The sequence below is a fragment of the Ranitomeya variabilis genome, chromosome 2, assembly GCF_051348905.1.
Source record: "Ranitomeya variabilis isolate aRanVar5 chromosome 2, aRanVar5.hap1, whole genome shotgun sequence".
NCBI lineage: Eukaryota > Metazoa > Chordata > Amphibia > Anura > Dendrobatidae > Ranitomeya > Ranitomeya variabilis.
This window is the reverse complement of record NC_135233.1, coordinates 1,008,028,648-1,008,100,736: the sequence shown is the minus strand read 5'-3', so window position 1 is coordinate 1,008,100,736 and position 72,089 is coordinate 1,008,028,648. Positions and strand designations below refer to the sequence as shown.

The window sequence follows — 72,089 nt, the reverse complement described above, 5'->3', positions numbered from 1 at the left end:
CACATTTCCCTGATCAACCCAGTCAGTGATTCCATCATAAAAGGAAATTAGATTAGTCTGGCTTTACTTGTTTGCTACAAACCTATGCTGGCTTTGGTTCATTACTATATTCTTATACAAGTACAGTGCCTCGTGAAAGTATTCGCCTCCCTGGAACTTTTCAACCTTTTCCCACATATCATGCTGCAAACATAAAGATACCAAATGTAAATTTTTGGTGAAGAATCAACAACAAGTGGAACACATTTGTGAAGTTGAGTGAAATTTATTGGTTATTTTAAATTTTTGTGGAAATTCAAAAACTGAAAAGTGGAGCGTGCAATATTATTCGGCCCCTTTACTTTCAGTGCAGCAAACTCTCTCCAGAAGTTCATTATGGATCTCTGAATGATCCAATGTTGTCCTAAATGCCTAATGATGATAAATATAATCCACCTGTGTGTTATCAAGTCTCCGTATAAATGCACCTGCTCTGTGATAGTATCATGGTTCTGTTTGAAGCACAGAGAGCATCATGAAGACTAAGGAACACAACAGACTGGTCCATGATACTGTTGTGGAGAAGTTTAAAGCCGGATTTGGATACAAAATGATTTCCAAAACTTTAAACATCCTAAGGGGAGCACTGTGCAAGCGATCATATTGAAATGGAAGGAGTATCATACCACTGCAAATCTACCAAGACCCGGCCGTCCTTCTAAACTTTCATCTCAAACAAGGAGAAGACTGATCAGAGATGCAACCAAGTGGCCCATGATCACCCTGGATGAACTGCAGAGATCTACAGCTGAGGTGGGACAGTCTGTCCATAGGACAACAATCAGTTGTACACTGCACAAATCTGGCCTTTATGGAAGAGTGGCAAGAAGAACGCCATTTCTCAAAGATATCCATAAAAAGTGTTGTATAAAGTTTGCAACAAGCCACCTGGGAGACACACCAAACATGGTGGAAGAAGGTGCTCTGGTCAGATGAAACCAAAATCGAACTTTTTGGCAACAATGCCAAACGATATGTTTGGCGTAAAGGCAACACAGCTCATCACCCTGAACACACCATCCCCACTTTCAAACATGATGATGGCAGCATCATGGTTTGGGCCTGCTTTTCTTCAGCAGGGACAGGGAAGATGGTTAAAATTGATGTGAAGATGGATGGAGCCAAATACAGGACCATTCTTGAAGAAAACCTGTTGGAGTCTGCAAAAGACCTGAGACTGGGATGGAGATTTGTCTTCCAACAAGACAATGATCACAACCATAAAGCAAAATCTACAATGGAATGGTTCACAAATAAACGTATCCAGGTGTTAGAATGGCCTAGTCAAACTCCAGACCACAATCCAATAGAGAATCTGTGGAAAAGAGCTGAAAACTGCTGTTCAGAAACGATCTCCATCAAACCTCACTGAGCTCGAGCTGTTTGCCAAGGAAGAATGGGCAAGAATTTCAGTTTCTCTATGTACAAAACCAATAGAGACATACCACAAGTGACTTGCAGCTGTAATGGCAAGAAAAGGTGACACAACAAGGTATTAAGTTAAAGGGGACGAATAATATTGCACGCCCCACTTTTCTTTTTTTTTTTTTTCCACAAAAATTTAAAAGAGCCAATAAATTTCATTCAACTTCACAATTGTGTTCCACTTGTTATTGATTCTTCACCAAAAATTTACATTTGTTATCTTTATGTTTGAAGCATGATACGTGGGAAAAGGTTGAAAACTTCCCGGGAGCCGAATACTTTTGCAAGGCATTGTACTTACATATATGTTGTTTAATAATTTGTTCAAAGATCTTACCTGGTATAGAAGTAAGGCTCACTGGCCTGTAGTTTCCCGGTTCAATCTTCTTTCCTTTTTTTGAAGATAGGGACAACATTTGTCCTTCTCCAGTCTCCTGGGAATTCTCCTGTTCTCCAGGATTTTTCAAAGATTCTAGCTAGTGGTTCTGCATTTTCCTCTGCTAATGCTTTTAGTACCATAGAATGTAGTTAATCTGGACTAGGAGATTTAAATTAATATAAATTAGCTAAGTGTACCTCACTATCTCTCTGTTTATACAGTGGGTATGGAAAGTATTCAGACCCCTTTACATTTTTCGCTCTTTGTTTCATTGCAGCCATTTGGTAAATTCAAAAAAGTTCATTTTTTTCTCATTAATGTACACTCTGCACCCCACCTTGACTGAAAAAAACAGAAATGTAGAAGTCTTTGCTAATTTATTAAAAGAGAAAAACTGAAATATCACATGGTCATAACTATTCAGACCCTTTGCTCAGTATTGAGTTGAAACACCCTTTTGAGCTAGCACAGCCATGAGCCTTCTTTGGAATGATGCAACAAGTTTTTCACACCTGGATTTGGGGATCCTCTGCCATTCTTCCTTGCAGATCCTCTCCAGTTCCGTCAGGTTGGATGGTGAACATTGGTGGACAGCCATTTTCAGGTCTCTCCAGAGATGCTCAATTGGGTTTAGGTCAGGGCTCTGGCTGGGCCAGTCAAGAATGGTCACAGAATTGTTCTGAAGCCACTCATTTATTATTTAGCTGTGTGCTTAGGGTCATTGGCTTGTTGGAAGGTGAACCTTCGGTCAAGTCTGAGGTCCAGAGCACTCTGGAAGAGGTTTTCATCCAGGATATTTCTATATTTGGCCGCATTCATGTTTCCTTCAATGGCAACCAGCCATCCTGTCTCTGCAGCTGAAAAACACCCCCATAGCATGATGCTGTCACCACCATGTTTCACTGTTGGATTGTATTGGGCAGGTGATGAACAGTGCCTGGTTTTCTCCACACATACCACTTAGAATTATCACCAAATGGTCTATCTTTATCTCTTCAGACCAGAGAATCTTATTTATCATAGTCTTGGAGTCCGTCATGTGTTTTTTTAGCAAACTCTATGTGGGCTTTCATATGTCTTGCACTGAGGAGAGGCTTCCGTCAGGCCACTCTACCATAAAGGCCCGACTGGTGGAGGGCTGCAGTGATAGTTGACTTTGTGGAACTTTCTCCCATCTTGGGGTTCTTCAATACCTCTCTCACCAAGGCTCTTCTCCCACGATTGCTCAGTTTGGCTGGACAGCCAGGTCTAGGAAGACTTCTGGTGGTCCTTGGCCAGTTCCTTTGACCTCATGATTCTCATTTGGTCTGACATGCACTGTGAGTTGTGAGGTCTTATGTAGACAGGTGTGTGCCTTTCCAAATCAAGTCCTATCAGTTTAATTAAACACAACTGGACTCCACTGAAGCAGTAGAACCATCTCAAGAAGGATCACAAGGAAATGGACAGTATGTGACTTAAATATAAGTGTCTGAGCAAAGGGTCTGAATACTTATGACCATGTGATATTTCAGTTTTTCTTTTTTAATAAATATGCAAACATTTCTACATTTCTGTTTTTTTCAGACAACATGGGGTGCAGAGTGTACATTAATGAGAGAAAAAATAAACTTTTTTGAATTTACCAAATGGCTGCAATAAAACAAAGAATGAAATATGTAAAGGGTCTGAATTAGGGTTGAGCGAAACGGGTCGTTCATTTTCATAAGTCGCCGACTTTTGGCAGTCGGCGTCTCATGAAACCCGACCCGATCCCTGTGTGGGGTCGGCCATGCGGTATGCAATCTAGGTGCGAAAGTCGCGTTTCGTATGACGCGTTTAGCACCATTTTTGCAGCCAATGAAGGAGCGTTAGAGTGCTGACGTAGGTGTTAGGGGGCGTACACAACAACAGGCATTTTTTTTCGCGTGCATTACAGCGATGTGCAAAGTGTAAAATGAGCGTTCTGGGAGCGATGTGGAAAATCAGCGTGTAGGGGGAGAGAGAGAGAGAGAGAGATATATTTAAAAAATAATATTAAAAAAATTTCTTCATTGGGTTTCGTGTTTCGGCCGAAACCCGACTTTTCACGGTGGTCGACCGATTACACTCGACTCGACTTTTAAGACAGTCGGGTTTCACAAAACCCGACTCGACCCTAAAAAACTAAAGGTCGCTCAACCCTAGTCTGAATATTTTCTGTGCCCACTATAGATAGTGTAGATTATTTTATTCCTTTGATGACACCATGAAGATCAGTTGATGTTACAATTGCTTTCTTAGAGAATACAGATTCAAAATAGGAATTTAAAAGTTCAACCTTCTCAACATCATTTTGACCACTACACCCTTTTCATCCTGTAAAAATCCTATAGCATCTTTTACTTTTCTTTTGCTTTTGACATACTCCCAAAATTATTTTTTACTGCTTCTGGCTTCCCCTGCAAACCTTACTTCATTACTGGCTTTAGCTCTTCTAACACTTGCCTTGCGTTTCCTGCAAATAGCATTATATTCTTCTTTTGATATACCCCCCTCTTTCCATTTAACATACATTTCTTTTTTCCTTTTTGACAAGTGATTAAGTTCTGCGTTCATCCATCCTTTAAGTGCTTGCAATTGTTCCTTCTTTTTGGGGTTGCTACAGATTGTGCAGTGAGAATTTAATTTAAAGTGAACCTGTCAGCAGTTTTGGCCAATATAAGATATGGCCACTGCCTTTCAGGGCTTATCCACAGCATTCTATAATGCTGTAGATAAGCTTCCCCCCCCCGTCCGACTTGAAAGATAAGAAAAATAAGTTTTATTATACTCACCCGTGGGGCGGTCCTGTCCTATGGGTGTCGCAGGTTCTAGTCCAGCGCCTCCCATCTTCTTATGATTGCTGCCCTCCTGTTGCTTTATCACTCCCCGGCATCGCACTCCTGCGCGAACCCAGACCTGCGACACCCATCGGACCGGCCGCACCGGACCGCCCCCCCGGGTGAGTATAATAAAACTTATTTTTCTTATCTTTCAGGTCGCACCGGCGGCTTATATACAGCATTATAGAATGCTGTAGATAAGCCCTGAAAGGCAGTGGCAGTATCTTATATCGGCCAAAACTGCTGACTGGTTCCCTTTAACAAAATCTCCCATCCTTCTTGGACATTCCTGTCCTTTAGAGCATCCAGCCAATGGACCTTTCCTACCCTCTTTCTGAGTCCACGGGCATCATATATCAGAATGTCACGATGTTAACTTGTACATGTTCACTGCGTTCGCCATTCTGCTCCTTTCTATTGTAAGGCGGCTGCGATGAGTACCTCATACAGCACTTCAAACTCTGCTGTATATAACTGCTGTCTCCACCTGGCCATAGGGAGACTCGGACAGATCCTGAAGGAATTTAAGCCTGCTATGTCCTGCTTGATTTAGCTTCCCCAGCCTATCCCCTAGCAGCCGGCGGATATATTTTGCTGCCCCTCCTTCTGGTCCCTGCCTGAAGTCAGGTTCCATTTCCTGTCCGTCTCCAGCATTCAGTCTAGTGTTCTTGTCTCGTCTTTCCAGTTTCTGACTCAACTCGTTTACCCGTTCTGTCTGACGTCTCCAATCCTGACCTTGGATTAGTTTTGTGAACCATTCTTGCTTGCCCCGACCTCAGACCATCTGAATATGTTTTTGTATTTGCCAATCTGTGCTCCACTTTCCTCCTTTGACCCGTGGGTCAGCTGCCACAGGTCCAGTGACTGCCATGGAGTGACATCTGGTCAGTGAGTGGCTACCTGCAGTCAAGCGTATACTCACCTCCTGAGGATCTAAAATAAACCAGGCAGTCACTTAGTCACGCCCCTCCAGAGTAAACCCGGTTTGCGGTGCAGTGGGTCAACAACCACCACGGTCACATAGACACTGGCTCTACGTTTTCAGCCGGGTATGTTTAACTTTGAAATACTGCAACATTTTAGAGAAAAACAAAAAGCCGCATGAATGATTAGTCAAAAAGGTTGGTCACCAGCAACTTCTACCCACCTGCTTATTTTGCGAGACAGGTCTATCCCTGTATGCATGATAGGTAGAGTCCTGTCAGCCACTGGCAGCAAGGCAGGGAGTACCGTAGTAATTGGGGACTGGACTATTTGATGAGTCACAAGCGATAACTGTCTGAGACACAATATTATTTTTGGAACGCTAGCTACCTTATTGTTTTCAGAATGTTTTCTACTTGGCATTATGTTTTGTGGTTAAAGGCATTAGCATTTTTGAAGTATTTTGAGGAACCTTAGGGGGCGCCTTATTTCCTCTGAGAACAAAAGCATCCCACAATTTCAGATGAGGCGGAGAGTCAGGAGGCCTCCATACACATAAGATAGTAGGGTAGTCTTGTTGAGGAGAGCCATAAGATCAAATACTTAATTAACCTCAACACATAAGGTAATTGAGGGAAACAACCTATAACATGTATTGTTTAACCTTACATAAGTTTTTCCTCAGACAAAGTAAGACACTTAAGATGGCTGCCATCTCCTATACCAGAGCCATGTGCTTAGGTATCCAAGATGAACAATGAAGACACTGAAGATGGCTGCCATTTCCTGTTTCACCAGACCATGCGGTCTGGTATCCAAGATGACGCCCACCTCGATGACCTCATGGATCCACCCACAGCGACGCCCACTCTGATGACCTCACGGACCAACCCACTCTGATGACCTCATGGATCCACCCATAGACTTGCTCATGCCCAACCCACTAACCAATGGAATACATCCGATCACTCCCATTTTAGAGCTAACCGAGCCCCCTTACAGGAGATATATAACATTGTGTTTGACTAATAAATCCTTTCTTGGAGCTGAGCCACACTTTGATCAAGGAGAGTTACAGCTGACTGTGTCTGGTGTATTTCTTTAGTGCACATGATCAATATCCATTAGGCCAGGAGTAGGCAACTAGAGAATTGAACATTTATATTAATTGTTCAACCCTAATATTTGGCCGCCCAACGGGGGGCCAGCAGAGGAAGAGCCCTGAACCCTGTAGAACCGGCGACTGGAACGGCTGGATGCACTGAGTACCCCGAACCTGGAGACTGATCAACTCCTTAACAGAACACGGTAAGTCTGCTGATTTTTATAATCTGTAGTCTTTACCTGTGTCCTTCGGGGTATCCTGTGCAGATTGCCTGACCGTGCCCGGTTTTCTTGGTATCTGTAAGACGGCAGAAAGGGTATCTCCGCTGCTGGTCATTTAATTGCAAGAACCGTCACGTTTTAGTTGCCTACTGCCTGTTACATGTTGTGAAGAGGGGAGATGATTGGTAGTAAAGAAGAGAAGCATTGTGTAAGGACAGTCAAAGCAGGTTACTAAGAAAGAAAGAAAAAAAAAGGGGGCTAGAGGCAAGTGATAAAACAAGAAAAACTGGTTTTTACAGAGGGGTATGACTGGTAGTCATTGTGTTTGGAGCAAGGTTTCTAGGAAAGTCAAAGCAAGTGTTTACAGAAAGCAAAGCATGTGGTAGGACGAGAAAAACAGGTTTTGTTTTTAAAGAAGGAAAGAAAGCGTGTAGGGAAAAAAAAAAAATAATAATTTTTGTCTGTGGTATACGGTTGTCGCCTGTGATAAGATTTTCAGTTCTGTACAAGAAGGACTAGGACTTGGAGTAATTGACTCGGCCTAGGGGCCCGGTAAATCTTGGAGCAATTGGCTCAGTTCGGGCATAATAAATTGTGTAGCGGCTCATTGAAACTTGGAGCAATTGGCTCAGTTTGGGCCAATTAAATTTATAGTTTTTCTTTTTTTGCCCCGTGACATCGAGTAATTGACTCTGCACGGGGACCGGTAAGTTAGGGAGCAATTTGACAAAGTAGGGAATAATTGGTTTGTAAAGTACGGAGCACGGAAGTCAGACAGGGACCACGTGACAAGAAGCAATAGGAACTGGGTACTGCAGACCCAGTTCCCTTTTAGAATCTCAGGTTTGAGTCATCTCCCCCGTCTTATTGTTTGTTTGGTGTTTGTTATCTTGATAGATAGATATATATACTGTGTATCTATAGAAAGATGGAGAAAGTAATGCAGTTCTGCCGTATGGGCACTAAGCCAAATTCAGATGGCGTTAGACTCATGCAAATTAGTGGAAATTGTGTGGAATGCCAGAAGGGGGGATGGTTACAGCCCCTGGAGTGGAAGCTTGTCTTGAGATAAAAGAAAAGGTATCCTAGAAGATAATGGATTGTTGTCTATTGCTAGGGCAGGAGAAAGAGTCTCTGAAAGTACATATATATAAAAAAAAAAAAAAAAGGAAAAATTGGAAATTGGGTAGAAGAGAAAAGGAATAGAAAGAATAGAGTTTTGAGTTGTGTATTACAAAAATATATCTTGTGAGCGGCCACCACCGTAAAATGGTGGCTCAGAGCCATGTGGTAAATGTAATGGTCGCCATTTTGTTAATGGCCAATGTGTTAAATGTAATAGCAGCCATCTTGGTGGTGGTAAATATAATTCTAATGGCAGCCATCTTGGTGGTGGTAAATATAATTCTAACGGCAGCCATCTTGGTGGTGGTAAATATAATTCTAATGGCAGCCATCTTGGTGGTGGTAAATATAATTCTGACGGCAGCCATCCTGGTGGTGGTAAATATAATTCTAATAGCGGCCATCTTGGTGGTGGTAAATATAATTCTGACGGCAGCCATCTTGGTGGTGGTAAATATAATTCTGACGGCAGCCATGTTGTGGATGGCAAAGGTGTTAATTCTGAAGGCAGCCATGTTGTGGATGGCGAATGTGCTGCTCCTGGTGGTGAACATCTCAGATTAAGGCTACACGCCACATCACCAAATCCTTGTTACCCAGTAATGACCACTAACGGCCAATACTATATTCCTTCGGGAAGTGAACAGGCTTTACCCATGTTTCCTATCTCTGTTGTTTCCAATGGGGCACCAACCCTTTCCTCTATCACTCCTGTTGTGAATCCAGCAGTCCTCCCACCTGGATCGTCCCCAGCACCTACCCTTTCTACTGTCACTTCCACTGCCAATTTAGCCGCACACCCACATGAGATGCTCCAAGCAGCGGCCTCTCCTCCCAATGCTTCCACAACAGCACTCTCATGCAGCCTACATAACCCTATGCCCAGTACCTCACAGGCTGTCTCGCAGCCAAGCGCACACCTGTATGGGACGGTGGCGACTGTATCAAGGGGGGGGCTCAATGTGGGAGGGGGATACCAATAGCACAGGAAGCACAAAGGGGAGGGAATGTTGGCAACCTATTTTTGAAAAAGAACTTCCTGAGGGACCCTTGTTAGTGGTGGGAAAGGGTGACATAACAACAATGGAGACAGACGCTATTGTTAATGCTGCCAATTCTCGGTTAGAGCACAATGGAGGTGTAGCTAGAGCTATAGTGGAAGCAGGAGGGGCGACTATTCAAGCTGACAGTCAAATCATTGTTGAGTCACGTGGTCAGATAGCTGTTGGGGACATAGCGGTGACTAAAGCTGGCAATCTTCCTGTGTAGAATGATCATACATGCTGTGACCCCTACTTATGACCCTATTCATCCAGACGTTAGTGCTCAACAACTTCATGCAGCAATAACTCGCATTAATGAGGACAGGACTGTTAAAGCTTTTAAGACTGCCTGCGTCACCTGGAGCCCACACCATGATACTGGAGCTGCCCAAATAGAGCCCCTCATTCCAGGACTGTTACCTCCTCCGGCTCCTCATACACAAGGGACTACATCTACACTTTACGGTGCCATCTCTACTCCCGCTTCAGGCGCCACCGCCAACAGTGCCAATGCTCATGTCTGAGGAGCCCACCATCTGTGTCAAGTTTACACCCCGGCACGCTGCTACTCTGTTGAACCAAGTTCTAGATCCAGAAAAACAGCCGATGCCTTTCTACAGGAGCATGACGAGACATGGGACTCTGGTGTTGAGTTCTGCCAAGAACCTAAGACAAGGGCCTCGGATGAGTTGGCTGACCTATCAATTATTATTGTTGCCAAAGGTTTCCAGATGCCTCAAAGCTGATGCAGCCATTGTACAATGACCTCAAGACGTCAGCGTTTCCACTATGTACTAAATCCGTGGAAGCTTTCTACGCTCTTAAACAGGCCATACAGTCTGCACCAGCTCTTGGAATCCCAAATTATCAACTACCTTTTTACTTGTTTGTCAGTGAAGTAGCAGGACATGCTTCCGGAGTCCTAGCACAAAAACATGGGGGAAGAACAAGACCAATCGGCTACTACTCTGCCCGCCTGGACTCTGTGTCTCAAGCTTCCCCGACTTGCCTCAGAGCTGTTCATGCTGCACATATGCTTCTGGACAAAACTTCTGATATCATCTGAGGACATCCAGTTCTCTTAATGGCTCCACAAGACATAATTGCTATTGTTGGAACCTAAACATCTGTTGGTACAGCATCATATGAGACTCCTATGTTGGCTCTTGGTTCCGGATAATGTCACTCTTGTCCGCTGCAGCATCTTCAAACTGTCCACGCTGCTTCCTCTTTCCAGGGGGGATGTGGATGATACTGATGCTCTCGGAGAAGATGCCTCTACACACTCAGAGGATCATGACTGTCTTGAACAAATACATGAAGAAGTAGCCTCCCAGAAAAGCGTGTCTGAAGACCCACTCCCACATGCTGACCTGACGTTCTTCACTGATGGTTCCAGATTTGCAGATGAAACAGGAAGATTCCATACGGGATATGCCATGGTTACACATGACCAGATCATCTCAGCTGGATCGCTACCACCGCACATGTCTGCACAAGAAGCGGAACTTAAAGCTTTGACACTGGCTTGTCAGGAAGCGACGGAGAAGGTGGTCAACATCTATACGGATTCAAGATACGCTTTTGGAGTGGCTCATGACTTCGGCAGTATCTGGGCAGCCAGAGGATGCCTAACGTCCAGTGGAACTCCTGTAAAACATGCTGCTACCATGCAAGAACTTGTAGTCACTCTGAATCTACCTTCAAAGGTTGCAGTGATCGAGATCAAAGCTCACGGGAGACTGGATTCTCCAGAAGCAAGGGGGAACTTCTTTGCTGACAAAACAGAAAAAACCTATGCTGTGGATCCATTTGGGAAAGAAAAAGCAGCGGTGTACGTGTCACAAGACACTGAAGAAGGGACTAAAGGCTCTCTTATGAGGATTATCCATCTACATCAAGACAAGACATCAGATGATGAAAAGAAGTCATGGCAAGAAGGAGGAACTAAAAAAAGATGAAGATGCAGTCTGGAGGGTGAACACAAAGGTCTACCCCGTAATCTGTACCCTTCAGTGACAGAATGGGCACACGGTATCACCCACAGAGGCAAGAATCGGATGAATGACCTGATTTGGAAGACCTACATGGCACCTGGGATTTCTACTGTCACCCAAAAATATTGCAAGTCCTGCCTTGTGTGTGCAACATGCAATCCAGCACCGCCTCAGAAAGTTACTCAGAAACATTTGGCTAAACCACTATCCCTTTCAGAGAGTTCAGATCGATCGTATTCAAATGCCAAAAGTAGGGAAGTGCGAGTACGTACTGGTAGTGACTGACATGTTCTCAGGATGGCCCGAAGCCTATCCAGTAACCAACATGACTGCCAGAGTGACTGTTAAGAGACTGATGACTGAAGTAGTCTGCAGAGATGGGGTCCCAGAGGTAATTGAGAGTGACCAAGTACCTGCGTTCACTGCTGCTCTGACTAAGGAACTATGAACATTAGTGGGAGCGGATTTGGGTTTACATACTCCATATCACCTACACAGCAGTGGGAAAGTAGAAACACTGAATGGCACCTTGAAAAATAAAATACTGAAAGCCAGTTAGGAGGTCAGACTTGGACGGACATTTTGCACGTTGCCTTATACTCAGTCAGAAACACTACAAGGGGTCCCACTAAACTTACACCATACGAGATTCTTTTTGGGGGGGCCTCCAAGGTTGGGTCAATATTTTCTACAACAGCTAGCCTTGGGAAGTGATACTCTTGTAAATTCTGTAATTGTTGTTAATTGTTGTTACTAAAGAACTGTCAATAACACATGTACAAGTTTTATCATCCATTCCAGGTCCAGATTCCAGTGAAGGTACCCATGCTTTCCAACCTGGTGACTACGTGCTTGTAAAGAAGTTCATCAGAAAAGACATTCCTGGAGTCGAGATTTAAGGGTCCCTACCAAGTGCTCCTGACTACTCCTACTTCGGTCAGGATTGCTGAGCGCCTCCTGGATCCATCTCTCACATTGTAAACTTCTTAGACAGGTAGGGACAGAGTAGGATCTGACCTGCTTGTCAAAGTCCAGCTACAAAGGGAGGTTTTCCACAAGGGAAAACTTGTCTCAAACTGGTGAAAACTCCAATTCCCCCTCCCGGGCAAGACGGTCAGATCTAGGATGTAGACATCAGGGTTAGTCGCACATGTGTATTTTACTCTAAGTAACCATGGAGATGGGAGATTGGAGAGTAATAGATCCAGCAGGTTGGGAAGTCCCGAGGACACTGGTAACACGCTCCGATATACCTCCGCAGTATACCCATAATTAGTCACACATTCTCTGGTGTCTATAGCATCCATATTGTCATGAAGCCTCTGATGTCATAATAACACTTAACATCGATGGGTTAGAGAACCACGGTGGGATCAAGATAAAAGAAAAGGTTAATAAAGTATTTAGGGGGGACTGTTGAGGAGAGCCATAAGATCAAATACTTAATTAACCTCAACACATAAGGTAATTGAGGGAAACAACCTATAACATGTATTGTTTAACCTTACATAAGTTTTTCCTCAGACAAAGTAAGACACTTAAGATGGCTGCCATCTCCTATACCAGAGCCATGTGCTTAGGTATCCAAGATGAACAATGAAGACACTGAAGATGGCTGCCATTTCCTGTTTCACCAGACCATGCGGTCTGGTATCCAAGATGACGCCCACCTCGATGACCTCATGGATCCACCCACAGCGACGCCCACTCTGATGACCTCACGGACCAACCCACTCTGATGACCTCATGGATCCGCCCATAGACTTGCTCATGCCCAACCCACTAACCAATGGAATACATCCGATCACTCCCATTTTAGAGCTAACCGAGCCCCCTTACAGGAGATATATAACATTGTGTTTGACTAATAAATCCTTTCTTGGAGCTGAGCCACACTTTGATCAAGGAGAGTTACAGCTGACTGTGTCTGGTGTATTTCTTTAGTGCACATGATCAATATCCATTAGGCCAGGAGTAGGCAACTAGAGAATTGAACATTTATATTAATTGTTCAACCCTAATAGTCTGACTGAAATCGGTGCATCCACAAGACTTTATTCTGGGGGATCTTATTTGTTGATTGATTGTTTTTTGTTATGTCTGCATGCATGACATAATAGATCATTTACAGACTGTATTTTTTTAACTTGTATATCCTATGAAGTGCTATACCGTTTCAACGTCTTTATGATTTTTTACTTAGTTTCTTAATATAGTTCCAAAAAACAAAGACACGTCTGAGTGACAATCAATATGGTGCCTGTAAGGGATGAGGGAGACTCCATTTTGGATTTATTAATTCAGACCCCATAGATTATCCAGAGATCTCCCTTCACAGCAGGGTTGTGGTCCACACCCTTGGGATAAGTACACAATTCCCAAAACACAGAACTTTACCATGTGGCCAGAGAATTAAGGCCCCGTCTCACATAGCGAGATCGCTAGCGAGATCGCTGCTGAGTCACAAGTTTTGTGACGCAACAGCGACCTCCATAGCGATCTCGCTATGTGTGACACGTACCAGCGATCAGGCCCCTGCTGCGAGATCGCTGGTCGTGTCGGAATGGCCTGGACCTTTTTTTGGTCGTTGAGGCCCCGCTGACATCGCTGAATCGGTGTGTGTGACACCGATCCAGCGATGTCTTCACTGGTAACCAGGGTAAACATCGGGTTACTAAGCGCAGGGCCGCACTTAGTAACCCGATGTTTACCCTGGTTACCATTGTAAATGCAAAAAAAAAAAAAACACATACTCACATTCCGGTGCCCGGCGTCCGCTTCCCTGCACTCCTCCTGCATCCTGTGTAAGTGCCGGCCGTAAAGCAGAGCGGTGACGTCACCGCTCTGCTCTGTGGGAGATGCCGGAGATGTTCGGCGCTGACACAGGATGCAGGAGGAGTGCAGGGAAGCGGACGCCGGGCACCGGAATGTGAGTATGTGGTTTTTTTTTTTTACTTTTACAATGGTAACCAGGGTAAACATCGGGTTACTAAGCGCGGCCCTGCGCTTAGCAACCCGATGTTTACCCTGGTTACCCGGGGACCTCGGCATCGTTGGTCGCTGGAGAGCCGTCTGTGTGACAGCTCCCCAGCGACCACACAGCGACTAAACAGCGACGCTGCAGTGATCAGCATCGTTGTCTGTATCGCTGCAGCGTCGCTGTGTGTGACGGGGCCTTTAATGAAGGCGAGAAGTAGCAAAGCTGGACCCCCTCCTTTCTTTTGTGCAAGGCAGACAACATCAAATAGCTATCAATGGAAGCTCTAGACTCAGCGTCACCAACACCTAGAGATGAATTATGAGAGTACTGTTCATCTCAGGGTTAAGTCCAATATACCACCAGGATCCTGGGAGCCCTACACACACACCACTGCATCTCATCTTTCTCTAGCTGTCCCGGATACCGAGCTATCGAGACTGGCTATCCACTTAGCCGACTCAAGTTTGGACTCTCCATATCGGTCCAGCCCCAACAAACTCATTGACACATCAGTCGTCCCGTTTGGACCTCCCACTAGGAAGTTATGACCCATCCTAGATATTGGGAATTATTTCAGTTAGGATGTCAAGGGAGGAGATTTCAGTCCAACCCAGTGGGGCGCTGGTGAATATGGGAGGGGAAATGCTAAGGGTTAAAAGCTATCTGCACAGCTTTAGTTAATGTCATTGCTCTGCCACGGAAGCCGCGTCACATCACGCGTGGAGACGGACCAGAAACTAAGAATGTGCCTGTAAATACGAGGAACTGGTGGCAGCATACCGTTCTGGTGTTATTGTGGGATCCTGGCAGTGACGGACCAGAGGTTTATATACAGCTCTGGCAAAAATTAAGAGACCTCTGCAAAATTTTCAGTTTGCCTGATTTTTCTCATTATATTTTTGAGTAAAATGTAAATTGTTCTTTTAGTCTATAAACTTCTGACATGTCTCCGAATTTCCAAGCAATACATTTTGTTGTTATTTTTCTAAGAAGGAGAAATGGTCCAAATAAAAAAAAAACAGTGCTTTCAGACCTCAAATAATGCAAAGAAAACAAGTTCATTATCATTTAGAAACAACGATACTAATGTTTTAACTCAGGAAGAGTTCAGAAATCAATATTTTGTGGAATAACCATGATTTTTAATCACAGCTTTCATGCGTCTTGGCATGCTTTCCACCAGTCTTTCACACTGCTTCTGGCGCAAAAATGTAAGCAGTTCTTCTTTGTTTGATGGCTTGTGACTATCAATCATCCTCTTGATTACATTCCAGAGGTTTTCAATGGGGTTCAGGTCTGGATATTGGGCTGCCCATGACAGGGTTTTGATGTGGTGGTCTCTTAATTTTTGCCAGGGCTGTATATATTCCTGGCTTGGGACTGTTGATATATATCCCGCCCTGACTGCAGAGTGCCTCAATAACCAGTATGTGACAAGGCAGCCTCTCTGGCAACTACTTATCCTAAGTGTAGTTCCCTGACTGACCTGAGGGTAAGGGGGGCGCCAGAGAGCTGTAACTGTGTAAGCTCCGTCACAGATTGGTGACGGTGGGGGGATATCCGTATCTCCCAACTTTCGTGTTTTCCTTACAGAGCCCATTACAGCTCCCAACACCATTATCCTCCAGCTTGGCGCATTTACAATACCATAGTGGTGTTCATACCTTGATTAATGAATGATAATCTGGTTTGGTTTTGTCGTCCATTTTCCAGACCTGATAAAGAAAGAACACTATGTTAATGTTTAATTTACAGCAATTATCTTCATTTCAAGGTGATGGACACACGCCAGATCTTTATGGGTTCTTTTTGTCACATCTTTTCATGGCTGCAATGGAAATATCCATGTCCAAGCGGCTGTTTTACTCTGCTTCTGTAACTACCATAGAAAAGAATGTTAGCAGAGCAGCTCTGCTGTTTTCATGACTGCTTCTAGAACACCTCCTGTTACTAGCGCCTTGGACGCTATTACTAACTAAGCTATTAACAACTGAGATGGAAATAACACAGTAAGGATTATTAGGATTACTTTTGTTTTGTGATGACTCACTGGAGCTCCGGCAGTTTTCTTCAATATCTTCCTCCTTTTTATCATCTTTAAGGCCTGGAAATACATAACAGCAGAGAGGATTGTCACATACTAGTATCACTGATAACGCATAGCTATATAGATATAAGTACATTTTATTAGTGAAGATAGAGCCAACTGAGGACTTGGCTGGTCAGTGCAAAATGTGCAAATCTGTAGATACACAGTGAGGTTTTACACTCGCAGGTGGCACACCTGGTTCATGAACCCACTGTGCCACGGACCAGACTTACCCTGGAGGGGTGTAACTAAGCAGCTACCTTGGTGTTCACTGGAGCCTCTGGTGGTGAGGTCAGGCTTGTGCGGCAGGTAGTTGGCAGGTGCCCGGGCAGCGTTCGGCAGTAGCAGCTGACCCCAAGGTTCAGAGACATTAATTTGGAGAGTCCTAGACAGGACAGGACAGCCACTGGGACAGGGTCAGACTGTGCAGTTTCTGTTAACAGTACTGGAGCTGGCCACAGTGATTCGGGTTATGGACACTGGCCGCACCGGGACCAGGGGACATCTTCTGAACTTCCGCTCATGCGCAGTGCACTTCTGAAGCTGGGAAATGTACGCCCGGCTTCAGAGATGCATTGACGCTGCCGAAATGAGCTGCGTGCATGCGCAAGATTTGCATGAGCTAGCGATGAGGCCGGCTCGTGCAAATTATGTTATCAATAACATGGAAAGAGGGCTGACTAGTCTGGGGAAACTCACGCCCCATCAACAAGTCATATCTCCCATTAGCATAGAAAATGGGGACATGATAAATGTTTTTTTTTAAAGCATTTAACTGAAATACGTTATACAGGGCTGGTTATTCAGGGAGTTTAATCATACGTAGCTGAAGCTGCTGGGTTGGAGGTCATGGGGGACCTGACAGGTTCCCTTTAAATAATTATAGAAATAGAATAAATAATGTAAAAACAAATTAAGGCAGGTCATATCACATCTCCTGGGCAGGGGAGGATGCAAAAGAGTATACAAACATCACAGTAGGTGATCACAAATGATTCTTTTTTTGAAGTAAAACATTGTTTAAAAACAGGCTTGGAAATGTTTCCCATGTGATCCCATGCTATGCTATCTGTATACTCTCTTTAGCGTCCTCCCCTGCCCAGGAGCTGTGGTATGATCAGACCATGTTCCTGTATGATCAGACACAGCCATTACACAGTACACAGCAGGGGCACATTTATAAGGTTATCTCAGCACAGGAACATTTTATTTAAAGCACGTCCAATCGTGGAAATTATTATTATTCCAAGATCTGTTGATTAAAATAAGCTTTGGTTCATGGGAAAACCCTTTTAATTCTACCTTCAACCTTCAAAACTATGAAACTATATGGGCATGCAGGTCATAGGAAGCTGAATAAAACGATACTTTGATATCTGAAATTCGATGTCTTATTCCAGAGAAATCCACATTTTTTAATATGATCTATTAAGATCTATGGGCCGGTCACTGATCTGCATGAGAATCTGCCTCCAGAGATTATTGTAAATACAAGGGGGTGTTACCAGTGTGAGACATGCAATGACTGACAGTCTGCTCTCCTGATCTCATTCCAGAGCTGTGTCTTTTTATAATTATAACAGTATGGCAGAGCTGTACACACTATAAACACATCTGCAGCTGTAGTTCTCTTCTCATAGTGCTGTCAGCTCAGCTGTACTCCCCTACACTGGCTACCTGTGAGATGGAAGCTGAAAAGTGTTAGCTGTAATAAGACACATCTCTATGGTGAGATCAGGAGATCAGACTTTCAGTCATTACATGTCTCACTCATTTTAAATAAGCTCAGGAGGCACATTTTCATGGAGATCTATTTCCGGCCCATTGATCTTAACAGCTCATTTACATGTAAGAAAATGTAGATTTCACTGTAATAAGAAATCAGATTGCAGGTATCAATGTATCATTTTATTCAACATTCTGTGACCTACATGTGGAGCGCCCGCTAGGACCGTAGGGTACTCGGGCTGGGTCTGACGGTTCTTCAGGGGGTTGTCACGGCAGCAGTACCCAATAAAATTAATGAAATGAAGGGGAAATAAAGTTTATAGGTGATTAGTTTGTGACACCACTCCTGGTGCTCGGCAATAGGGAAATGGCCGATGCTGCGGTTCCGGTCTTCAGGTGCAGATGATGACGCATCAGAGGTGTTTCAGCTCTCCACGGGTAGAGCTAGGCCCCAGGGCAGTTAAAGAGTTAAAGTTAATGATGGTGAATGTTGTGATGCAGGGCAGGTGATGCAGTAATAATTCAGAGAACACAGCAGGGTGCAGTTTCCACACTTTACTCACAGTTCTTATATGCAGTCCCCAGCTGGGTGCTCTGTCCTCCGGTTCTGTGGTCCAGCCAGCTCTCAGGTAAATTGGGGTTCACTTTCCTAAGACCCCATTTCTTATGTGCCTTCCCTGCCTGTCTCTCTGTGCTGGCTTCGCCCTCCTGCCCTGCACCCCACACACAGTGTCTCAAGCCACCGGCCTCGGATCTTGTCGGGCGACATCCTCCTGGTCCCCTTGATCCTATGTGGCTGCCTTTTTGGCGAATGTGTGTGGCTGCGGCTGTGGCATGTACAGTTACCACAGCCTCCGGCTTGCTAGCTGAGCCTTGTACTAGTCTTGGGACCGGTTCCCTCACTGTGACCTGGTCCTTCCACTCGACGACGGTCGGTGTGGATTTGGGCGCCCAGGGTGGATTCCTCACTTCACTGGCCCCTAGGACCCCTTCTTTCTCTTCTCTCAGGAGCTTCTTTCTCCACGTCTGCTCTCCTCAAATTCTCCTCACCATCTCCCTAACTCCTCCCTCTAGTTTCCATGACAACTGTCACTCTCTCCACCCACACCTTCTACCTAGTCCCTCCCTGGCCTGGAGAGGTCCAGTGTTGGGTGCTAGTGTGTGGGTACCAGGTAGTGTCCCCTCCTTACCTGAGGGCTAGATACCACACCTCTGGCTGAGGTGCAGTACCTCTGTGGCAACTGGACCCTCAGGGGCGCCACACATGTCCATATATACGGCTTAGGTGGATTGATCCTTTAGACAGATTCCCTTTAAAATCCCGACAGAGTAAACCTCAAATAAAGCAGACATGTAATTTTTTACCATCCTACAGACATCCCTTTTTTATTTAATACTTATTGGTTTAGATAATAAAGTTATTTTCACTAAAACCTTTTGCAAAATAAACAGTAACATAATCATTCATGCGAATAGTGCTGATTCGAGCCACACGGATATGCAGGAATTGCAGTGATGTGATGCAACTTAGAACTCAATAGATTTGTATCCACAAGAGATTGAAAAATCATAGCTACTTGAATTGGATGTTATAATGTGCTGAATATGTTGTTGACAGACAAAAAAAGGAGGATTTAATATTGGACAAAAAATATATATTTCATAGTAAAAACAAAAATAATATTAGTAAAGGTTTTAACCTGTGGTTGACAATTTACGTTAATTAAAGGGAGCATGTCACCCCCAAAATGGAAGTTGAGCTAAGGCCACTGGCATCAGTGGCTTATCTACAGCATTCTGGAATGCTGTAGATAAGCCCCCGATGTAACCTGAAAGATGACAAAAAGAGGTTAGATTATACTCACCCAGGGGTGGTCCCGCTGTGGTGGGCGTCGCGGTCCAGTCCGGGGCCTCCCATCTTCTTACGATCACGTCCTCTTCTTGTCTTCATGCTGCGGCTCCGGCGCAGGCGTACTTTGTCTGCTCTGTTGAGGGCAGAGCAAAGTACTGCAGTGCGCAGGCACCGGGAAAGGTCAGATGGGAAGCCCCGGATCGCGATGCCCATCAGATCGGACCACAGCGGGACCACACCTGGGTGAGTATAATCTAACCTCTTTTTCTCATCTTTCAGGATACATCGGGGGCTTATCTACAGCATTCCAGGATGCTGTAGATAAGCCCCTGATGCCGGTGGGCTTAGCTCAACTTCCATTTTGGGGGTGACAGGTTCCCTTTAAACAAATAATTTACAAATACACACCCACTTTTTTATGACAATAGATTACAGATTACTCTACACTCCTCAAAATTGAAATTTAAGCTGTGGAATCATGGAAATCACAGGATTGGCCAATATGCAACTATCATTGCATCAAAGATAAAAGCATGACTCATTACTGAAGAGGCTAGACTTTCATGTCAGCCTCTGATCTCTGTCTGGAAACTACGTGGGCATTGCAATGGAGAAGCCTTCACAAGAGAACTTCATACACTGATCTTACCACCAGGATTATGGTGTGGGGTGGCATAATGTACATAGCAGGATCCCTCCTGTCACGGGCTTCTTTCCTATCTCTAAAGCAAGGGGCGCCATAGCTATCCGTGCTCCAATGATTACTTCTGCTGGTGAAGACACCAGGTCCACGTGCCTTGCTGAGCTCTTAAATCAGCCCTTATCTGTCCCCTTCCCACCCAGGGGATTTGTAGTGTATAAGAATACACAAACCAGACTAGCAAGGGAAGACGTACAGGGATAAATGAAAATAGCAATCATACAAATATGCCCTCACAAATAACAGAGTGGAACAGCGGGAAGTAGAGGATGGAAAATCCAAAAAGGAGAGAATGAGCATATGCAAACAGACAAATCACCCAGCAACAGTCTGTAGAACAATACACCAAATGCCTCCTCAAACAACCAGCACCTTCAACTCCTCAACCAGGAGTGTATATCAGGGTTGCCAAGTAAAATTCCAACACGGCCTAATAGATGATCAAATAGCTTACATAGTACACCAGAAGGTGAATAGCAAACTTGATTACAACATAAAGGTTTTTTCAATGAGAGTGTAAAATATACAAATATTTTATGCTGTGTACGTCTTTAATTTATAGTTACAAAGTGCAATCTTATAATATTAATAGCTATATGAACTGGAACATGGATGATGTCATGGATAGTGTGAAGATTTATGTTGGACATGTCTTCTTCAAAAGCGAATATTAAAGCAGTTACATAATTTTTTTTAAAAAGTGAAAAACATATTGAAACCCATGTTCCCTTTTTTTTCATAATTTTGGTTTGGTTTTTAAATCTCATTAGCCATAAATTTGGTATATTTTATCAATTTAGCCATGCTAAGATTTGAGCTTTTTTGTCGGACAAGATTTACTTTTGAATGACCCCATTCATTTTACCATAAAAATGTATTAAATAGGAAAATACATTGAAAATGGATAAAGATGTGAAAAATACCATTTTTTTTTTGTAGATTTTGCGTTTATGGTGTTCTTTGTATGGTAAAAATGACCTGATAACACGACTCTCCCAAATAGTATGATTACAGCAACATAAAACTTGTTTTGAAAAAATATATATTTTAGTACTAAAAATATTAGAACATTGTAAAAAAAATGGTTTATGTCGCAAATTTCTGCATGGTGAGCTGGCATCGTATACAATGTTTTAATTGCTTTTTATTGCATTTTTGCTTTCAGGAGACCGCTGACTGCCATGATAACCCATCCCTATCCTGCTGAAAAAGTTGTTCTCAGATATTGACTGAAGCATCTGAATAGCTAAAAAACAAATGTAGAGCACTCACATCGCTGCTGTTACAGGCTGTTGCCAACTGTGTAACACACCCAGTATTTGCCAGGCATGGAGCCCCCTCAATACAGCCAATATTTGCCAGGTATGGAGCTCCCTCAATACAGCCAGTGTTTACCAGTTATGGAGCCCCTTCTGTACAACCAGTGTTAACCAGGTATGGAACCCCCTACATACAGCCAGTGTTTACTAGGTATAGAACCTGCACCATAAAGCCAGTATTCGCCAGGTATGGAATCACCACCGTTCAGCCAGTATTTGTCAGGTATGAAGCCCACTCCATACAGCTAATATTTGCCAGGTATGGAGCCCGCTCCGTACAACCAGCATTTGCCAGGTATGAAGACCGCTTTGTACAGCCAGTATTTGGTCTTAGGGACAACCTCACATTTGAAGTGAGTTTGGGGGGTCAATATAACAGAAAATACCCCAAAGTGACACAATTCTAAAAACTGCAGCCCTTAAGGTGTGCAAAACCACATGCAAGAAGTTCATTATCCCTTCAGGTGCTTCACGGGAACTAAAGGAAAACATGAACATTTTACTTTTTTCACAAAAAATTTACTTTGGAACCAATTTTTTTTTATTTTCACAAGGGTATCAGGAGAAGATGGACCACAAAATGTGTTGTGCAATTTATCCTGAGTATGCCGATACCCCATATGTGGGGAAGAGCCACTGTTTGGCTGCATGGCACTGTTTGTCTTTTTGAACACAAAATTGGCTGGAATCAATGGAGGTGCCATGTCGCGTTTGGAGACCCCCTGATGTACCTAAATAGTGGAAACCCCCTAATTCTAACTCCAACCCTAACCCCAACACACCCCTAACCCTAATCCCAACCCTATTCATAACCCTAACCACAACCCTAACCCCAACACACCCCTAACCTTAATCCCAACTCTAACCCTAGCCCCAATCTTAACCCTAGCCCCAACCCTAACTTTAACCCAACCCTAACTCTAACTTTAGCCCAACTCACTTTAGCACAACTTACTTTAGACATTTAAAAGCGGATCTGTGGCTTAAGTATCTTTAACTGCCGCTGCTAAAAGGAGTATTGGCGGTCGTTAAGGGTTTAAAAAAATTTGGCTGGTCACTAAAGGGTTAACATAAGTTTACATCATGGTCAAGAAGGAATTCCAGCAAAATGACTTAAATTTACATCATGGCAATCATGTGGACACAGGAGCAGTGCCAGCACGATCGTAGTTGGAAGCTCAACTTATGTGAAAGGTGAGAATTGGCTGCTTCTTCCAGGAGCGATGCCTACACCACTCTAGGCTGTTTAACTTCCTAAATGCCATGATGAATAGCGATCCCAGTCTTTAGAAGGCAGGGAGAGGAGGAGATTCCCTCTCCCTTCAGATTGACATCATTGCGAGGGCCTGATTCTTTGCTATGGCAACCTTTTGTGAATTCCGTCTGGGCTCCCTCTGGTGGCCTTTAGCGATACTGCGGGTCTGGAGCTGGGCTCAGCTGCCTCATTTCCTGCTATGCTGGTTCCTATTTAACTCCACCTGCACCTTTGTTTGTTGCCTGCTGTCGTATTCAGTACTGGTTCTGATCTCTCTGGACTTCCTTGTGACCTGTCTCCATCCGGAGAAGCTAAGTCTTGCTAGTTCATGTTTGCTCATTTTTCTCTTGAAAATATGTTTCATTATATGATGAGTTCAGTCCAGCTTGCTTATATGTGATTTTTCGCTTGCTGGAAGTTCTGGGGTGCAGAGTGCGCCCCTCACATCGTGAGTCGGTGTGGGGGTTCTTGTATTTTCTGCGTGGATAGTTTTTGATAGTTTTTGTACTGACCGCACAGATCCCTTGCTATCTTCAGCCTATTTAGCGTTAGCGGGCCTCATTTGCTTAAACCTGTTTTTCATTACTACGTTTGTATTTTCCCCTTAACTCACCCTTATTATTTGTGGGGGCTGTCTAAACTTTGGGGTCATTTCTCTGAGGCAAGTGAGGCTTGGCTTTCTCTCTAGGGGTAGTTAGTTCCTCAGGCTGTGACGAGGCATCTAGGTTTTTAGGTAACGCTCCACGGCTGCCTTTAGTGTGTTTTGGATAGGTCAGTGTTGCGGTCAGTATAGTTTCCACATCCCCAGAGCTCGTCCTAATTTCTGGTTTACCTATCAGGTCAGTTTGGTGATCCTACCACCGGATCATAACAGCAACCCGAGATCGTCATGATGACATCTGGGTTAGTGATGAGCGAATATACTCGTTACTCGAGATTTCTCGAGCATCATCGGGGGTCCACTGAGTATTTTTTAGTGCTCGGAGATGTAGTTTTTCTTGCCGCAGCTGAATGATTTACATCTGTTAGCCAGCATAAGTACATGTGGGGGTTGCCTGGTTGCTAGAGAATCCCCACATATACTTATGCTGGCTAACAGATGTAAATCATTCAACTGCGGCAAGAAAAACTAAATCTCCGAGCACTAGTGTTGAGCATTCCGATACCGCAAGTATCGGGTATCGGCCGATACTTGCGGTATCGGAATTCCGATACCGAGATCCGATACTTTTGTGGTATCGGGAATCGGAATCGGAAGTTCCCAGTGTATGGTTCCCAGGGTCTGAAGGAGAGGAAACTCTCCTTCAGGCCCTGGGATCCATATTACTGTGTAAAATAAAGAATTAAAATAAAAAATATTGATATACTCACCTCTCCGGAGGCCCCTGGACATCACCGCTGGTAACCGGCAGCCTTCTTTGCTTAAAATGAGCGCGTTCAGCACCTTCCATGATGTCACGACTTCTGATTGGTCGCGTGCCGCTCATGTGACCGCCACGCGACCAATCACAAGCCGCGACGTCATCCCTCAGGTCCTAAATTCCCTTCTAGGATTTTAGGACCTGAGGGATGACGTCACGGCTTTTGATTGGTCACGTGGCGGTCACATGAGCGGCACGCGACCAATCAGAAGCCGTAACGTCATGGAAGGTACTGAACGCACTCATTTTAAGCAAAGAAGGCTTCCGGTTCACAGCGGTAAGGTCCAGGCTGCGTCAGAGAGGTGAGTATATCAATATTTTTTATTTTAATTCTTTATTTTACACAGTAATATGGATCCCAGGGCCTGAAGGAGTTTCCTCTCCTTCAGACCCTGGGAACCATCAGGGATACCTTCCAATACTTGAGTCCCATTGACTTGTATTGTTATCGGGTATCGGTATCGGCGAGATCCGATACTTTGCCGGTATCGGCCGATACTTTCCGATACCGATACTTTCAAGAATCGGACGGTATCGCTCAACACTACCGAGCACTAAAAAATACTCAGTGGACCCCCGAGGATGCTCGAGTAACGAGTATATTCGCTCATCACTAATCTGGGTCACCCAGCTATGACAAGCCTGTTAGCCCATACTCAGTCTAGTCTAAGGCCTCTTTCACACTTCCGTCTTTTAGCTCCCGTCAAAATCCGTTGATTTTTGAAAAAACAGGATCCAGCAAATTTTTCTGCTGGATACTGTTTTTTTCCTATAGACTTGTATTAGCGAAGGATTGTGACGGATGGCCTTCCGTTTCATCCGTCCTGCACTGGATCCATCGGAAAATCGCTGTCCGTTGGGCGGAGAAAACGTTCAGAGGAACGTTTTTTTCTGCATGTTGGAAAATTGCTCAGTGACTGGTCCTGCCCTGCCCGTCGTTGGCTATAATGGAAGCCTATGGGCACAGGATCTGTCACTGACTGTCAAAAACAGGAATCCAGCGACGGGTTCCGTCTTTTGAAACTGAGCATGCGTGGAAGAATTTCCAGTCAGGGAAATTCTCTATCGCTTGCTCTCTCTCTCTTTTTACTATTGATGCTGCCTATGCAGCATCAATAGTAACAAGATATAATGTTAAAAAAAAAAAAAAAAATCGCAATATTCTTACCTTCCGGCATCCCGCGCAGCGTTACCGATGCTCCCGGCAGCTAGTGTTCCCAGTAATGCATTGCGAAATGACCCGATGACATCGCAGTCTCGCGAGACCGCACGTCATCAGAGGTCATTACACGCAAGGCATTACTGGGAACGCCAGCTGCCGGGAGCATCGCGAGCATCGGTAACGCTGCGCGGGACGCCGGAAGGTAAGTATATTGCGATTTTTGTGTTTTTTATTATTTTTAACCTGGGTTTTGTTGTATATGCGTTTTCGCAGCGGAAAACCGCTGCGAAGATGCATACACAACAGGTGCACATAGCCTCGACGGGTCCATCAGAAAAACGGGTCCAGTGCACCCATTTTTTACAATCTGCACAGGATCCGTCATTTCAACATGTTGACGGATCCTGTGCAGATTGTAAAAACGGAAGTGTGAAAGAAGCCTAAGAGGCTTCTGTCAGTACAGCACTGACAGGTATAATGCATTGCAATGCTGGTGCATTGCAATGAAGTATATCAGCGATCAGACTAACAAAAGTTAAAGTCTCATAGAGGGACTAAGTAAAAAAGTTAAAAAAAACAAACATAACATAAATTAAAAAAGAAAGGAAAAAATATTAAACCAATAAATAGGCATATTTATGTAAAGAAAATAAACATATTTGGTATCACCAAGTCCGGAAAGACTAAACCTATAAAACTGTTACACTATTTAACCCCTTCAGTGGACTTCGTAAAAAAAAATGTAATAAAAAACGCAGCAAAAAATATGCTTTTTCATAATACCGTCAAAAAAGTGAAATAAAACTAGATCAAAAAGTCTAGTGTAAATAAAAATGGTATCACTGAAAATGAGATTTTGTCCCGCAAAAAAAAAGCAGCCGTCCAGGTCCATGACAAAAAAAAAATTATACCTTTCAGACGATAGTGATGCAAATATAATTCATTTTTTCTATAAAATTGTTTTTAAAGTGTAAAACTATAAAAAATATATAAATGTGGTATCGCTGTAATCGTACTGACCAGAAGAATAAAACTGCCTTATCACTTTTACCATAGAATGAATAGCATAAGAAAAGAAACCCAAAACAATTCCTGAATTGCTGTTTTTTGATAATTCTGCCTCTCAAACATGAAAAGAGAAAGCGATCAAAAATTGTTATATGCCCGAAAATTGTACCAGTAAAAAACTCAACTCTTCCCACAAAATACAAGCCCTCACATGTCTCTGTCGGCAGGAATATGTTTTCGGTGTGTGACAACAGCCAAACATAAAAAAACTATATAAATCTGTAAGTTGCCTAATCGCTTATGGCGCACGAGAAACGGCGTAAAAAATAAATAAACCAATTCTTCACCTGCTGTTGATTTATTTATTCTATCTCAAAAAGATCGCAGTACCTTCACACTAAACGATATCGCTAGCGATCCATGACGTTGCAGCGTCCTGGCTAGCGATATCGTTGTGTTTGACACGCAGCAGCGATCAGGATCCTGCTGTGATATCGCTGGTCGTTGGTTAAAGTTCAGAACTTTATTTGGTCGTCAGATCGCCGTGTATCGTTGTGTTTGACAGCAAAAGCAACGATACCAGCGATGTTTTACAAAGGTAACCAGGGTAAATATCGGGTTACTAAGCGCAGGGCCGCGCTTAGTAACCCGATGTTTACCCTGGTTACCAGTGTAAAATGTAAAAAAACAAACAGTACATACTCACCTTCGCGTCTCCCGGCGTCCGCTTCCTGCACTGACTGAGCGCCGGCCGTAAAGTGAAAGCACAGCACAGCGGTGACGTCACCGCTCTGCTGTTAGGGCCGGCGCTCACACAGTGCAGGGAAGCGGACGCCGGGGGACGCGAAGGTGAGTATGTACTGTTTGTTTTTTTACATTTTATACTGGTAACCAGGGTAAACATCGGGTTACTAAGCGCGGCCCTGCGCTTAGCAACCCGATGTTTACCCTGGTTACCCGGGGACCTCGGCATCGTTGGTCGCTTGAGAGCTGTCTGTGTGACAGCTCTCCAGCGACCAAACAGCGACGCTGCAGTGATCGGCATCGTTGTCTGCATCGCTGCAGCGTCGCTTAGTGTGAAGGTACCTTTAGCCTCAGCTCAAATTAATCCTGCTCTCTATGCTGAGCTTACACCGGGTTTTCTATGTAAATGTCTGAAACACATGATTCAGACAGGATCCCCAGCAGAAGATTCCCTGTAATGAGGCAGATAAAGGCAATGTGTACGCCGTCTGACCTGTGATCTGGTATTAGAGTAATTTATAACACCTCGGGACATAAAACAAATTATAAAATTATAAATTAGATCACAATTATTCTTATAAAAGGATAATTACCCTCAGTGCCATAACAAAGGAGAGTGGAAACCACTGTGATCTGGTGGTGTATGTCTTTTTAGGCATGCATAAAAGCGCGGTTGACCACAGTTTTGTGCATCACTGCAAAGAAGGACACCACTAAGTGGAGGACAAATGGAGTCCAGAGTAACTCTGCTGCCTCATTATAGTAAATTGCTCCCTCAGGGGTTTCATCTGAATTATGTCATTCAGAGATTTAGATGGAAACCCCAAAGTAAGTGGGCAGTGTGGAGTGTAGAGCACCAGATAAATGTAATCCCAAACATTATGTAAAATGATCCCAATAAAAGCTTCAACTCAATCCACCAAAAAAGCCACTTAGGTCCATCATTTGTCAATGGAAATATATGGTGCTTTTGGAGCGCCCGCTAGGACCCTGGAGTACTCGGACAAGGTCTGGTGGTCATTAAATGGGTAGTCACAGTGGCAGCGACCCGGTCTGTAGCCCTGGGCATCAAAGTTAAATGGAAAGTCTTTAAAGGGGTTGTTTTGAATAAAGAATGTTCGTGACGCCACCTGTGGTATTCGGTCAGGGATGGCCGACACTGCTTTAAGGGGTCCACTGGGATGATGGTGCTGCAGCAGGGATAGTATGGCTTCCCACAGGTGAAGCTTGAACCCCAGGGATCCCGGTGTAATGGGTAAAGATGACAGGCGGTGTAGTGCCGGAAAGAATTGGAGGACACAAGGTTGCAAAATATAAATATAATCCACCTGTGTGTAATCAACTCTCCGTATAAATGCACCTGCTCTGTAATAGTCTCAGGGTTCTGTTTGAAGCACAGAGAGCATCATGAAGACCAAGGAACGCAACAGGCAGGTCCGTGATACTGTTGTGGAGAAGTTTAAAGCCGGATTTGGATACAAAATGATTTCCAAAACTTTAAACATCCCAAGGAGCACTGTGCAAGCGATCATATTGAAATGGAAGGAGTATCAAACCACTGAAATCTACCATGACCCAGCCGTCCCTCTAAACTTTCATCTCAAACAAGGAGAAGACTGACCAGAGATGGGGCCAAGAGGCCCATGATCACTCTGGATGAATTGCAGAGATCTGCAGCTGAGGTGGGACAGTCTGTCCATAGGACAACAATCAGTCGTCCACTGCACAAATCTGGCCTTTATGGAAGAGTGGCAAGAAGAAAGCCATTTCTCAAAGATGTCCATAAAAAGTGTTTTTTAAAGCTTGCAACAAGCCACCTGGGAGACACACCAAACATGTGGAAGAAGGTGCTCTGGTCAGATGATACCAAAATCGAACTTTTTGGCAACAATGCCAAACGATATGTTTGGCATAAAGGCAACACAGCTCATCACCCTGAACACACCATCCCCACTGTCAAACATGGTGGTGGCAGCATCATGGTTTGGGCCTGCTTTTCTTCAGCAGGTACAGGAAAGATGGTTAAGATTGATGGGAAGATGGATGGAGCCAAATACAGGACCATTCTTGAAGAAAACCTGTTGGAGTCTGCAAAAGACCTGAGACTGAGATGGAGATTTGTCTTCCAACAAGACAATGATCCCAAACATAAGGCAAAATCTACAATGGAATGGTTCACAAATAAACATATCCAGGTGTTATAATGGCCAAGTCAAAGTCCAGACCTCAATCCAATCGAGAATCTGTGGAAACAGCTGAAAACTGCTGTTCACAAACGATCTCCATCAAACCTCACTGAGCACGAGCTGTTTGCCAAGGAAGAATGGGCAAGAATTTCAGTCTCTCGATGTACAAAACTGATAGAGACATACCCCAAGTGACTTGCAGCTGTAATCGCAGCAAAAGGTGGCTCAACAAAGTATTAAGTTAAAGGGGCCGAATAATATTGCACGCCCCTCTTTTCAGTTTTTGAATTTCCACAAAAATGTAAAATAACCAATAAATTTCATTCAACTTCACAATTGTGTTCTACTTGTTATTGATTCTTCACCAAAAGTTTACATTTGGTATCGTTATGTTTGAAGCATGATATGTGGGAAAAGGTTGAAAAGTTCCAGGGAGCCGAATACTTTCGCAAGGCACTGTAACTTGCAAGGTCTTCCTCTCATTAGGTAGGCTGGAGTGCAGTTGCTGTACTTCACTGGGATATGACTGTACAGATCTACCAGATCCAGCAACTTTTCTCACCACAGGTTTCTCTCTTCCAAGTGCAAGGTCTTCAGTAAGTCAATTACCACCTGGCTCATCTTCTCCCACATACCATTTGTTTGTGGGTGGTAAGGCATTGTCCTGATCTTCTTGCATCCATACAGGTTACAGAACTCCTGGAACACTTCTGCTTCAAAGGCTGGGCCTTGGTCAGTGAGTACCTTTTCAGGGTAACCATGTGGTCGACAAACGTGTTGGAATGCCTTGGCTGCCATCTTTGCTGTTTGGTCCTTGACAGGCACGACTACCAGGAACCTTGAGTAATGGTCCACTTTGGTCTGGGCATAGACATAGCCTGAACAACTTGGGGTTAGCTTCACGTGGTCTAAGGCTACCAGTTCAAGTGGCTGTTTGGTGACTATGGGCTATAGGGGAGCCTTCTGTCTGTTACGGTCTTTCCTGTGCAGGTTGCAGGGACCACATTCTCGGCACCACATCTCAATGGCTTTTCTCATGCCAATCCAGAAGAATCTTTCACAAAGTGAAACCTCTAATTTCTTCCATCTGAAGTGTCCTGCTCCATCATGGTACGCTTCCAAGACCATTGGCGCATCCCGCCTCGGGACTACCACCTGCCAAACCAGCTCGTGAGTTCGTGGGTCGATATTCCTCCAACACAGCTTACCCTTGTAGGTAAACAGTTTGCCCTTCTCCTTCCACAACTGTTGGGTCTCTTGTGGAGCATCTGGACCTGGGTGTGAATCAGCTTGTGTCAACAGCTCTTTTACCAGGCGGACCGCTGGATCACTATCCTGTGTTTCTGGCCATCCATGGTGGGGCAATGGGTTCAGCGTGGCTTCTCGCTTGTCACTGCGCCTGTTCTTCACATAATGGGAGCACTGGGTCGCTTCGGGGAGCTGGAAGGCAGGTAACTCGATCTCTTCGAGTGCTTCCGGATCTTCTTCCTCTTCTCGTAAATTGGGAATCCTGGACAGCACATCGGCATTTGCATTCTTGTGCCCTGCACGGTACTTGACGGTAAACTCGTAGTTGGACACCCGGGCCATCCATCACTGTTCCAATGCACCAGTTTTGCCATTTCCAGGTGAGTCAGCGGATTGTTGTCCGTGAAAACGGTGAACTTTGCCAAAGCCAGGCAGTGCTTGAATCACTCTATTAACGCCCAGACTATGGCGAGGAACTCCAGCTTAAAGGAACTATAGTTGTCGGGGTTCCTTTCGGTGGGACAAAGCTTCCTGCTGGCGTAGGCAATCACTTTTTCTCTGCCTTTCTGCACCTTGGACAGCATGACTCCCAATCCCACATTGCTGGTGTCTGTGTAGAGTACAAACAGTTGGTCATAGTCAGGCTACCCAATACTTCATCTCCTGTGAGAGACAACTTCAACCGAGTGAAGGATCCTTCCATCCTATCGTTCCACTCGAACAGAGGATTCTTACTCTTGTCCTTCTTCATTTGGCCCACTAACCGGTCTTGCAGGGTTGCGGCTACCTTAGTGAAGTCCTTGATGAATCTTAGGTATTTGCCTACCAACCTGAGGAACTGCTGTACTTCATGAATGGTGCTAGGTTTCGACCAGTCCCTGATCATGGTGACTTTGTCAGGGTCTGGTGCCACATCTTCGGTGCTTACCACATGGCCAAGGTATTGCACTTTGGGCTTCAACAGGTGACATTTGGACGGCTTCACAATTAGGCCATAATTGGACAGGGTTTCAAACACCTCAGCCAGGTGCTTCAAGTGGTCTTTATAGGTCTTGGAGAAGACGATAACATCATCCAGGTACAACAGAACGTTTCAAAGTTCTTGTTCCCAAGACAGCACTCCATCATCCTCTGGAATGTCCCTGGTGTGTTGCAAAGTCCGAACGGCATGTAGTTGAATTCAGAGAGGCCCATTGGTGTTCTGAAAGAGGTCTTCTCTCTATCCGCCTCTGCCACGGGAACCTGCCAATACCCACTAGTGAGATCTAATGTGGAGAAATAGCAGATTTTAAGGCAGCTAATGACTCTTCAATTCTGGGTAGCGGGTAGGCATTAGTGATGAGCGAATAGCATTGTTGCTCGGGTCTCCCCGAGCATGCTCGGGTGATCTCCAAGTATTTTGTAGTGCTTGGACATTTAGTTTTCCTCGCCTCAGCTGCATGATTTACAGCTGCTGGACAGCCTGAATACATGTGGGAACTCCCTAACAAGCAGGCATTCCTCACATGTATTCAGCCTGGCTAGCAGCCGTAAATCATACAGCTAAGGCAAGGAAAACTAAATGTCCGAGCACTACAAAATACTTGGAGATCGCCGAGGATGCTCGGGGAGACCCGAGCAACAATGCTATTCACTCATCACTAGTAGGCATCCTTATGTGTAATGCGGTTAATCTGCCTGTAGTCAACCCACATCCTCATTGTACCATCTTCCTTTCTAACAAGGACTAATGGAGCTGCCCAGGGGCTACAACTGTTTCTGATCACCCCAGCCTCCTTCATCTCCCGTAACATACTCTTAACACATTGGTAGTGAGCTGTAGGTACAGGCCGGTACCTCTCTTTAATGGGTGGATGATCTCCAGTGGAGATATGATGTTGAACCCCTTTTACCTCCCCAAAGTCTAGTGAATGTTTGCTGAATACCCGCTTAGACCACCTGGTAAGCCTCATGCTTTTGGTTGAAGGGGTAGAATCAGTGTACTACGTGTAACTTCTTACACCAATCCTCCAACTTTCCTGCAGAGCCATTGTCCTCCTCTTGGTCGGACGGGGCCAAGGGTTCTGTTGCTTGTATTGCATTGCCACTAACAGTGAACAGTTTAGCAAGGGTGGCATATCTGGGTAAATGGGCCTCTTTCTCCCCACAATTAAGGATGCCCACTGGTACCCTCCCCTTGCAGACATCAACCACCCCACTGGCTGTCAGGATGGTGGGCCTACTATCAGAATACACAGGTTCTACCAGGGCATGGTAGTCTTTACCCCTGAGTTCTATTGCTGCCCGACACCAGAATAACACTTGTGGCAAAGGCTGACCATTGCTGGCGACTACTGTCAGGTCATTATCGGGGCCACAGGTAATATCAGAGTCGGCCCAGTACCGTTTGTAAAGAACATATGGCATAGTCATCACCTGAGAGCCGGTGCCCAGCAAAGCGTTCATCGGGATGCCATCGATCACAATTGGGAGGACCGGTCGTCCTCCGACGTACTTGGCTGCCAGCTTTGTGGGCCTGGTCATCTTACTCCTGGGGGTTGGCCCTCTGCCCCAGGGGTCACTTGTTTAAATTGCAGAATCTTGCGATGTGTCCCGCCTGATTCAAGTGGCGACAAATGGGTCGTCCGTCCTGATGGTAGCGGTCATTATCTCTTCCTCTGATTGGTGGAATCCTCTTCTGCTGTCGCCAGGGGACGTCATCTGGACTGGAAGCCAGCTGGATCTATTCCTTTGGGGACTCTTGCAGGGACTGCATGGTTTTGGCTAGTGCAGCTACACTTTTGGTCAGTTCCTGGACCTGGAGGCGTGGTTCTGCTGAGGAGTCATTATTCAGGGTCCGCGCGTCGGCTTCCCCAAGGGTGTGTGGAAAGGATGCCGCTTCCTGGTGGTATGTAATTGCTGGGCGCCTAGGGGATACTGTGCAACTGGAATTTGGATCATGCAGCACCCGGATGGCCCTATCTTTAAAGTGTGTGAAGTCCATGTCAGGGTTTTGCAGGGCCAGGATGCACAGGTGCTGGACAGGAGTCCCTCAATAAACTGCTCCTTTAACAGTTTGTTCCCATCCTGCATGCTGTTCGGGTTGACCTGCTTAATGGCCCGCAGTGCCTCCTGGAGATTAAGGGCATAGTCCCTTATACTGTCCTGCACCCTTTGCTTGCACCCAAAGAATCTCATCTTGATTTTTGCAGCAGTGTGGGTGTCAAAATTGTCTTTCAGTTTGGCTAATATTTGCCTAACAGTCCCTTTTTCAGTATCCAGCCAGGATTTTACTTCCTTTTGTGCTGCACCAATTAATTGGCTAGTTAGGATGTTGACCCTTTGATGTTCCGACAGGGGGTACACTTCAAATACGCTGCAGAGTCTCTTTTTAAAGTCACTCAGCGTGTGGGACTCCCTGAATACTGTGGCAACCAGGCTGCTTCCGGTATATAGGGCATGGATAACGGCATTATGGGAGCTGTGGCTGCAGCAGGGTCTGGCCGGTTCATAGGGGCTGCGGCCACTGCGGGGCCTAGCGGCATCATGGGGGCTGCAGCCACTGCTGGATCTCCGCCCAGGTCAGACATATCCCTTCCCCCCGTGCTAACTTCAAACAGGCCTGACGTCCCATCAACGGAGTCTGCAGCAGTTCCACCGACGCTCTGTAAGGTGCTCCTTCCGGTTTTCTGTCCGGGGCCTCCTGCTTCTTCACTCGTGTACAGCTGATCACGGAGAGCCGCTTCCTTTCCACGCCCTTTACCAGGCCCAACCCACAAAGGCACACCTCCTCCTTCCCTTTGCACTCCACTTAGCGTGGCAATGGCGGCTAGCACACAATTTAACAGTCTATGGCGCACAGGACCCGATTTTTCGGGTCAGTCCATCCTGTTCATGATGCCAAGTTGGAGCACCCGCTAGGACTCTGGGGTACTCGGGCAGGGTCCAGGGGTCATTAAAGGGGTAGTCACGGTGGCAGCGACCCGGTCTGTGGCCCTTGGCATCCAAGTTAATGGGAAAGTCTTTAAAGGGGTTGTTTTGAATAGTGTGCGCCCCTTGCTTCCTGAGGCTTCTCACAAGGTCCTCTCTCTCTTTGTCCTAGGACAGTACCCGCATGGCAGGCAACGCGAGCCTTTTCACAGGTGTCTCTAGTGCGGCGACTCTGGGCTCTATATGCTGCTGTGCCTTTAGGTGTAGTTGTGGACAGGCAACTTTAAATCTCCTGCCCTCTGGTTTCTGCTGTGGGGCATACAGTCCCACACAGCCTCGGACTCCCGGTGTCCGATTCCTGCGCTTCAGCATGGAGGGAGCTCAGTCGCAGCTCCCCTCCAGCTCCTCACTTCTCCTGTGCTCCTACTCCCTCACACTTTTCTACAGACTGAGCAAACTCCTCCTCCAAGCTAGAACATATATAGGGAAGTTCCCCTGAAACCAGGTCTCGAGCTCCCCCTTCTGACCTGGAGTCAGAACATGTTGCATGTATGTGTTACCTGTTAAAGGGACCCTCCTCGCTTCCAGGCATGGCATCACCCTCCCCAAGAGGAAGGCAATACCACTGTGGTACTTGGACTCCTGGGGTGCCACACTTCCATGTTACTATAACAATGTCTCTGGAAAGATGCTATGGCTCCTTGCCCTCCAAAAGAAATCCAGGGAATTCTAAGCTCCAACTTTCAAATGCCCCCCTATCTCCCTTCTGAGTCCCACAGTGTGCCTAAACCACAATTAGCATCCACAAGTTTGACATTTTTCTAACGATGAGAGACCGCTTAATGTACGGGTTCTTGTCTCCAGAAGCACAAGCTTGGCACAATGTATGGGCACAGCAATGCACGGGCACAACAATGGCAGATTTGCAATTTTTATAAGCAACATCCATTGCCTCTTGTTTTTGGAAAACACCCATGGAGCCATAATTGCCTCTACACCTGTAGATACATTTCTAAAAAGGTATAGAGTACACTAGATCGGGGATTCTACTTTTCTGGCACTTAAGGGCTCTGTATATGGAGTCCACAAACTATTATATGATCATTTATTTCCAACAGTCAAATAGCATCTCATTTTTGCCCGATTCTTGCCATGTGGCTAAGCAGTACTGTACAGCTTCAAATGGGGTATGGCCACATTCAGCAGAAATTGTGTGACAAATTTTTGTGCAATGTTTACCCATTTTCCCTTGTAAAAATGTAAAATGCAGAGCTAAAACAACCGTTTTGTGGTAAAAATGAAATAATTTTTTCTTCACTGCTCAATGGTATAAAATTCTGTGACACAACCGTGGTGTCAATATGATCACTGCACCTTTAGGTGAATTCATTGAGAGGTGTAATTTGCAAAATAGGGTCACTTATGGAGGGTTCTGATTTTCTGGCACCTTAGGGAATCTTCCAGTGGATCACGGCACCTTCAAGCCATAACCGGAAAATCTGCAGTAAATTATGGTGCTCCTTCCATTCTGAGTTTTGCACTGTGCCTCAAAAAGTACAGATAGAATATTGGTGCACTCAGGAGAAATTGCACACCAAGCTGAGAGGTCAATTTTTTCCAATTAGCCGCTATAAAAATTAAAAATTTGGGGCTAAAACATTTTAGTGGTAAAAATGAAATTATTCTTTCTTCACCACCCAATGGTATAAATTTCTGTGAGGTACATGTGATGTCAATATACTCACTGCGACCCTAGATTAATTCATTGATAGGTGTAGTTTGTAAAATGTCACTTGTGGGGGGCTTCTGCTGTTCTGGCACCTTGGATGCTCTGCCTATGTGGCATGGCACACTCAAACCATTAAAGCAAAATATGAACTCCAATATGGCGCTTCTACCCTTTTGAGGTGTGCACTGTGCCTTAAAAGTAGTTTTCGACTACATATGGGTTATCAGTGTACTCAGGAGAAATTGCACAACAAATTGCATGGGTCAATTTCTCCTGTTATCCTTTTGAAAATAAAAGCATTGGATGTAGAAGGACTCTCCAAATGTGACATGGCATTCGCTAATGATTCCAGCAAATTTGCGTTCATAAAGTCAAATGGCGCTCCTTCCCTTTCGAGCCCTGCCATGCGCCCAAAGAGTAGTTTTTCTCTACATATGGGGTAGGAGCGTAGTAAAGAGAAATTGCACAACAAGTTTCATTTTGCATTTTCTCATGTTGCCCTTGTGAAAATAAAAAATTGAGGCTAAAAGAACATTTTTGTGTGAAAAATGTGTTTTTTTTTATTTTCTCAGCTCAACATTACAAACTCCTGTGTAGCACCTGGGGGTTCAAGTTGCTCACCACACACCTAGATACATTCAAATGTGAGGTGGTCCCTAAAAAAATGGTTTTGTAAATTCTGTTGGAAAAATGAGAAATCGCTGGTCAACTTTTAACCCTTATAACTTCCTAAAATAAAAATATGTTTCAAAAATTGTGCTGATGTAAAGTAGACAGGTGGGAAATGTTATTTATTAGTCATTTTGCGTTAATTTTTCATAATTAAATGCAAGTCACATTGAACAAATTTTGCCAATATGTCATGAAAAAAAGGTTCTCAGAACCAATGGGATCTGTTGAAGCGTTCTAGAGCTATTACCACATAAATTGACACTGGTCAGATTTGAAAAATTTGACCTGGTCATGAAGGCGAAAACAGGCTGGGGGGGGGGGGGAATGGGGGGTTAAGGGCACAAAAAATAGAAAGTTTGAAAATTGCGAAATTTTCAAAATATTTCTAAAACTCTGATTTTTTCACAAATAAATAAATGTACCACTAACATGAGGTACAATATGTCGCAAAACAACAGCCTCAGAATCAGTGGGATCTGTTGAAGTGTTCCAAAATTATTACATAAAGTGACACTGGTCAGAATTTTAAAATTTGGTCTGGTCATGAAGGTGAGAACAGGCTTGGTGGCGAAAGTGTTAAGCGCCTTGTAACCACCTTACCTGCTATATCCATTGAAAAATATATTCTTCTGATATCTGCTTATATTCTGATTATCTGCATCCGCTTATAGAATCATGGAATCGTGTTCACCCCTATTACTTTGACATAAATGAAGCAACATGGCTATATGGGCAGTACGGTGGCTTAATGGTTAGCGCTGTAGCTTTGCAGCGCTGGAATTCTGGGTTCCAACCTCACCAAAGGCAACATCTGCAAGGGGTTTGTTGGTTCTCCCCATGTTTGATAGGGTTTCCTCCCATATCCCAAAGGCATGCCAATAGAGAATTTATATTTAGAGCCCCAATAGGGACAGTGATGATGTATGTACAGCGCTAGTGCATTATGATGACACGATATAAGCAAAGCATAATAATAATGGTAGAAGTGAAAAGTGGCGAATTGTACACATAATAGTTTCTAGTTTACTGAATAATTGATCCTATAGACAGTATGTAATGTAATCATGTATAATAATATTACATGTGGAGGAGCAGAGGGACCTTGTACTCACATAAGCAGTAGACACACAGGTAGAAAGGTAACAGAGGGAAGCAGAAAATTCCAAGCAATATCCTTTGCCATAGCTTGAGACGTTCGTGAAGTGCTGCCATCGTGCGCACTATGGTAAGTGAAAATCATTTCTCTCTTCCTCATTATTTCTTCATTAAGAAAACTTTAAACCATGAATCAACAGCATTTGCATGTCGTAGATCTAAACACAGGGAAATGCTCCCTAGTGACAAAAGGCAAATAAAAGAGTGACTCTGAGGTGTAATTGTGTGACTTGTGACTGAGGCAACTATTTCCAAGACTATCAGATTTGACATTATAAAAGCCATCAATTAGCTACTGATATGAATCTAAAGGTGCATTTACTATACATGATGATTAGTAATGAGCGAATATACCGTACTCGTTACTTGAGATTTCTCGAGCACGCTCGGGGGTCCTCTGAGTAATTTTTAGTTCTCGGAGATTTAGTTTTCCTCACCTAAGCTGAATGATTTACAGCTGCTAGCCAGCATAAGTACATGTGGGGGTTGCCTGGTTGCTAGGGAATCCCCACATGTACTTATGCTGGCTAACAGATGTAAATCATTCAGCTGCGGCAAGAAAAATTAAAACTCCGAGCACTAAAAAATACCCGGAGGACCCCTAAACATGCTCGAGAAATCTCGAGTAACGAGTATATTCGCTCATTACTAATGATGATCGTTAACAAGCTGTTCTTGTTTCACAATAATTGTGCAGTCTAAACAGGCTGCCGAACAGCAACGAATGAGGAAAATGTTCCTTCATTGGGTAAAATGCCCATTTGGTTTTCACAAAAGATAAACATTCTCAGCAGTGCATCATTTTGCTTATACAATACCTGTGCTGCGGAGAACAAGTGCAGCCGATGTGCACTGAACAATCTATTACTGATCACTCTGTACGAATCATAAGTGCGGTCTACCCGTGTAAGCAAATAATCACCGATTGGCAGTCATTTAAATTAAATCTGTCGCCAGGTTTCTGCTAAAAAATTTGAAAGCAGCATAACGTAGAGAGAGACCCTGATTCCAACTATATATAACTTATTTTGCCGCTTGCTGTAGTTTTGATAAAATCACTGTTTTATCAGCAGGTGATTTTCACTAGGCGACCAGTAAGCCTGCTGCTATGTAGTCCTCCATAATTATGAGCTCTGTACAACCTCGCCACCGCCACTGATTGGCAGCTTTCTGAGTACCCTGTACATAGGAAGAAAGCTGCCAATTATACAGAGCTCAGCATTCACAGAACTGGTATATCCACAGGAGATAAAACAGTGATTTTATCAAAACTGCAGCAAGCAGCCCAGTAAATGACACATGACCCAGTAAGTGAGGCAAATATCCCAGATATACAGACCCCAACTATTTATACTGACCCACACCCTCTTAACATTGTAAAACACATCCATACTCCCCTATAAAAATGTGTACATTAGTTTCCTGAAGTTACCAGCTTACACATGTTTATAGCTGTCCATTTTTAGCCCCCTCAGTATTATGGGCCCCTCACTGAGTAGAATCACTTCCACAGGCCAATCAGTATAATCGTCTCTATCCCACACATCCAGTCCACTGGTCAGGCTTTAATTTTGCCAAAAGAACCCCTTTAAGCTTGACCAGCCAAACCTCTAATTGATGGTCTCTCAACTTTCTTGAAAAGAACAAACAGGTATGATAGGTTCAATCCGTTTGTTCCTTCTGGACGTAAGCCACTACCAGATGAGTCAGGCAACAGCTCACTACTACAGAGATCATCTTCGGTAACAAAATTCAAATTGTTTCTTCAGAGAGGAAGATATTGGAAGTAGCAATCCTAAAATTCAATATTGACCCTCTAACGAGCCTTGCCACATGACTTTGGGTAAAATCCCAAACCAAAATCTCCATTTCCAAACACTGTCCCTCATCAGTGCAAAATGTGAAATCTGGTTTGGCTGGGTGAGAGGCGTCTGATGGGCATCCAAGGGGTAATGTTTCTCCTTGCGGAGACTGACATGTCAAGCCTGACATGCTAAGATGAGGAGACTTTTAAGCCTTGCAATGCTTCTCTGGGAAATATGCAAATTGTCTATTCAGAGATGAAGAGGAAAAAAATTCTAATGCCACCTATTAGAAGTAGCATTCCTAAAAGTTAATATCTGGTGCTAGCAGTGATTTCATTGACGTCACCGCAGTTCATCGGCCCACTCTTAGCAAACTGCCCGTGAGAACCGCAGCTTCAGTGACCTGCAGTAACCTCTATGATGTCACCACTCATCAATGAAGCTACGCTTTCAGGAGCTCAGCATCTCCTGGATTTCACCCTGAACGGTTGCATGCATCATGCCACCATTCAGTTTGAAATCCAGATGTTACAGATGGATTACGGTTTGGAACAGTATGAATTATCTTCATGTTAGACAGGTGAAGGATGTGGTTGTTTATTATTTTTTTGTTGTTTTTTTACAGAGATATGGTCATCGCAGGATTATTTTCACAAAAGACAGATGAGGGATATGGTTGTTTATTATTTTTGGTCTTTTACAGGGGACATAGGCTTCAATGAATTTTAGGCATAAAGGTGACTTAGTTTTTTATTTTTTAATAAATGTGTAACACAGGGTGTTGAGTTTTATTTCAAATAAATGATTTTTTTGTGATATTATCCCTTTTCCCAAATTTTTGACTTCAGCCCCAGCCATGGGCTTTCCCTCTGCTGGTTATGAAAATTACATGGGAGCCCAAGCCATTTTTTAATTCAATTCTTAATTTTACACAGAATGTGCACAACAGGTGCTGAATACAACTTCCATCATTGATATCTGGTTGCACTGATCGAGCGACAATGATGACAGCTGCTGTCCGCAGCCGACGCCTGGTTAAACCGCAAATTGTACCACTTCTTCCCAGGTGCTAGAACGTGTCATGCTGATAACACATGGATGTCATCCGAGTGTCATCAGTGTGCACGTGTGTGGCATGTGTGGCACCCCAGGAGTCCGGGTACCACAGTAGTGCTGCCTTCCTCTTTGGGAGGGTAGTGCTATGCCTGGAAACAGGAGGGATCTCTTTGGCAGATAATTCTCACACACAACACCTTCTGAATCCAGGCCAGGAGGGGGAGCCCTTAACCCTGTTCTAGGGCAGCTTCCCTGAATAAAGATCCTGGTCTGGAGGAGAAGTCTAGACAGTCTGAGAGAGACAGTGGACAGAGACAGTTGGTCCTGAGAGACCAGTGAGTGCAGTTGAGTCTGGGGAGCAGACAGAAAAGGAGCAGAGGAGAGATTTCAGGGCTTAAGGAGGCTGCAAGAGGGCCTCCTAGGAGCCAAAGCGCAGAAACCGGGTACCAGGAGCCCGAGGCTAGAGTGGAACAGTAGGACACCTAGCAGAACCGGAGGGCACAGAACTACACGTATACTGCCCAAATTAAGCCTGTGGTGCAGCGGCAACCTGGAGCCTGGAGTCACCGTGCAGAGACCCCAGAAGGAATGGCTCAAGCTGCCCACCATACAGGTACCTGTCCCAGGACAGGGGAAGGAACCAGGACCTTGTTAGGACATTACAGACAGCGGGACTATAGCAAGTGCACAGTGGAAGGCTCCCAACCTGACTTGCCCAGGGGATTTCACTTGTTTCCGGTCTGTCTGGACTCCTAATGTAGCTGTTGCCGGTATCCTGGACTGTGGCCTGCCAACTACAGTAAACCAGATAAAGACTTTACAACTTGTGTCCTTTACTCATTGACCGGCAAACACCATCATCACCATACACTCTAGGACTCATGGAGACCCCGCTTCACCTGTGGGAAGCGTCATCATCATTGCTGCAACAACATCCCCCAAAGGACCTGTTTAAAGCAGCGTCGGTCCCCCTATTGACCAAACACTACAGGTGGCATCACGACAGACTTATTCACAATTCCCCTTTAAAGACCTTCCCTTTTACAGTGAGTCCCAGGGCCACGGACTGGGTTGCAGCGACAGTGACATCCCCTCTAACCGCTTTCTGACATTAGACGTACTATCCCGTCGAAGTGGTATGGGCCCGTATGACCACCAACGGGATAGTACGTCTAACGCGATCAGCCGTTCTGAGCTCTCCCGTCGCCCAAACAGGAGTTTACCCCAACATATGGGGTATCAGCGTACTCGGAACAAATTGGACAACAACTTTTGGGGTCCAATTTCTCCTGTTACTCTTGGGAAAATACAAAACTGGGGGCTAACAAATAATTTTTTGTGGAAAAAAAAAGAATTTTTATTTTCACAGCTCTGCATTATAAACTGTAGTGAAACACTTTGGGGTTCAAAGTTCTCACAGCACATCTATATAAGTTCCTCAGGGGGTCTTCTTTCCAAAATGGTGTCACTTGTGGAGGGTTTCAATGTTTATGCACATCAGGAGCTCTCCAAACGCGACATGGTGTCATATCTCAATTCCAGTATTTTGCATTGAAAAGTGAAACGGTGCTCCTTCCCTTCCGAGCTCTGCCATGCGCCCAAACAGTGGTTTACCCCCACATACGGTGTATCAGCGTACTCAGGACAAATTGCACAACAACGTTTGGGGTCCAATTTCTTCTATTACCCTTGGGAAAATAAAAAATTGGGGGCAAAAATATCATTTTTGTGAAAAAACATGATTTTTTATTTTTACGGCTCTACATTGTAAACTTTTGTGAAGCACTTGGTGGGTCAAAGTGTTCACTGTTGTGAACTCTGTTTCCGGGCTCCCTCCTCTGGTCATGAGTGGTACTGTGTGAGTTCTCTCTTTGGGCTCCTCCTGGTGGCTCTTTTTGTTATTTTGCAGGTTTCTGGCAGGATCAGCTGTCTCGTCATCTGCTAGTTAGGTTTCCTATTTAATCCACCTGGTCCTTCATTCCTTGCCTGTTGCCGTTGTATTCAGTGCTATTCTGATTGCTCCTGTCTACATCCGTTATCAGTCTCTCCAAGAGAAGCTAAGTTCTGTTTGCTTATTTTTGCTCATCTGTGTTCAAGATGTTTCCTAGTATATGATGAGTTTTTGTCCAGCTTGCTAATATGTGATTTCCCTGCTTGCTGGTGCTCTGGGGTGCTGAGTTGCTCCCCCCACATCGTTAGTTGGTGTGGGGGTTCTCGCATTCTCTGCGTGGATATTTTTGCATAGGATTTTTTAATGACCGCACAGATCCCTTGCTATTTCCTGCTATCTAGCGTTAGCGGGCCTCATTTGCTTAACCTGTTTCATCTCTGCATTTGTCTTTTCCTCTTAACTCACCGTTATTATTTGTGGGGGGCTTCTATATCTCTGGGGGATTTCTCTGAGGCAAGTGAGGTCTTTACTTTCTCTTTAGGGGTAGTCAGTTTCTCAGGCCGTGAAGAGACGTCTAGGATTTCAGGAAACGTTCCACGGCTGCCTATAGTGTGTGCGGTTAGGATCAGGTTTGCGGTTACTCCAGTTACCACATCCCCAGAGCTCGTCCTATTATTTTCTACTTAGCTGGTTAGATTTGTGATCCTAACATAACAGTGCAACAGGCCCAAAGTGTTAAATGCATCGCAAAAGTGGGATAAGAGAAATCCTGAGTTCAATTTTTTTTTTCTGCTCTGCAGTCTGTCCTGCTTCTCTCCTCCCCTTAATCTCTGGGTGGCTTTGAGTTCTGCTGCAGACATGGATATTCAGAGTCTGACTTCTAGTGTGGATCATCTTGCTGCAAGGGTGCAAAGCATTCAGGATTTTGTTGTTCACAGTCCTATGTCTGAGCCAAAAGTACCTATTCCTGAGTTTTTTTCTGGAGATAGATCTAGGTTTCTGAATTTTAAGAATAATTGTAAATTATTTCTTTCTTTGAGACCTCGTTCCTCTGGTGATTCCGCTCAGCAAGTTAGAATTGTTATCTCTCTGTTACGCGGCGACCCTCAAGATTGGGCCTTCTCCCTGGCGCCAGGAGATCCTGCATTGCTGAATGTGGATGCGTTTTTTCTGGCGCTTGGATTGCTTTATGAGGAACCTAATCTGGAGAACCAGGCAGAAAAGGCCTTGCTGGCTCTCTCTCAGGGTCAGGATGAAGCTGAGGTGTATTGTCAAAAATTTCGGAAATGGTCGGTGCTTACTCAATGGAATGAGTGTGCCCTGGCTGCAAATTTCAGAGAAGGTCTTTCTGAAGCCATTAAGAATGTTATGGTGGGGTTCCCCACGCCTGCGAGTCTGAATGAGTCAATGGCTTTGGCCATTCAGATTGATCGGTGTTTGCGGGAGCGCAAACCTGCGCACCATCTGGCGGTGTTTTCTGAACCGAAACCTGAGTCTATGCAATGTGATAGGATTCTGACCAGAATGGAACGGCAAAATCATAGACGTCAGAATGGGTTGTGCTTTTACTGTGGTGATTCAGCTCATGTTATCTCAGCATGCTCTAAGCGCACAAAAAACTTTGCTAGATCTGTCACCATTGGTACTGTACAGCCTAAATTCATTTTGTCTGTTACTTTGATTTGCTCTCTGTCATCCTACTCAGTTATGGCTTTTGTAGATTCAGGTGCCGCCCTGAATCTGATGGATTTGTCATTTGCCAAGCGCTGTGGTTTTATCCTTGAGCCATTACAGTTCCCTATTCCATTGAAGGGAATTGATGCTACACCATTGGCCAAGAATAAACCTCAATACTGGACTCAAGTGACCATGTGTATGACTCCTGCACATCAGGAGGTGATTCGCTTTCTTGTGTTATATAATTTGCATGACGTTGTCGTGTTGGGTCTGCCATGGTTGCAGGCTCATAATCCAGTCCTGGATTGGAAAGCTATGTCTGTGTTGAGTTGGGGTTGCCAGGGAATTCATGGCGATGCTCCCTTGGTATCAATTGCTTCCTCTACTCCTTCTGAAGTCCCTGAGTTTTTGTCGGACTACCAGGATGTATTTGATGAGCCCAAATCCAGTGCCCTACCTCCTCATAGGGATTGTGATTGTGCTATAAATTTGATTCCTGGTAGTGTTCCCTAAGGGACGACTGTTTAATTTGTCTGTACCAGAGCATGCCGCTATGCGGAGCTATGTAAAGGAGTCTTTGGAGAAGGGACATATTCGCCCCTCCTCATCCCCTCTTGGTGCGGGATTCTTTTTTGTGGCCAAGAAGGATGGTTCTTTGAGACCCTGTATAGATTATCACCTTCTAAATAAAATCACGGTCAAATTCCAGTATCCCTTGCCATTGTTGTCTGATCTGTTTGCTCGGATTAGGGGGTCTAGTTGGTTCACCAAGATAGATCTTCGCGGTGCGTATAATCTTGTGCATATAAAACAGGGCGATGAATGGAAAACAGCATTTAATACGCCCGAAGGCCATTTTGAGTACTTGGTGATGCCTTTTGGACTTTCTAATGCCCCTTCTGTGTTTCAGTCCTTAATGCACGATATCTTCCGAGAATATCTGGATAAATTTATGATTGTGTATCTGGATGATATTTTGGTCTTTTCAGATGATTGGGAATCCCATGTGAAGCAGGTCAGGATGGTATTTCAGGTCCTGCGTGCCAATGCCTTGTTTGTGAAGGGTTCCAAATGTCTCTTCGGAGTCCAGAAAGTTTCCTTTTTGGGCTTTATTTTTTCTCCTTCTTCCATTGAGATGGACCCAGTCAAGGTCCAGGCTATTCATGATTGGACTCAACCTACATCGGTTAAGAGTCTTCAGAAGTTCTTGGGTTTTGCTAATTTTTACCGTCGCTTCATTGCTAATTTTTCTGGTGTGGTTTAACCTTTGACGGATTTGACCAATAAGGGTTCTGATGTGACTAACTGGTCTCCTGTGGCCGTTGAGGCCTTTCAGGAGCTGAAGCGCCGGTTTTCTTCGGCTCCAGTTTTATGTCAGCCAGATGTCTCTCTTCCCTTCCAGGTCGAGGTTGATGCTTCTGAAATTGGAGCAGGGGCTGTTTTGTCACAGAGAAGCTCTGATTGCTCTGTGATGAAGCCATGTGCCTTCTTTTCAAGAAAATTTTCGCCGGCAGAACGAAATTATGATGTTGGTAATCGGGAGATGTTTTGTTTCTGCTGACCAGGATGATTGGGTGACTTTTTTTGCCATTGGCCGAGTTTGCCCTTAATAATCGGGCTAGTTCGGCTACTTTGGTTTCGCCTTTTTTTTGTAATTCTGGTTTTCATCCTCGTTTTTCCTCGGGTCAGGTTGAGTCTTCGGACTGTCCTGGGGTGGATTCTGTGGTGGATAGGTTGCAGCAGATTTGGAACCATGTGGTGGACAATTTGATGTTGTCACAAGAGAAGGCTCAGCGCTTTGCTAACCGTCGTCGCTGTGTGGGTCCCCGACTTCGTGTGGGGGATTTGGTGTGGTTGTCTTCTCGTTATGTTCCTATGAAGGTTTCTTCTCCTAAGTTTAAACCTCGTTTTATCGGTCCTTATAAAATTTTGGAAATCCTCAACCCTGTGTCATTTCGCTTGGACCTCCAGGCATCGTTTACCATCCATAATGTGTTCCATAGGTCTTTGTTGCGGAGGTATGTGGTGCCTGTGGTTCCTTCTGTTGAGCCTCCTGCTCCGGTGCTGGTTGAGGGAGAATTGGAATACAAGGTGGAGAAGATCTTGGATTCTCATATTTCAAGACGGAGGCTTCAGTATTTGGTTAAGTGGAAGGGCTATGGTCAGGAGGATAATTCCTGGGTTGTCGCCTCTGATGTTCATGCGGCCGATTTGGTTCGTGCCTTCCATGTGGCTCACCCTGATCGCCCTGGGGGTTCTGGTGAGGGTTCGGTGACCCCTCCTCAAGGGGGGGGGTACTGTTGTGAACTCTGTTTCCGGGCTCCCTCCTGTGGTCATGAGTGGTACTGTGTGAGTTCTCTCTTTGGGCTCCTCCTGGTGGCTCTTTTTGTTATTTTGCAGGCTTCTGGCAGGATCAGCTGTCTCGTCATCTGCTAGTTAGGTTTCCTATTTAATCCAACTGGTCCTTCATTCCTTGCCGGTTGCCGTTGTATTCAGTGCTATTCTGATTGCTCCTGTCTACATCCGTTATCAGTCTCTCCAAGAGAAGCTAAGTTCTGTTTGCTTATTTTTGCTCATCTGTGTTCAAGATGTTTCCTAGTATATGATGAGTTTTTGTCCAGCTTGCTAATATGTGATTTCCCTGCTTGCTGGTGCTCTGGGGTGCTGAGTTGCTCCCCCCACATCGTTAGTTGGTGTGGGGGTTCTCACATTCTCTGCGTGGATATTTTTGCATAGGGTTTTTTACTGACCGCACAGATCCCTTGCTATTTTCTGCTATCTAGCGTTAGCGGGCCTCTTTTGCTTAACCTGTTTCATCTCTGCGTTTGTCTTTTCCTCTTAACTCACCGTTATTATTTGTGGGGGGCTTCTATATCTCTGGGGGATTTCTCTGAGGCAAGTGAGGTCTTTACTTTCTCTTTAGGGGTAGTCAGTTTCTCAGGCCGTGAAGAGACGTCTAGGATTTCAGGATACGTTCCACGGCTGCCTATAGTGTGTGCGGTTAGGATCAGGTTTGCGGTTAGTCCAGTTACCACATCCCCAGAGCTCGTCCTATTATTTTCTACTTAGCTGGTTAGATTTGTGATCCTAAGCCACTAGGATCATAACAGTTCACTACACATCTAGATAAGTTCCTTAGGGGGTCTACTTTCCAAAATGGTGTCACTTGTAGGGGGGTTACAATGTTTAGGCACATCAGGGGCTCTCCAAACGCGACATGGCGTCCCATCTCAATTCCAGTCAATTTTGCAATGAAAAGTCAAATGGCGCTCCTTCCCTTCCGAGCTCTGCCATGTGCCCAAACAGTGGTTTACCCCCACATATGGTGTTTCAGTGCACTCAGAACAAATTTCACAACAACTTTGCGGTCCAATTTCTTCTGTTACCCTTAGGAAAAAAAAATTGGGGGCGAAAAGATCATGTTTGTGAAAAAATATGATTTTTTTTATTTTTACGGCTCTACATTATAAGCTTCTGTGAATCACTCAGTGGGTCAAAGTACTCACCACACATCTAGATAAGTTCCTTAGGGGGTCTACTTTCCAAAATGGTGTCATTTGTGGGGGGTTTCAATGTTTAGGCACATCAGGGGTTCTCCAAACGCAACATGGCGTCCCATCTCAATTCCAGTTAATTTTGCATTGAAAAGTCAAACGGCGCTCCTTCCCTTCCGAGCTCTGCCATGCACCCAAACAGTGGTTTACCCCCACATATAGGGTATCAGCGTACTCAGGACAAATTGTACAACTTTTCCAGGATGTCCCTCCTGACAGCACCACCAGGAGGTTGTCCTTCTTATCCTTGATAGGGACAGGAACACAGAAGAGGTTAAATAGCCCCTCCCCACCTCCACCCTTCAGTGTTTTTTTCCTGTCCCTATCAGGGACAGATGCAGAGGAGTTTGGTGTGGCTTACCATGCCGAAAATTCCAAGACAGCCAGTCGAGCAGGGCTCCCGGGTAGCTTCATCCCTCTCCAGAGGGCTCTGAGCAGCGGAGGCTTGCTCCAGCAGCAGACTCCGCAGAAAGCGCTGACACCGAGGGAGGTCCCTCAGCGCAGGTCGAGCTGTGTGCGCCCATCTTCGGCGCACCCCTCTCCAGAGGGCTCTGCGCCTGCATACGCCAGCGGTGATCACACTCCTGGAGCGACGCGTCATCGGGAGCGCCGGCGTCGACTTCCGGTTCCGGTGGCGACTTCCGGGGACGGAGTTCCGGCCCGGCCCTCGTTGCTGCCGGCGGGGACGCCGAAGAAGCACGGCCTCATGGGATGGTAGTGAGGCCGGGGGGAGGAATTCCCACCCATGGTTCAGTGCGCGTTCCATCAGGGACGTGTGCAGGTCCAGCGCAGATTATCAGGAGGATCACCGGAAGCTGAGCTTGGAAGGAGGACGAGACAGATGATTTGAAGCCTGGTAAGGCAGTCTATTTAAACACAAACATCTGACAGCACACTTGTCCTAGGATCATGGAAGGTGCAGGTCGTGCGGACATTCAGTCCTCAGAGCTTGCCCCAGAACATGTAAGTTATACATAGTAGGGTTTATTTCACAGCATTAGTCACACCCCACCTATAGGACGTTCTTATTTCTCTATTGCAGGATAAGGAAGCGCCCAAACGTGCAGCGACAGTTCCTAAACCCAAGACGAATAAATGTCCACTATGCTCTAGCAGACTTCCAGAAGGACATTCTAAGAAATTGTGTGACGGCTGTATGTCGGGACTACTTAAAGAGGAACAGTCCTCCTTTCTAGATAGTATTAAAACTATGATTAGAGAGGAGGTACAGTCCACGGTATCAGCCCTGATGCCGGTTGAATCCCCCCATCCTAAAAGGCCCAGATGGGAGCAGGACCCTTGCTCAGAAGAGGGTGAGCTTTCAACTTACTCTATATATCCAATTCTGTGGAAGGTGAATATTCTTCAGCCATCTTCCCAGAAGAAAGAAAGAGATATCTGTTCTCTTCTGAAAACACGGGCATACTCCTGCAGGCCGTTAGAAACACCATGAAGGTGGAAGAGACCACAGAGCCCCTTACGGTCCAAGATGAGATGTTTGGCGGGCTCAGAGCTTGCAGAAACAGGGTGTTTCCGGTGAATCACCATATAACAGAAATGATCCTGGAAGAATGGGAGGATGTCGGAAAGAAGCTAGTAGTCCCAAGAGATTTTAGATACCGACTCCCTTTTGATCCAGACGAGACCAAAGTATAGGAATCTGTACCTAAAGTGGATATACCAGTGGCCAAGGTCTCAAAAAAGACTGCCATACCATTTGAAGATTCCTCTGGTCTCAAAGACCCTATGGACAAAAGATCAAAAAGGCCTGGGAAGCATCATCAGCTATCATGAAGACTAATATCGCGGCGACCTCAGTGGCCAGGTCAATGACTCTGTGGGTAGAAAAATTAGAAACCCAAATTAACAATAAAACTCACAGAGAGGAAATCCTACAATCTTTACCGTTATTAAAGATGGCGACTGACTTTATGGCTGATGCTTTGGTGGAATCAGTTCAGTTTGAAGCAAGGAACAACGCCTTATTAACACTGCAAGAAGAGCTCTATGGCTCAGATCATGGTCTGGCGATACGCAGTCAAAGAACAAGCTGTGTTCAATACCCTTCTCCGGCCTTCATGTCTTTGGTCCAGTATTGGACAAACTGCTTGAAAAAGCAGCAGACAAGAAGAAAGGCTTTCCTGAGGAAAAGCCGAAAAATCCACCGTCCTTTCGTAGGACTCGTTCCCATCCCAGACAGGACTATAGAGGGAAAGGGAAAGGCGGAAGATGGAGCTACCCGAAAGGGGGTAGAAGTAGAGGTACCTTTCAGGATCAGAAGCCAAGAACCAACAGACAATGACGCCAGCTTAGTGGGTGGAAGACCCCAGTACTTCTTACAGGGCTGGCAGAAGATCACTCAAAATTCTTGGATCTTAAGTACGATAGAACGGGGGTACAGCTATTCTGTACCCCCGTTCTATCGTACTTAAGATCCAAGAAATCTTCTGGGGGGTAACTGGCTGAATTCTATTAATTCAGCCAGTTACCCCCCAGAAGATTTCGTCTGACTCAGACTCAGTCCTCGACAGTTCATCAGAGACTTTTAAAAGATATTCAGGAACTTATCCAGATAAGGGCCATCATTCCGGTACCCCACTCTCAGAGGTTCAAGGGATACTATTCAAGTCTATTCTCCATAAAGAAACCAGGTGGAGAATACCGTACCATCATAAATCTAAAACCACTAAATCTGTCGGTAACTTACAAACAGTTCAAGATGGAGTCTCTCAAATCCGTAATACCTCTAATCCAGAAAGGATCAGTAATGAGCACTTTAGACCTAAAAAGTGCTTACTACCAGGTTCCCATCTACGCCTCACACCAACAATATCTCAGGTTTGCTATAAAAGACAGAGATCACATTCTACACTTTCAGTTCATGTGCCTGCCTTTCGGCCTCTCGTCTGCTCCCAGAATCTTCACCAAACTTATAGCAGAGGCGATGGCCTTTTTGAGAGAAAAAGAGATCCTGATCGTCCCTTATCTGGACAACATCCTGCTTATAGCAGACTCCTCTCAACAGATGGAGAAGAACTTAACAATGACAATGTCCATTCTAAAAAGCCTAGGATGGCTAATAAATCTAAAAAAATCAAACTTCAAACCCGAGACAAGGAAGTTATTTCTTGGAGTGATCCTAGACTCAGCTCAGGAACATACGTACCTCCCGCAACACAAGCAAGAATCATCAAAAGAGAGATTCAAATGTTGCAAAAGCAAAAACAGACCTCCATAAGGAAGGCCATGCGGGTGCTGGGGTTAATGACATAATGCATTTCCAGCGTTCAATGGAGTCAGTATCACTCAAGACCCCTGCAGCAGGAAGTTGTTTCACTTTGGGACGGCAGGGACACAACCCTGGACAACAAAGTGTGTCTGTCCAGAGACGCAAAAAGATCACTGTCATGGTAGACCATACAAACAAACCACGAGAAAGGAAGACCTTGGAGAACATCTCCATGCGTGAACATCACCACGGATGCAAGCCTCAAAGGCAGGGGAGCCCACATAGAGGAAGACTACTCTCAAGGAACTTGGGCCGCGTCAATACAAAGAAGGTCTTCAAATTACAGAGAGCTCAGAGCTGTCTGGGAAGCCTTAAAGACATATCAGGGAAAGTTAAAGGACCAACACATCCATATTTTCTCAGACAATTCAACAACAGTAGCCTTCCTACTTCACCAAGGAGGTCCAAAACATCGTCATTTACAGGACCTGTCAGATACAATATTCTCTTGGGCAGAGCTCACAGTCAACTCAATAACGGCAGTTCACCTAAAAGGCACCGAAAATCAAGTAGCCGACTTTCTGAGCAGACAAACGTTATGCCCCACAGAATGGTCCTTAAATCAGGAAGTCTTCCTCCACTTAACTCAATGCTGGGGTTTCCCGGAGGTGGATCTATTTGCCTTAAAGAAAAATACAAAAACAGAAAAGTTATTTTCTCTAAATTCAGGGGACAGGCCATCAGGAATAGACACCCTGGTTCAGAAGTGGGATATGAATTTGACGTATGCTTTTCCTCCATTGGCTCTAATACCGAGAGTATTGAGGAAGATCCAGGAGAGCCAGACGTCAGTAATACTAATAGCTCCATACTGGCCCAAAAGGAGCTGGTTTCCTCTACTGAAATGGATGTCCTTGGAAGAGCCAATCCATCTACCAGCAAGACCGGATCATTTATCTCAAGGCCCTCTACTTCATCAAAACCCGGATTTGCTACAGCTAACAGCATGGATCCTGAGAAAGAGATCCTAAAGTCAAAGGCCTCTCAGAACCAGTCATTGCCACTATCCAGAGCAGTAGGAAGCCTGTGACTTCTGCAATATACGGGAAGATATGGAAGAAGTTCTGTTCACAGAGAACAACTCCTGTGTCAGTCTCTCAGGGCCCAGATATCTCTAAAATCCTAGATTTTCTCCAGTCAGGGTTTGATAAAGGACTAAGACCTAGTACGTTAAAAGTACAAATTTCAGCCCTTAGTTCCTTCTATGACTTTCAGTTAGCTACCCATCCATGGATAGTAAGATTTGTTCAGGCCATCCAAAGACTTAGGCCTACAATAAGCAGTACAATACCTCTTTGGGATCTAAACCTGGTTTTTAATGAACTTTGTAAAGAACCATACGAACCACTAGATCAAGCAGACTTAAAAGCCGTGACCTTTAAGGCCCTCTTCCTAGTAGCAATAACGTCAGCGAGACGCATCGTCGAGATTCAATCTTTATCCGTTAAAGATCCATACCTGAAAATTCAAGATGATTGTATCATCCTTAAAATAGATCCCGGGTTTCTCCCTAAGGTTGTTTCCGACTTCCATAGAAGTCAAGAGATTGTTCTACCCACATTTTGCCAAAATTATAGTAATGAGAAGGAGCGTTCTCTTCACGCCTTAGATGCCAAAAGGACAATTCTACACTACCTAGAGATGACAAACAATTCAAACCTATTCATCCAGATGGCCGGAAGAAACAGAGGGAAGAAGGCATCCAAAGCTACTCTAGCTAGATGGATTAAGTCAACTAACAGGGCAGCCTATATCTCAGCAGGGAAACCCCCACCGGAAAGTCTCAAAGCGCACTCCTTGAGAGCAGTCTCGGCCACATGGGCAGAAAGCACTGGGGCTTCTATGGACCAAATATGCAGAGCTGCAACTTGGTCTAGATCAAATAGCTTCTGTAGGCATTATAAATTAAAGGTTACAGCAAACCAACAAACTACTTTGGGGAGGAAAGTCCTCCATGCTGTAATCCCGCCCTAAAAATAGGAGTTATTTGGTATTTCTCCTGGTGGTGCTGTCAGGAGGGGCGTCCTGGAAAGTAGGAATTAGTCCTACCGGTAATAGTGTTTCCAGGAGTCCATCATGACAGCACCCCTTATATACCCTCCCTTGAGTTCCTGTCTGATATGTGACGTAAACATGTGTAGAAAGGAATTCCAATAAAATAGAGTTGCATCCATCCTGGTGTGGTACTTGGGAAAATCACTGAAGGGTGGAGGTGGGGAGGGGCTATTTAACCTCTTCTGTGTTCCTGTCCCTATCAAGGATAAGAAGGACAACCTCCTGGTGGTGCTATCATGATGGACTCCTGGAAACACTATTACAGGTTGGACTAATTCCTACTTTGTGGTCCAATTTCTCTTGTTACCCTTGGGAAAATAAAACAAATTGGAGCTGAAGTAAATTTTTTGCGAAAAAAAGTTAAATGTTAATTTTTTTTTTAAACATTCCAAAAATTCCTGTGAAACAACTGAAGGGTTAATAAACTTTTTGAATGTGATTTTGAGCACCTTGAGTTGTGCAGTTTTTAGAATGTCACACTTGGGTATTTTCTATCACATAGAACCCACAAAGTGACTACAAATGTGATGTGGTCCCTAAAAAAAAATGGTGTTGTAAAAATGAGAAATTGCTGGTCAACTTTTAACCCTTATAACTCCCTGACAACAAAAAAAAATTTGGGTTCCAAAATTGTTCTGATGTAAAGTAGACATGTGGGAAATGTTACTTATTAAGTATTTTGTATGACATATCTCTGTGATTTAAGGGCATAAAAATTCAAAGTTGGAAAATTGCTAAATTTTCAAAATTGTTGCCAAATTTCCATTTTTTTCCCACAAATAAACACAGGTAATATCAGAGAAATTTTACCACTATCATGAAGTACAATATGTCACGAGAAAACAATGTCAGAATCATCAGGATCCGTTGAAGCGTTCCAGAGTTATAACCTCATAAAAGGACAGTGGTCAGAATTGTAAAAATTGGCCCATTCATTAACGTGCAAACTACCCTTGGGGGTGAAGGGGTTAAAGGACAGGAGAAAATGGACCCCAAAAGATGTTGTACAATTTGTCCTGAGTACGCCGATACCCCATATGTGGGGGTAAACCACTGTTTGGGCGCATGACAGAGCTCGGAAGCGAAGGAGCGCCATTTGACTTTTCAATGCAAAATTGACTGGAATTGAGATGGGACGCCATGTTGCGTTTGGAGAGCCCCTGATGTGCCTAAACATTGAAACCCCCCACAAGTGACATTATTTTGGAAAGTAGACCCCCTAAGGAACTTATCTAGAGGTGTAGTGAACACTTTGACCCACCAAGTGCTTCACAAAAGTTTACAATGTAGAGCCGTAAAAATAAAAAAATCATGTTTTTTCACAAAAATAATATTTTTGCCCCCAATTTTTTATTTTCCCAAGGGTAAGAGAAGAAATTGGACAACAAAAGTTGTTGTACAATTTGTCCTGAGTACGCTGATACCCCATATGTGGGGGTAAACCACTGTTTGGGCGCATGGGAGAGCTCGGAAGGGAAGGGGCGCCGTTTGACTTTTCACTGCAAAATTGACAGGAATTGAGATGGGATGCCATGTTGCGTTTGGAGAGCCACTGATGTGCCTAAACATTGAACCCCCCCCACAAGTGACACCATTTTGGAAAGTAGACCCCCAAAGGAACTTATCTAGAGGTGTGGTGAGCACTTTGACCCACCAAGTGCTCCACAGAAGTTTATAATGCAGAGCCGTAAAAATAAAACAAAAAATTTTCTCACACAAAAATTATTTTTTAGCCCCCAGTTTTGTATTTTTCCAAGGGTAACAGGAGAAATTGGACTCTAAATATTGTTGTCCAATTTGTCCTGAGTACACTGATACCTGAGATGTGGGGGGAACCACCGTTTGAGCACATGGCAGAGCTTGGAAGGCAGACTTAGATGGATTGGTCTGCAGGCGTCACATTGCATTTGCAGAGCCCCTAATGTACCTAAACAGTAGAAACCTGTTATGATCCGATGACCTTGGAGCCGCATGAGAGACTTTCTCAGGAGTAGGTAGTACCTGTACTGACCGCAAACCCTAAACGCCGCAACTAGAAGTAGCCGTGGGATGTACCTAACACGTCCTAGACACCTCGACACAGCCGGAGGACTAAATACCCCTATAGATGGAAATGGGAAATCTATCTTGCCTCAGAGCAGAACCCCAGAGGATAGGCAGCCCCCCACAAATATTGACTGTGAGTATAAGAAGAAAGACACACGCAGGCAGAAAGACAGGATTTAGCAAAAGAGGCACTTCTCGCTAAATAGAAAAGGATAGGACAGAATTCTAAGCGGTCAGTATTAAAATCCTAAAAATATCCACAGCAGATAATACAAATATTCCACATCTAACTAAAGACATGGAAAGCATATCTGCATCTCCTGAGAATCCAGCATGACTGAAAAATCCAAACAAAGTCTAAGCTGGACAAAAACACAATAAATTGCACTGAATTGCAAAGCACACTGCATGTGTGCACAGAAACAAAAAAAAAACAGACACTTATCTTATCTGAATTGGCAGCAGGGCATGAGGAGCCAGAGAGAGATGCAATCCCTCCAAGTACAATGGGCAACTGGCACTGACTCATGGAGCCTGCACACCTAAATACCTAATAGAGCTGCAATCAGCAGAAACACCCGGATTACAACCCCAAGACAACTGCACTACCACCAACAACCATCGGAGGGAGCCCAAGAGCAGAATTCACAACAGAAACCCCCACAAGTGACCCAATATTGGAAACTAGACCCCCCAAGGAACTTATCTAGTTGTGTTGTGAGAACTTTGAACCCCCAAGTGTTTCACTACAGTTTATAACGCAGAGCCGTGAAAATAAAAATAAAAAATTTTCCCCAAAAAATTATTTTATAGCCCGCAGTTTTGTATTTTCCCAAGGGAAACAGGAGAAATTGGACCCCAAAAGTTGTTGTCCAATTTGTCTTGAGTACACTGATACCCCATATGTGGGGGGAAACCACTGTTTGGGCACATGGGAGGGCTCGGAAGGGAAGGAGCGCCATTTGGAATGCAGACTTAGATGGAATGGTCTGCAGGCGTCACATTGCGTTTGAAGAGCCCCTAATGTACCTAAACAGTAGAAACCCCCACAAGTGACATCATTTTGGAACGTAGACCCCCTAAGGAACTCATCTAGATATGTTGTGAGAGCTTTGAATCCCCCAGTGTTTCACTACAGTTTATAACGCAGAGCCGTGCAAATAAAACAACTTTTTTTTTCCACAAAAATTATTTTTTAGCCCCCAGTTTTTTATTTTCCCAAGGGTAACAGGAGAAATTGGACCCCAAAAGTTGTTCTCCAATGTGTTCCGAGTACACTGATACCCCATATGTTGGGGTAAACCCCTGTTTGGGCGCATGGGAGAGCTCGGAAGGGAAGGAGCACTGTTTTACTTTTTCAATGCAGAATTGGCTGGAATTGAGATCGGACGCCATGTCGTGTTTGGAGAGCCCCTGATGTGCCTAAACAGTGGAAACCCCACAATTATAACTGAAACCCTAATCCAAACAGACCCCTAACCCTAATCCCAACGGTAACCCTAACCACACCTCTAACCCAGAAACACCCCTAACCCTAATCCCAACCCTATTCCCAACTGTAAATGTAATCCAAACCCTAACCCTAACTTTAGCCCCAACCTTAAACCTAACTTTAGCCCCAACCCTAACCCTAGCCCTAACCCTAACACTAGCCCTAACCCTAGCCCTAACCCTAATGGGAAAATGGAAATAAATACATTTTTTAAATTTTTTCCTAACTAAGTGGGTGATGAAGGGGGGTTTGATTTACTTTTATAGCGGGTTTTTTAGCGGATTTTTATGATTGGCAGCCGTCACACACTGAAAGACGCTTTTTATTGCAAAAAATATTATTTGCGTTACCACATTTTGAGAACTATAATTTTTCCATATTTCCATTGAGTCCACAGAGTCATGTGAGGTCTTGTTTTTTGCGGGACGAGTTGACGTTTTTATTGGTAACATGTTCGGGCACGGGAGATTTTTTGATCGCTTTTTATTCCGATTTTTGAGAGGCAGAATGACCAAATACCAGCTATTCATGAATTTCTTTTGGGGGAGGCATTTATACCGTTCCGCGTTTGGTAAAATTGATAAAGGAGTTTTATTCTTCGGGTCAGTACGATTACAGCGATACCTCATTTATATCATTTTTTATGTTTTGGCGCTTTTATACGATAAAAACTATTTTATAGAAAAAAATAATTATTGTGGCATCGCTTTATTCTGAGGACTATAACTTTTTTATTTTTGCGCTGATGATGCTGTCTGGCAGCTTGTTTTTTGCAGGACAAGATGACATTTTCAGCGGTACCATGCTTATTTATATCCGTCTTTTTGATCGCGTGTTATTCCACTTTTTGTTTGGCGGTATGAGAATAAGTCATTGATTTTTGCCTCGGTTTTTTTTTTTTTTTTTTTTACGGTGTTCACTGAAGGGGTTAACTAGTGATATAGTTTCATAGGAGGGGTTGTTACGGACGCGGCGATACTAAATATGTGTACTTTTATTGTTTGATTTTTTTTTTATTTAGATAAAGAAATTAATTTATGGGAATAATATACTGTATATTTTTTTCTTTTTTTTTTACACATGTGGAATTTTTTTTTTCACTTTTTTACTTTGTCCCAGGGGGGGACATCACAGATCGCTGATCTGACAGTTTGCACAGCACTCTGAGCAGGCACTTGGTAAGCCACCTCTCTCCCTGCAGTACCCGGATGCCGCGGCCATTTTGGATATGGGCCTGCTGCAGGGAGGAGAGGTAAGTGACCCTCGCAGCAACGCGATCACATCGCGTTGCTCCGGGGGTCTCAGGGAAGCCCGCAGGGAGCCCCCACCCTGCGCGATGCTTCCCTGTACCGCCGGCACACCGCGATCATGTTTGATCGCGGTGTGCCGGGGGTTAATGTGCCGGGGGCGGTCCGTGATCGCTCCTGGCACATAGTCTCGGATGTCAGCTACGATAGGCAGCAGACACCCGGCCGCGATCGGGAGCGCTCCCCCCGTGAGTATGGCCGATCGCACTGGACGTACTATCCCGTCGGTGGTCATACGGGCCCACCCCACCTCGACGGGATAGTACGTCCAATGTCAGAAAGGGGTTAAAAATGGACCTCATATAAACAAAAAAAGGACTTGTGAAGGGGACCTTAGTGAGTATTTCTCCTTTTGCTGAGACAATCCATTCACCTCATTAGTGACAGCATGGTTATTGCTCAGGTGTGCCTTAGGCTACTTTCACACTAGCGTCGGGCACTGCACGTCGCAATGTGTCGTTGTGGAGAAAAAACGCATCCTGCAAAGTTTCCCGCAGGATGCGTTTTTTCTCTATAGACTTTTATTAGCAACACATTGCGATGCAGTGCCACACGTCGTAACCGTCGTGCGATGGTTGCGTCGTGTTTTGGCGGACCGCCGCCACAAAAAAAGTTACATGTAACTTTTTTTGTGCGTCGAGACCGCCATTTTCGACCGCGCATATGCGGCCGAAACTCTGCCCCCTCCTCCTCGGACCTTGCAATGGGGCAGCGGAAGCGTCCTAAGACCACGTCGGGCATTTTTTTCACAGTATGCGTTGGTACGTCGGGCCGACGCAGCGTGACGGCCCCGTACCGACGCTAGTGTGAAAGCAGCCTTAGGCTGCTGCAACAAAAGGCCATTCTAAAATGTGCAGTTTTATCACACAGCATAATGCCACAGATGTCGCAAGTTTTCAGGGAGCTTGCAATTGTTATGCTGACTGCAGAAGTGTCCACCAAAGCTATTGTCCATGGACCTTCTGGGACAACTGAGGGCTGGACTTAATAGGCTGGGAGGAGGCCAAAATCCATGGCCCTTCCCAGTTTTGTAATATCAGCCCACAGCTGCCGGCTTAGCCTTTGGTGGTTATTAAAAATAGGGTGGACACCACGTCTTTTTTTAGGGTCCCCTCTTTTTGTAACCTGTAAAGGCTAATTGAATAGCTGTGAGATTTTATTAGTAAACTGTGAAGCTCCATGGATATTTGCCCCTCCCAAACTAATAAGACCAGCCCCCAGCTGTCCCCGAAATGGTGCATCCCTTAGATGCACCAACATTGGTGCTTAGCCTTCTCCTTAGTCAGCTGTCTGTTTTCTCCTCAGTTGATTATTAAAAATAGGGAGGACCCCACACCATTTTTTTATTTATTTTTGTGTCAAACACAAGTACAGTGTGACAGATACTGTTGGCCTGGAAAAGTAGTTCAGTTAGCGCTGTTCCCAGGCGCCGGGGGCTGACTACAACTCTCATCATCCTCGCTTGGTGTCCCCGTGATCAGCGAGACCAGGCGTCTCTAATGACAGTTGTAGAGAGTGCATTTAACAAATAAGTAAATAAAAAAGTTCTCACGCTGAAAGCGGTGACATTAGTACGGTTAACAAAGGTCACACATGGCCTTCTGACACGGAGGTTACCGTGAGAACCGCTGTCTGTGACCTATGGCAAACTTAATGATGTAACCACTCTTCACAGCAGCCAGGTTTTCATGCTGCTCTCAGTGTGTTTCGGAGGCTATGCTTATTGGTCACATTACTGATGTCACCGCTCAGCACAGCATTGGGATATAGCAGTGTCAGGGATCGTCGCGTGACATGGGATGGTTTTGCGGCTGACCACTTTGGATTATTTTTAATCTATATGGTAAAAATGGGTAAAAGAGGGTCAGAAAGTGATTTTTACAATTAAAGGACTTTTCTGTGTGTGTGTTTTTTACTTTTGACTACAGGGTTAGTAATAGGTGTGTCTAACAGATGCCTATCCATTACTAACCCCTGGTCTTAATGTCAGCAGACATTACACAGCTGATATCAACCCCAAAACCATTACCCAGCTTGAAAATGCACCAGGGCAAGCTGGAAGAGTCAAGGCTAAGCCCCAGAATTGGCGCATCTATTGGATGCACTATTTCTTTGGCAGCTGAGGGCTGGTGTTATTAACCTCAGAGGGGGCCAATATCCATAGCCCCTTCCCAGCCTATTAATATCAGCCTGCAGCTGTCTGTTTAGCATTTGCTGGTTATTAAAAAATAGGGAGGACCCCAAGTCATTTTTTAGAGTCCCCCTTTTTAATACACAGTAAAGGCTATGCAGACAGCTGTGAGTTGATATTAATAGGCTGGGAACCTTTAAGCATACTGGTCCCTTCCAAGGATACTAACAGCAGCCTCCAGCTGTCTGCCTTCCATCAGCTGGTTAATAAAAATAAGGAGGACCCCACACCATTTTTTAATTTCTTTAATTAATTTTTAGATAAATATAAGTACAGACAACTACACACGTAAAGCACTGATTATATATCTTACAGACATATTTCTATCTATCTATCTATCTATCTATCTATCTATCTATCTATCTATCTATCTATCTATCTATCTATCTATCTATATCCACAATAAGAATACGTATTTAATACACTGCAAATTTTGCAAATTTTCCCACCTGCAAATAATGGAGAAAGCTATAATTTTTATCACAGGCACACTTCAACTGTGAGAGACAGAATCTTAAAATAAAAAATCGAAAATCACATTGTATAATTTTTAAATAATTAATACATTTTATTTCTTGAAATAAGTATTTGATCACCTACCAACCAGCAAAAATTCTGGCTTGCACAGACCTGATAGGTTTTTTAAGAAGCCTTCCTACTCTGCACTCATTACCTGTATAAAAGACACTTGTCGACACACTCAATCACACTCCAACCTTTCCACCATGGCCAAGACCAAAGAGCTGTCTAAGGACACCAGGGACAAAATTGTCGACCTACACAAGGCTGGGATGAACTAGAGGAAAATAGGCACCAGCATACTGAAAGGTATAAGCCATATCACATTTCTCTCTTGCACAGTCTTTTATGACCTTTGATTTGTTTTATTCCCACACTTATAACATTTGTAAGGGTTTCACTGACACTATGAGATTATAGGTTTGCACATGTGCACTTGTTTTAATTACTTATATTCATTTTTTTGGTTTTACCTCAGATTAATGCAACTCTGCTGACTATATTGCTGTAGCGCCACTTCATGGCTAACTTTGGAATAATATTTTAATTAACTAATTATTTTCTGTGATTTATTTTTTATCTATATAACAATAAAGATTTATATATTTCTTATATTTCTCTCTCATGTGGGTTCATTCTTACATGTATTTTCATATGAATTATGCTATTATGGTGTAGAACCATGTTTTGTCCAATATCTTAATCATTTTTAACTTTTAATCTTATAAAGTATTTCATTTTTGTTGCGTTTATTTTTGATCCAAGGAAAATAGGCAAGCAGCTTGGTGAGAAGGCAACAACTGTTGGCACAATTATTAGAAAATGGAAGAAACACAAGATGACCATCAATCTTCATTGGTCTGGAGCTCCATGCATGATCCCGCCTCGTGGAGTAAGCATGAGTCTGAGAAAAGTCAGGAATCAGCCCAGAACTCCACGGGAGGACAAGGTCAATGACCTAAAGAGAGCTGGGACAACAGTCTCAAACATTACTGATAGTAACACAGTACACCATCATGGATTAAAATCCTGCAGTGCACATAGGTTCCCCCTGCTCACGCCAGCACATGTCGAGGTCCATTTGAAGTTCACAAATTACCTAATGGATGATCCAGGGGAGGCATGGGAGAAGGTCATGTGGTCAGATGAGACTAAAATAAAACTTCACTCGCCATATTTGGAGGAAGAAGAAGGATGAGTAAAACACCAAGAGCACTGTCCCAACTGTCAAGCATGGTGGGAAAAACATCATATTTGGGGGTGTTTTTCTGCAAAAGGAACACTACAACTGCAATGTTTTGAAGAGAGGATGGATGGGGTCATGTATTGTGAGATATTGGCCAACAATCTCCTTCCCTCAGTAAGAGCATTGAAGATGGGTCATGGCTGGGTCTTCCAGCATGGCAATGACCCAAAATACACAGCCAGGGTAACTAAGGAGTGGCTCCGTAAGAAGCATTCAAGGTCCTGGAGTGGCCTAGCCAGTCTCCCGAACTGAACCCAATAGAACATCTTTGGAGGAAGCTGAAACTCAATGTTGCCCTGCGACAGCCCCAAAGCCTGAAAGATCTGGGGAAGATCTGTATGGAGGAGTGGGCCAAAATCACTGCTGCAGTGTGTGCAAACTTGGTCAAGAACTACAGGAAACGTCTGACCTCTGCAATTGCAAACAAAGGTTTCTGCACCAAATGTCAAGTTCTGTTTTTCTACTGTATCAAGTCCTTATTTCATGCAATAAAATGCAAATTAATTATGAAAAAAACATACAATTTGATTTTCTGATTTTTTTTGTCTGTCTCTTACAGGTGATGTATACCTATGCTAACAATTAAAGACCTCTCCTTTCTTTGTAGGTGGGAAAACTTGTAAATCGGCAGTGTATCAAATACTTATTATCCCACTCTATCTATATTTTCACATCTAACACATAAACATCTGTCATTTGTATTCTTCAATCTGTTCCAGTACTTGTCACACTGATGGTGCACAAGGATGGCACACAGACGGCACACGGATGGGACACATGTATACATGGATGGCACACTGATGGTACACATGTACACACAGATGGCACACGGATAGTACACATGTATACACGGATGTCACACGTATGGTATACATGTATACACAGACAGGGCTGCCACTAAGAATTTCGGGGCCCCATACTGGCAACATTTTCGAGCCCCCCTTGAGACTCCGCCCAGGCTCCACTACAGCCCCGCTTCCACCCCTCAAACTGTCCACAGTCAAAAGGTTTTTTAAGCTGCCACCACAACCAGGTGGACTCTTTTGGCAGGGCCCTTCTCTACTCTAACCTATTAAACATTTGTTAAAATATGCAATACAATTTAGGTATATTTTTATTTATTTTAAAAATTTTAAATTGATCAATAATATCACATACAGGGGACAAATACCACCGCACCATGACCAGACACCATATTACCACCACATAGTGACCTATATACCACATACAAGGAACAAATACCGCCACACCATGCCCACACCACATATTACCACCACAGTGACCGAATAATATCACATACAAGGGACAAATACCACCGCACCATGTCCAGCCCACATATTACCACCACATGATGACCAATAATACGACATACAAGGAACAAATACCACCACACCATGACCAGACGACATATTACCACCACATAGTGACCAAATAATAGCACATACAAGGAACAAATACCGCCACACCATGGCCAGACAGCATATTACCACCACATAGTGAATGAATACTAAAATACTGATCAGTAATATACAAACACAATACCAATATCACCATAAGTGCCAATATACACAGGAGATCTGTAATTAGTGTGCAGTGTCTGTGTACAGATAATACAGTGATCACCGGTGACATTATATGCAGCGCCCCAGAGTCCTGGTCGTTGCAGTACCGATGCTCCGCCGCTAAGGGGGGCTATGGTACGTCTGATGGCACTGAAGGAGTTCACCTGACCAGGTATCACAGACACCAATACACTTCACAGTCTGGCCTCCAGGGGGAGCTAAGGGTGCTATGTATTAGGCCACTCCTCACAATCTGGTAAAACTGGGGGTTAGATAGGAAGTTAGTCAGAAGCTGACTGGGTTGGAACCAGGCAACATCCTGTGGCAGAGCGTGTTGCAGGGGAAGATTCAGGGGGGTCCCTGTCAGGGGTGGGATCCTGACAGAGGCCTAGCGAACAGGAAAGAACGTTACGGGACCGCGCCTGCACTTCATCGCGGCGGTACCCCAAGAAAGGACAAGAAGCGAGGTTTATTGTGCTGAGTGAGAAACGAGATCAACGCAACAAGGAGAAACACCAGTAGGAGTCGTGCTGTAAGACGAGGCAACATCCTACTGAGGCGCGTAGCCGGTGGCCGGAAACGCCGAGGAAGTATTGAGCTCCAGGCCTTACTTCAAACCTATGGCAGGACAGTCAGTTATAGGTGGGCTGTCTCACTCAAATCACCTAAGAAGACATAGGGGGCAACAGTTGGAGAGGGGCGACACTAGGGTCCCGGAAGAGCTCCGAGCCTACCCGTCATACGGGTGCGTCCTAGCCATATCATCTGGGGGGACGAAGAAGAACATCAAAATCGAGTTGTGAGGGAACTTCAGAAACAGACACAACAGTTGTGGGGACTATCCCGTAAGCACAGCAGGGGAGGACCACAACACACAAGCGCTAGAAGGTAAGCACAGATTTCCACCTGCAAAGGGAACTCTGGAGGTGCCATCGGACCGGCCGGACTCCCGCAGCCCAGTTAACCGTATTCCAGACTGAGGATCCTGAAGCCTTCAGTAAAGAGGTAAAGAGACTGCAACCTGGTGTCCTCGTTATTTACTGCAACCTGCACCGCACCACAACCTCATCACATTCTCAACTTTCGCTGGACGCCCCTCAGCAGGGTCACGGACCGGGCCCAGCCACCGTGACAACCCCACAACCAAGATGTAGCGACCCGGTACCGGGTGCCCCTCGGCCCTGCGGCAGTGGGGGCGCTCCATATACACAGGAGCTCTGTATATAGTGTATAGTGTAAAGGTAATACAGTGATCACTAGTAACATAGGACCACTGTATATAGTATACAGTGTATAGTGTCAGTGTACAGGTAACACACTGACTCACCAGTGACGTCTCTAGCTGAAGTCCTTCATTTTCGCTTTTCATTTTCATCCAGCTCAAGCCGCCATCACTTCTTCCAGCCAAGGCTCGTCTCTGCAGGAAATAACAAAGCTATCTAGAGCACCGCTTGCAGAACACATTACTTATTTTTTTCCCAAATTCTAAACTACACCAGATGAGGAAAAAAAAGACGAAAGTGTTGCTCTGCACAGTAACAGGGCTACATCCCCCATTTAAAACAGTATCCTCCAAAAATAAAATAAATACATCACTGCAGTAATAATATCCATCATCCTGGCCCCCATGTGTCTCATTTCTGGCTCCAGCCATATGTTCTCCCATCCTGCCTCCATGTGATGTCCCATCCTGCCCCATATGATCTCCCCGTCCTGCCCCATCTGTCCCATAATCCTGCCCCATCTGTCCCACGATCTTGCCCCATCTATCCCATGTGTCTCCATTCTGCCCTTTGTCTCCAATCCTGCTCTGTGTCTCCAATCCTACCCCCGTGTCTCCAGTCCTGCCCCCTGTCTCCATTCTGCCCCTTGTGTCTCCTGTTATGGTTTCCAATGGCAAGGAAACATCAGAAGCATAGAATAAACGGACAAGCTCTCGGGTGATGGAAACTAGAGCTGACCGCGATGCTAAACCTACACACCACACTAGAAGTAGCCAGGGGGCATTCCTGCGTTGTCTCTAGATGCCGCGCGCCAGCCGGAGAACTAACTACTCCTGGTAGAAGAAAACACAGTCCTGGCTTGCCTCCAGAGAATGTCCCCACAGGAGATAGCAGCCCCCCACATATAATAACGGTGAGAGCAGATGAAAAGACACACGTAGTATGAAAGCAGATTTAGCACAGAGAGGCCCGCTAACTAAATAGCAGAAAGATACAACAGAGGACTTCGCGGTCAGCTGCAAAACCCTTCAAAACACCATCCTGAAATTACCTTAACTCATGTGACAACTCATGCCACTGGAGTGGTAATTTCAGCCCAACAAGAGCTTCCAGCTGCAGAGATTCACATAAGTGCAAAACTGGACAAAACATACAAAAATAGACTTAAGGACTAAAGTGTCCAACTTAGCTGAGCAGAAAACTGGGAGCAGGAACATGCAACAGAATCACTCTGGATACATTGATGGCCAGCATTAGAATGACTGAGGAGCAAGGTTAAATAGGATACTCCCACATCCTGATAGGAACAGGTGAACTGAGAAGGCAAAGCTTGCAGGACACCAGTACCACAAGAGACCACCGGGGGAGCCCACGAACCGAATCACAACAGTACCCCCCCCTTAAGGAGGGGGCACCGAACCCTCACAAGAACCACCAGGGCGATCTGGATGAGCCCTATGAAAGGCACGGACCAAATCAGAAGCATGAACATCAGAAGCTGTAACCCAAGAATTATCCTCTTGACCGTAGCCCTTCCATTTCACCAGATATTGAAGTCTCCGTCTGGAAACACGGGAGTCCAAGATTTTCTCCACCACGTACTCCAATTCACCCTCAACCAGCACAGGAGCAGGAGGCTCAACAGAAGGCACAAGTGGTACCTCATACCTCCGCAATAATGACCGATGGAAGACATTATGGATAGCAAAGGATGCTGGGAGGTCCAAACGAAAAGACACAGGGTTAAGAATTTCCAAAATCTTATAAGGACCGATGAACCGAGGCTTAAACTTAGGAGAAGAGACCCTCATAGGGACAAAACGGGAGGACAACCACACCAAGTCCCCAACACGAAGACGAGGACCAACACGACGATGGCGATTAGCAAAACGTTGAGTCCTCTCCTGGGACAACTCCAAATTGTCCACCACCTGCCCCCAAATACGATGCAACCTATCCACCATGGTATCCACTCCAGGACAATCCGAAGACTCCACCTGACCAGATGAAAAACGAGGATGGAACCCTGAATTGCAAAAGAAAGGGGAGACCAAAGTGGCAGAACTGGCCCGATTATTAAGGGCAAACTCAGCCAACGGCAAAAAGGAGACCCAGTCATCCTGATCAGCAGACACGAAACACCTCAAATAAGTCTCCAAGGTCTGATTAGTACGTTCCGTCTGGACATTTGTCTGGGGATGAAATGCAGACGAAAAAGAGAAATCAATGCCCATCCTGGCACAAAACGCCCGCCAAAATCTGGACACAAACTGGGATCCCCTGTCGGAAACGATATTCTCCGGAATACCATGCAGCCGAACCACATTCTGAAAAAACAGGGGCACCAACTCAGATGAGGAAGGCAGCTTGGGCAAGGGCACCAAATGAACCATCTTAGAAAAGCGGTCACACACCACCCAAATGACGGACATCTTCTGAGAAACAGGGAGATCAGAAATAAAATCCATAGAGATGTGTGTCCAAGGCCTCTTAGGAACAGGCAAGGGCAACAACAACCCACTAGCCCGAGAACAACAAGGCTTGGCCCGAGCACAAACATCGCAAGACTGCACAAAAGTACGCACGTCCCGAGACAGGGAAGGCCACCAGAAGGACCTAGCCACCAAATCTCTGGTACCAAAAATTCCCGGATGACCTGCCAACGCAGAAGAATGAACCTCCGAGATGACTCTATTGGTCCACTCATCCGGCACAAACAATCTACCAGGCGGACAACGATCAGGCCGATCCGCCTGAAACTCTTGTAAAGCACGTCGCAGGTCTGGGAAGACAGCAGACAATATCACCCCATCCTTAAGTATACCCGTAGGTTTAGAATCACCAGGGGAATCAGGTTCAAAACTCCTAGAAAGGGCATCCGCCTTCACATTCTTAGTACCTGGCAGATACGAAACCACAAAATTAAACCGGGAGAATAACAACGACCAGCGCGCCTGTCTAGGATTCAGACGTCTGGCCGACTCAAGATAAATCAAATTTTTGTGATCAGTCAAGACCACCACCTGATGTTTAGCACCCTCAAGCCAATGACGCCACTCCTCGAATGCCCACTTCATCGCCAAAAGCTCCCGATTACCGACGTCATAATTTCGCTCGGCGGGCGAAAATTTTCGAGAAAAGAACGCACAAGGTCTCATCACTGAACAATCTGAACTTTTCTGCGACAAAACCGCCCCCGCTCCGATCTCGGAAGCATCAACTTCCACCTGAAAAGGAAGAGAAACATCAGGCTGGCACAACACCGGAGCAGAAGAAAAACGGCGCTTAAGCTCCCGAAAGGCCTCCACAGCAGCAGGAGACCAATCTGCAACATCAGCACCCTTTTTAGTCAAATCAGTCAAAGGCCTGACAACGCTAGAAAAACCAGTTATGAATCGACGATAAAAGTTAGCAAAGCCCAAAAATTTCTGAAGGCCCTTAAGAGAAGTCGGTTGCGTCCAGTCACAAATAGCCCGAACCTTCACAGGATCCATCTCAATAGAAGAGGGGGAAAAAATGTACCCCAAAAAAGAAATCTTCTGAACCCCAAAAACACACTTTGAACCTTTAACAAACAGAGAATTGGTCCGCAAAACCTGAAAAACCCTCCTAACTTGTTGAACATGAGATTCCCAGTCATCCGAAAAAATCAAGATATCGTCCAAATACACAATCATAAATTTATCCAGATATTCACGGAAAATATTGTGCATAAAAGACTGAGAGACCGAAGGGGCATTTGACAGACCAAAAGGCATCACCAAATACTCAAAATGGCCCTCGGGTGTATTAAATGCGGTTTTCCACTCATCCCCCTGCTTAATTCGCACCAAATTATACGCACCGCGAAGATCAATCTTAGAGAACCACTTCGCCCCCTCAATGCGAGCAAATAAATCTGTCAGCAATGGCAAAGGATACTGATACTTGACTGTGATCTTATTCAAGAGTCTATAATCAATACAAGGTCTCAAAGAACCATCGCTTTTAGCTACGAAAAAGAACCCCGCTCCAAGAGGAGACGAAGAAGGACGAATATGTCCCTTTTCCAAGGACTCCCTAATATACTCTCGCATGGCAGCATGTTCAGGTACAGACAGATTGAGTAGACGACCCTTAGGAAATTTACTGCCAGGGATCAAATCTATGGCGCAATCGCAATCTCTGTGAGGAGGAAGAGAATTAAGAGTAGATTCCTCAAAAACCTCACGATAATCAGACAAAAACTCAGGAATTTCAGAGGGAATAGATGAAGCAATGGAGACCAAAGATGTGTCCCCATGATTTCCCTGACATCCCCAGCTTAGTACAGACATTGTTTTCCAGTCAAGGACTGGGTTATGAGTTTGCAACCATGGCAATCCCAGCACCAACACATCATGTAGATTATACAGTACAAGGAAGCGAATCACCTCTTGATGGTCTGGAGTCATACGCATAGTCACTTGTGTCCAGTATTGTGGTTTATTACTAGCCAATGGTGTAGAATCAATACCCTTTAAAGGTATAGGAACTTCCAGAGGCTCTAGATCAAACCCACAGCGCCTGGCAAAGGACCAATCCATAAGACTCAAAGCGGCGCCAGAATCCACATACGCATCCGCAACAATAGAAGATAACGAACAAATTAGAGTTACAGACAAAATAAACTTGGACTGCAAAGTGCCAATAGCAGAGGATTTATCAACTTTCTTTGTTCGTTTAGAGCATGCTGATATAACATGAGTAGAATTTCCACAATAGAAGCACAAATGATTTTTGCGCCTATAAATCTGTCGTTCGCTTCTGGACAAAAAGCTATCACATTGCATACTCTGTGGTGCCTCTTCAGAAGACACCGCCAACTGGTGCACAGGTTTGCGTTCCCGTAAACGCCGATCAATCTGAATTGCCATTGTCATGGACTCATTCAGACCAGTAGGCGCAGGAAACCCCACCATGACGTCTTTTACAGCATCAGAGAGACCTTCTCTGAAAATTGCCGCCAGAGCGCACTCATTCCACTGAGTAAGCACAGACCATTTTCGAAATTTTTGGCAATATATTTCGGCTTCATCTTGCCCCTGAGAGAGGGCTATTAGGGCTTTCTCAGCCTGAATCTCCAAATTTGGTTCCTCATAAAGCAACCCCAAAGCCAGAAAAAACGCATCCACATTGAGCAACGCAGGATCCCCTGGTGCCAATGAAAATGCCCAATTTTGGGGGTCACCCCGCAGTAAAGAAATAACAATTTTTACTTGCTGGGCAGGATCTCCAGCAGAATGAGATCTCAGCGAAAGAAACAATTTACAATTGTATTTAAAATTTAGAAAACAAGATCGATCTCCAGAAAAAAACTCCGGTATAGGAATTTTAGGTTCAGACCGAGGAGCATGTAACAAAAAATCTTGTATATTCTGAACTTTAGAGGCAAGATTATTCAAATTGGTAGCCAGACTCTGGGGATCCATATTTCAACAGATAAAGTCTGAGCCATTCAGGGGTTAAGAGGAGAGGAAAACAGGAGACTGCAATTAGAGCTGGAGTGCAACTTCAGAGGAAGGAAAAAAAAAAAAAAAGGTTTCACACAGTTCCTTTTCTCTCCTGCTTCAGCCTATAGATTAAACATTTGGGCTGGCCATACTGTTATGGTTTCCAATGGCAAGGAAACATCAGAAGCATAGAATAAACGGACAAGCTCTCGGGTGATGGAAACTAGAGCTGACCGCGATGCTAAACCTACACACCACACTAGAAGTAGCCAGGGGGCATTCCTGCGTTGTCTCTAGATGCCGCGCGCCAGCCGGAGAACTAACTACCCCTGGTAGAAGAAAACACAGTCCTGGCTTGCCTCCAGAGAATGTCCCCACAGGAGATAGCAGCCCCCCACATATAATAACGGTGAGAGCAGATGAAAAGACACACGTAGTATGAAAGCAGATTTAGCACAGAGAGGCCCGCTAACTAAATAGCAGAAAGATACAACAGAGGACTTCACGGTCAGCTGCAAAACCCTTCAAAACACCATCCTGAAATTACCTTAACTCATGTGACAAGTCATGCCACTGGAGTGGTAATTTCAGCCCAACAAGAGCTTCCAGCTGCAGAGATTCACATAAGTGCAAAACTGGACAAAACATACAAAAATAGACTTAAGGACTAAAGTGTCCAACTTAGCTGAGCAGAAAACTGGGAGCAGGAACATGCAACAGAATCACTCTGGATACATTGATGGCCAGCATTAGAATGACTGAGGAGCAAGGTTAAATAGGATACTCCCACATCCTGATAGGAACAGGTGAACTGAGAAGGCAAAGCTTGCAGGACACCAGTACCACAAGAGACCACCGGGGGAGCCCACGAACCGAATCACAACAGTCTCCATTCTGCCCCTTGTCTCCATTCTGCCCCTTGTCTCCAATCCTGCCCCGTGTCTCCAATCCTTCTCCTGTGTCTCCAATCCTCCATTCTGCCCCTTGTGTCTCCATTCTGCCCCTTGTCTCCATTTTGCCCCTTGTCTCCCATCCAGCCCTCGTGTCTCCAATCCTGCCCTCATGTCTTCAATCCTGCCCCCGTCTCCATTCTTCCCCTTGTCTCCATTCTGCTTTGTCTCCATTCTACCCCTTGTCTCCATTCTGCCCCGTGTCTCCCATTCTGCCCCCGTGTCTCCCATCCTGCCCCTTGTCTCCAATCCTGCCCCTTGTCTCCAATCCTGCCCTGTGACTCCAATCCTGCCCCGTGTCTCCATTCCTGCCCCATGTTTCCATTCTGCTCCTTGTCTCCAGTCCTGCCCCCGTGTCTCCAGTCCTGCCCCCGTGTCTCTAATCCTGCCCCTGTGTTTCCATTCTGCTCCTTGTCTCCAGTCCTGCCCCCGTGTCTCCAATCCTGCCCCGTGTCTCCATTCTGCTCCTGTGTCTCCCATCCTGTCCCCATAACTCC

General features: G+C 44.9%; 1 non-coding gene across 1 annotated transcript; it reads left to right on the top strand.

Moving 5' to 3' along the window:
• Positions 1-50,613: 50,613 nt before the first annotated feature.
• Positions 50,614-50,746, top strand: LOC143810830 (small nucleolar RNA SNORA36 family). Its single transcript, XR_013223210.1, has one exon. It is a non-coding gene; the product is annotated as a small nucleolar RNA SNORA36 family (small nucleolar RNA).
• The last annotated feature ends 21,343 nt before the right edge of the window (positions 50,747-72,089 follow it).